A 72,089-nucleotide genomic window follows, 5' to 3' on the forward strand; every position below is an offset into this window, starting at 1 on the left:
CTGCCAGCCTTATTATCTCTCCTTTTAATTAATCAACAAATCAATCAATGGTACTTATCGAGAACTTACTGCACACAGAAATGTACTCAGCACATGAGAGAACACGACTGAGTTGGTAGATATGGATCTCTGTCCTCGAGGAACTTACAGTCTATTGGAGTTATTGAATCCCTCTTTACAGATGAGAAAACAGGTACTGAGAAGTTAAGTGATTTATCCAAGGTCACACAGCAGTCAAGTGGCAGAGTTGGAATTCAAATGCTCTGACTCTTAGGCCAGTGTACTTTTCGTTAGGCACCTAGGAATCTTACCCATGAAGGTGACTTGAGTCACTCAGGGGGAGTCTAATGAAGAGAACATTGGCCTGGGAATTCATAGCCCAAGCCTTGTCTTTACTATCACTTCTTATGTGACCTGGCAAAAGTTACAACCCTTTTTTACCTCAGTTTCCTCATCTGTAAAATAGGAACGACAATACTTTCTTCATAGGAGTGTAAATTAATGATTGTAAACCCCTCAGAGACACTTGGAAAATGGACACTGTTAAAACATAAAGCATTTTCATGACAATTTTCCACACTACTAAGTACTAACCATAAACTTGGATATCACTCCCCTTCAAGGAACCCAAATGTATGTTTGGTCAGGAATTTAGTCTGTCAGTTCTTCCAAGCTTCATGGGTCCAAGAATCTCTAAAAGTCATATATCTTTTTTTAAAAAAAGTTTCATATCTCTCGCTTACATTTAAGATCAGACAAGAGATGGCGTTATCAACAGGATGCTTCACAGAACCTCGCCATTTCGAAGCAGTCTTTTTATTTCTGCTTTCAAGTAGAGATGAAAGATTGCAAAAAAACCCCTCTTTTTCCTAAGGGAATTACAGCTCACAAAAGTACTTATAACTCCTTAGAGCAGCTATTTTACTGCTCAAAGAGGATATTTACTAGGTCTGTCTCTTCCTGTATTAGGTCTCAACCTTAATAAATGGTGTCTGTGGGCTAGTTTATGCTCTTCAAACTTTATTTTGATCTAGCTGTGTGCTAGGGAGCTCAGGAGAGTGGGTTTTGATGAACTACTTACAATGGAACTCTGCTTTAGGCCAAAATCTCAGAGCGTGAATGTATGTTTTGGGTTTTGTTTTATTTTGTTTTTGCTGAACACCGAAACTTGCAAACGACGGCAGTCGGCCAAGGGAGAGCTGAGAGTGGGTTAGCTTCTCCTCACTCTGCATTAATGTCTGTCTTAGCTAAGTCTTTACTAGACAGCCGTGCACACTATAACGAGTTGGCTATGGGGAAATTTATAAGAGTCACAGCTCTCGGCAACAGCAAAAACTTAAGAAGGCTTATGTTCAGCCAAATTGGAAAAAAAAATCTGGATACTCCCCTTCAGGCCTGTGGCTTGGGGCGGGGAATGAGGCGGGGAGATCCCAGGTGAGGGGCTAATAGTAATAACAGTTACTAATAATTGAGGCATTAATTAAGCACTTACTATTTACTGAACACTGGGGTAAATACAAGATAATCGGGTTGGACACAGTTCAGCCCACAAGGGGTGCATATAACCAGGGCAGAGCACTCTTGGAGCGGGCAAGGAGAAGGAGAGAAATATGAAGGGGCTTCTCACTTTAACTACCCTGCTCACTGAGCTTCAGCCTCATCTCTCCCGCCTCCAACCTCTTGATCAACCCCATCCCCCTCCCTGGAATTCTATCCCACTTCAAATCAGTCTACAGCTCTCCCTTTTCCCAAGCTCTATGCATCTCTTCCTGGATGCCTTCCCTGATTAATTTTGAGTCATTCTATCTCCCACATCAGCAGTTTCACACCAATAAGGCAATACTCAACTTCCCCCCTAATACTGACATATATCTCATATACTCCATCTTATATACTCTAATGTTTCCTTCTATCTATAATGTGCTTCAGTGTCTGTCTTCCCCAATAAACAAACTTCTTGAGGGTATCAAGTGACATATTAGTACTGGTCAGGGGATAGACCAGTTAAAAAAAAGCTGTTCAGTACAAGACTGGACAAACAGCCACCCTAGCCTAGGGAGTGGTCTAAATAGTCCAAACTGAGATGAGTGTGATCCTTAGTTTACTAACTGCAGAAAAATGGAAGTTAATTCTGAGCTTTCTGGTTTGCCTCATCCCTTTCACACTGCCCTAAAGTGAATGGTGGGAATCTGAGACTAAACTCAAATACAGTGATAAATGTCTCCCACACATTCCAGTCCTGCAAATCTTAATGGGGAAAAAAAAACCTCACCTGTGGCTATTTTCATTTGACTTTTCAGTCCATGTCTCCCCACTCCTCAAGAACTTGCAGTAGTTGCCCATTGAACTCTGAAGCAAACAGAAACTCCTTACCATCAGCTTTGAAGCACTTAATCAGCTTGCCCTTGCCTACCTTACCTTGCTGATTTCCTACTACGACAGCCCACACACTTGACTTCTCTAAAGCCAACCTACTCAATGTACCTCAATCTCTATCTCGTCACTAAACCCCTTGACCACATCCTCTCTCGGGCCTGGAACTCCCTCCCACTTCCTATACAATAGACCACAACTCTCCCCACCTCCAAAGCTTTTTAAAAATCCCATCTCCTCTAGGAGACCTAAGCCAACTAAGCCCTCATTTCCCCTACTCCCTCTGCCTTCTGTGTCGTCTATGCACATGGATCCATAGCCTTACTTAATATTACCTCACCTTTGCACCACAGCACTTATGTAAATATCAGTAATTTCTTTTACTGTCTCCCCCTTTAGACTGTATGCTCCTTATGGGCAGAGAACACAACTATCAACTCTGTCAGACTACACTCTCCCAAGTACCTAAGTATAGTGCTCTGCATACAGTAGCATTTAACAAATAATAATAATAATAATGTTGGTATTTGTTAAGCACTTACTATGTGCAGAGCACTGTTCTAAGCGCTGGGGTAGATACAGGGTAATCAGGTTGTCCCACATGAGGCTCAAAGTCTTAATCCCCATTTTACAGATGAGGGAACTGAGGCACAGAGAGGTTATGTGATTTGCCCACAGTCACACAGTTGACAAGTGGCAGATCCGGGATTCGAACCCATGACCTCTGATTCCCAAGCCCAGGCTCTTTCCACTGAGCCACACTGTGCATTTGATTGAATGATTGACTGACCGGAAAAATCCTCGGTCCAACTACTACTTTCCAGAATCATTCACAGAAATGTGTCTGGCTACCACACACTGATGCCAGATCAATGCCAGCAAAGGCCTCTGGAAAAGCAAGTCACAAAATTCATGAACCAGAGGAGGGACATACCACGGCATACCACAACCATCCCGCTGTGTGACTGGGACAAGTGTTACCCAATATTCCAATGAACTGAGTCCTAACAATTGAGAAATTAAAAAGATAAAGTGGACCCTGAAATCACTCTGTTTTTCCACAGGTGTCTGACCTGCACTGCCGAAGGGGACAAGGAAACTGTCTAATGAGACAAACGGAGGGCTTATTCTCCATCTCAGGGAGCAAGCTCTCTTTCATTTATGATCCTTCCTGGCACCTGCATGTCCGATGTCACTGAGGAATTAACAGCTCTCAGGTTTAAGGAGTTTATTGGCCGTGACAGATGCAGACCAAGTAAGCAAAAAGATTAATATGTATTAACCCACTGCATTAGTTCACATTATTTCAAAGTTCAGGCTTGTGAGTACATGCGAGAGTGGTATTTATCCATGACTCTTACCATGGGAGCCAATTAAAACAGGATCAGGCCAAGAGTCAGCATGGCAGTAAAACAGAGCATCAAAACTTTTTTCCCCTCTCTTTCTCTCTCTCTCTTTCTCTCAATGGCCCTGAATAATTGTTACCTGACTGAGTGGCTCATCAGCCTATAACTCTCGTACAATCTTAAAAGGTTGTGTGGTTTCATGTTTCAACAAACCTGACCTTTATGTTGCACAAAAAGTGATTAAGGAATTATTTCTACACTGGAATCCTGATTGCCAGTCTAATGAGAAATGTGGGCCTCCACAGGAGATTCCATGGGGATGCAGATCATGGACTATTACCTTCTGAATGATCAGGAAAGTTGGGCGTCATGGGGGCTATTAGTGGAAGTCTGGCCATCTTAGATGCTTACTTCATGGAGGGGAGGGGCCCCCATTGTCTTCTGAGCTGGACTCTGCCTCTCTCATCTCAAGCTCTAAATAGGGCTGAAAGTTTTCAATCAGAGCAGCAAAGACCCCAGATTGTGGCTTCCCTAACCTGAAAGTCCTTTGAAGCCACCCCAGGCCCCACTCCCCACTAAAATCCCCTTCCTACCCCCACTTTCAAACTGAAGAACAGCCACCTGTGGTCACCTGCTTTTATGCCAAACAGTCTAGTTTTCAGCTGGTCTATAATCCTTGATTGGTCTGGATATGGCATTGGATACCTTTATGTCTGGACCTTATGAATGCCCAGCCTAATTCCTCATTGGTTCCTGCCTGCCAAGCCTTGTGGCTCAGAAGCGGTGCCCATGTTTCAGGGACCTGGGTGGGGGGTTAGGGAGGATGCAATAGTTCTAGGCAAGTGGGGGGGCGGGGGTGGTGAAGCATCCCCCCATCCCACCCCCCAACCCAATGACATGCTCTTGGTTCTGTGAACTTTTTCTTGTGTTCTTGTGTTGTAATTACACTTATGCAGCCTCCATCATGCCCTGAATATAATTTGCCTATGGTTCTTCCAGGTGGACAGAGCGGTGGGTGTCTGATACGTTTTATCTTCTGAATTGGGCAACCCTCTGGGACAGCAGTGGCTGAGAGTTACCTGTCATCCACTGGAGTCTTCTGGACTGGGTGTCTGAGTCCTACAGGGGGGTCTCTGTGCTATGACATTGCTGGGAGATAACATTCGGTAACAGAAATGGTCTGGCCCTGGGCATCTGGCACTGGCAGAACACAATTAGCTCACCAAGTCCCAAAAGGGTTTTGTTAAAGGATGAACTTTAGAGTATAGAATACTTAATAGGACATTTGAATATAATGGTAAGTGCCTGCACAGACTGTCCTCAGAAAATGTTCAAGTTAAACTTCTAATTAGTCTTCTCCTTGTTGTGATTCTTGCTTGAATTTTTTCTTTATTCCTTTAAACCCAGATTGGTACTTTAGTAGGGTTCAACAATGGGGAAGGCATTCTGGAATGTACAAAAATGAGAATGTGAAGAGAAGGAAAAGAAGGCCAGAAACTTCTGCTGGGTCACTAATGGTTCCTTGGGTCACAATATGGAAGCAATGACCTAAGCTGTATGCTGCTTAAGGGATATTATCTCTTCAACTGCAGGACAGATGTTAACTGAAATTTTGTATAATTGGGCAGGCAATGATAGTCACTCCAGGGGTGGGGTGAGACTATTATTCAATAGTATTTATTGAGCGCTTACTATGTGCAGAGCACTGTACTAAGCGCTTGGGACTATTATAACCGCACCTGGGAAAATTGAGGACAACACCCTCCTAAAGATGTACCCACCTCCAACCCAAGTCACATGCGAGTGAGGGCGATGTGGCCCATGGATACTCCTACTGAGAATAACTTTCTGTGAACTCAGTGCATCTGAAAATCATCACTAAATATTTAAGTAATCCAATAGCTATGGTAGTAGTTTTCACATGCCACATCACTGAGTTGCACAGAGAAGTTTGATCTGGCCTGGAGAATTTTAGTGATTGATCGAGATCCTCCAGCAAGTCAGTGAGATAATGACATTAGGACTCTGGCCCAATCACTCCCACACTTCTTCATGAATATTATTGTATTTTTCCTGTGGAAATGTCTGTCACTTGTGTTCTTATAACCCTTTCCACTGTTTGATGCTTTGTTCACTCCTGTTTTGTTCTTCTTTAAGTTTGTGTTTGCCCAGTTTCCTTTATTATATGGGAAACTCTTCAGGAGATCAGGAATTTCTGACTTGTTATTCTTTTGTAAGGCCCCACAGGATCTGATTCAGTGCCCTGCAAGTGTGGCATTTAATATGTTTAATAGACAACCTACGAACTCCTAATATTATGATTTGTTCAGTACTCCTCTGGGCCTGAGGAAAAGCAAAATGGATTTAAACCAATCATAATGTAGACAAGGGGGAGAAGGATGAAGGAGAGAGGAGGGGGCCTGAGTGGTCTGCCCACCCTGGCTGCCTTGGAGGGAAATAAATAACCGTGTCTTTGGTAACTGGAGTTCGTCTCTGGTGCGTACACACCCACCTCCACAAATGCAAGGCTGATGTCCTATAAATCTTCCTTCAGGCCCAGAAGGGAATCTCTGAGGCGGGCACAGATTTTCAAATTATTGCTCTGAAAAGATTTAAATCAGCAAAATTGTGCAAGACAGCTTTTGCTTTGCCCTTTTATGGATCAAATCCCTGACAGCAGACATTTATGTGAGGTAAGGATGCAGTCTAGACACACCTTAACCACTGAGAGTTTTGATGGCAGAACCACAATTACTGCCCCTTCGATTGCTGATATTTCCAAAAGTTAAAATCAAGCTATCCATAAGTTCAACCATGGGAAACCTCAATAGGGCTAAGTAAACAGACAGGAGAGAGATTCAACCAGTTCATAAGACCTAAACACTACTCCTCTCCTTTTGCCATGGATTTTCCCACCACTGTATGACCACTTGGCTCTCTCACCGAGAAACCCATGGCAGTGGTTTGAAAGTGGCAGGGGCCACCACAAGGGAACTGTGCATGGCAGTAGCAAACACAGAGAGCCCAGCTTTCATGTCATGGTTTCCCAGCCTGAGTCACCACCGCTACCACCAGTCTTCCTCGCCAAGGTTTTCTGGGATATGAAGGCATACACTTCCTAGACAGCATAACAAGGATAACACTTCCCAGGAATGCAGTGGGTAATAGGAGCAAGATCCACCCCAACCCCTATTTAAGCACCAAGCCCCTCCAATGGCCACCTTGAATAAAGGTAAGGATTAGGGTGAAGAGCAGGCATTGGTAATTGGTCTTTATGAACGAGTATTAGACTATTCACTTGCTGACATTTGCCCTTTTCAACATCTGTCACACTGCTCCATCACCTGAGACCTGTTAATACATTTGTTATTAAAGAAACTGAGCTGCAGTGGACACTATACCCTCCACCCGGAGCAGGTAGGAGCTCAGTGTAGAGACGAAGGGAGTTTGTCCCAATGTAATAATGTTGCCATGGCAAGCATGTGCTGGAGCTGCTGTGAATCTTATCATCTGCTCTCTGCCCCCACCGGAGCCCCTGCAAACTACCCCAGCCTGGGTCTGGGCTCTTTTGGGGGGACCCAGTAGCAACGTGACCTAGTGGAAAGAGTCCAGGCCTGGGAGTTGGGACACCTGGGTTCTAACCCAGGCTCCAGCACTTGCCTGCTGTGTGAGCCTGGCAGGTCACTTAACTTTTCTGTGCCTCAGTTTACTCATCTGAAAAAAGGTAATTCGATACTTGTTCTGCTTCCACTTTAGACTGCGAGCCCCAGGTGGACAGGGACTTTGTCCAAACTTATTACCCCAACTTTTAGTACAGTGTTTGGCACATAGAAGACTCTTAACAAACACCACAATTATTCCTATTACAATTACATGGCACTGTGCTGGGGCCAAGGGGGCCAGGTAAGCAAGGTCTGAGCCTCAGTAGTTGGTGGAAGGAGCAGGAGAAAGAGGCCTCCTCAGACCAGGGCAGCCCTGCAACAGATCAAAACTCCTCTCCCACCATGATTCCTGAGACCACAGGAGCCCCCATGCCCCTGTCCCCCTCCTACTCTGGCGTCTCTGACATCCCAACCCTCTCCCTCCAGGCCCAGCAGGGGTGTCTCGAAGGGAATTCTGTGCCTTAGAGACAGTAATGATGCCGAACCAGGCAGACTTGCTCTAGAGTTAGGCAACAATGCCTGCTGTTGTCTCCTCAGTCACTGTGGAACCCAGCAGGGACAGGAGCCTACTATATCTATCCCATGCAGCTCCACCCCCTCTGCCTCCAGGTTATTGTCTCTTTGTGGAACACAGACATGTATCAGGTAGGGACTTCTGGTTCAGTGGACATTTACCAATTCACATCTCTTCCCCCAGAACTGAACCCCATCGTTCGGACTACTGTTTAGGAGGCCCGTGCTCTTCTAGACAACAGCTCTGGCCAGGAAATAGAGACCAGGAGCTACTCGAAGCTGGCCAAGGAATGTGTGAAAATTGACCAGCATTCTCTCCAGAGGACTCCACCGGCACTCTGGAACACTCTCAGGAAATCGATCAACGTGTTCTGACAGGGGAAAATGAAGAGTCCAAGCCCAAGTTTTATGGCTCTATTTGAGAGACCGAAACTCCAGAGAGGCTTAGGATCCCTCAGACACACTAAAGAATCAGTTTCCAAAATTATTTCAGGGATAGAGCATGGGCTTGGGAGTCGGAAGGACTTGGGTTCAGTCCTGACTCTGACATTTATCTGCTGTGTGACCTTGGGCAAGTCTCTTAACTTCTCTGTGCTTCAGTTACCTCTTCTGTAAAAATGGGGATTAACACTTTGAACCTCACGTGGGATATGAACTGTGTCCAATCTGATTAGCTTGCATCTACCCCAGTGCTTAGTACAGTGCCTGGCACAAAGTAAGTGCTTAATAAATACCACTTAAAAAAAAAAGTTCTCAAGGAGCGAGTCCCCCAAACCACCAGAGTAATCTCTGCTATGGTGTTAGCGTGGATGGAGAATATTGTTTTCAATTAAAATTTCTTGACATTACTGGTCAAAGATGAGATTTAAGGAGAAGAAACCAATCCAGTAGAAGCATCCAGCATACCCCAATGCTTCAATTCAGGCATCTTCGATTTTGAGTCAAGCAAAAAGCCCTACCCTTAAGAAGCCAAAGAGTAAGAGAAGTTGAGGAATTATATTAACGTCAAAATTTCACCTAAAACAGTTTTATGCTTTTCTTTGACTTACCCTATAAATATTTTATTACAACATTCAAAGTTTACGAGATCCCTAAGACTTGTAAAATGGTTGAGTAACTGGAAACCAAAGGTTTATACCTACCATGGGGAGCCCGGGATGTTTTTAAGCCCATTATTCTATTACACAGAGGGAGTTCTCCAGATTCCTTGCGAGGCAGGCTCCCTTTCCCCTTTTCTTCTCCCAAAAGCCCGTGGTTCAGCGAGAGGTGAAGGAAAAGTGGCTTCTGGGTAATCAACTTGTATAGATTTGGGGCTTCGTTCTGCACAGAGTCAGAACTCTGGGATTCTGGTTAGGGAGCTGAGCAGATGCTCCCAAGTTCAAGGGTGACTCAGGAGCCACACGCCTCTCTAAACTGGGATCCCAACAACAGAGAATCCTGGTTCTGGCAAGGCTCCCAAGCTTCCGGGGCACGCCACAGACTTCCCTTCTCTTCGTCTCCTTCCCGCCCTCCCACCTTCCCTCTGACCTCATATACGCAGAAGCCGCCCCAGGGAGATGAATTACTGGGGTTTGAAATGGCAACTTTTTCAAAGGATTCTCAAACCGAGTTCCTACTTCAAAAGTCTCCTCCAAAATAGACACTTGTGTCTTCCTTTGTCTTTTAATTGCCAGTTATTAGGGCCTGGTTTGGCTTTGTAGAAAACCCTATGTTCTCCAAATACTGCAAAAGGGAATAGCTGCAGTATTCCCATTACGGCCACAATTTCACATTTCCTGTCCATGTGCATTAAATGCCAGAATGGGAAATGTGAATTGTTTCCAATGGAACTTGGAACAGAATGCATCATACAACACATTTTCAGCTCTTCTTTCCTCCTTAAAGAATCAGTAAATGAAAAGATCCCATCATCAGTATGAAGTGATATGTTCTCCAATGGTTACCCACACAGACATTCATTCATTCATTCAATAGTATTTATTGAGCGCTTACTATGTGCAGAGCACTGTACTAAGCGCTTGGAATGAACAAGTCGGCAACAGATAGACAGTCCCTGCCGTTTGACGGGCTTACAGTCTAATCGGGGGACACCTACATATGTTCTCACCATGTAAAGCTCTAGGCAGCTCATTCCTACCTACAATTCTGTTAGATTTTATGAAGCAAAGTCCTAATTTCTTTATAACTTGATAATAATAATTATGGTACTTGTTAAGCACTCGCTAGGTGCCAAGCGCTGTCCTAAGCACTTGGGTAGACAAGGTAATCAGGTTGGACAAAGTCCCTGTCCCACAGGGGCTCACAGTCTTAATCCCCATTTTACAGATGGTAACTGAGGCACTGAGAAGTGACTTACCCAAGTCACATAGCAGGCATGTGGCGGAGGTGGGATTAGAACCCAGGATGTTTGACTCCCAGGCCCATGCTCTTTTCACTAGGTTAGCTGCTTCTATGAGAGGAAAGAGCATGGGTCTGGGTGTCAGGGGACCTGAGTTCTAACCCCGACTCCGCTATTTGCCTTCTCTGTGGTCTTGGGCAAGCCACTTACTTTTTCTGGACCTCACTTTCCTCACCTGTAAAATGAGGACTGAATAGCAATTCTCCCTCCCCCTTATACTGGGAGCCCCACAAAGGATCTGATTATCTTTTATCTTTTCCAGTGCTTAGTACAGTGCTTGGCACATAGTAAATGCATAACAACTGCCACAATTATTATTTACTATTTACAAGTGAACCAGTGATAGGTTCTGGGCTGTGCTCTATCTCTTCCGTAGTAACTCCTATCACCCTCAAGCACATTCCCTCCCTTAAAAGTACACTCTTCCTACTGTGGGAGGTTTTATTGTTTGTTTCTGAGCTTCCTGTATTTCCAGGGGCCCCAAGCTAAATTTTTTGAATAGAAAAGAAAAACCAAGCCCAGAGAGCATCCACTCCGCCACTTGCCAGCTGTGTGACTTTGGGCAAGTCACTTAACTTCTCTGTGCCTCAGTGACCTCATCTGTAAAATGGGGATGAAAACTGTGAGCCCCACGTGGGACAACCTGATCACCTTGTATCCCCCGGCGCTTAGAACAGTGCTCTGCACATAGTAAGCGCTTAACAAATACCAACATTATTATTATTAAAAACATTCCAACCCAATCGGGCAGCTCATCACATTCATTTATTGGTACTTTTTTCTGGGCAGTTTGGCTGTACTTCCACCTCTGGGTCTCCTCACGTTCAGTGAAAAAGCACCAACTTCATGCCCCAATCTGATAAGAGGCACAATCTGGGCACCAATGGGACCAAAGGTAATATTAGAAAAGTATTGTGCTTCTGGACTGGATGCCTGCCTCTATCAGACCTAATTCTTACTTTGGAAAATCCACAAGAATCTCACCGCCTGACACCTGACTTCGCCGTTAACCCCTTCTGATAGTTTCCCCCTTTTATCAGGGCAGACTGAATTGCAGTTATTGATTTAATGCTGCTGACCTCATTAGATTCTATCACTAACTTGAGATCTGGCTATAGAAAGAACACTTTTTGCCAAGCTCAGAGCTCAGGCAGGACAATGCTATATCTGTTCAACATTTGTTAACAAGGTAACTGTCATTTAGCCAAATACAGGACCAAACGCTTGAGCCAAGAAAGAAAACGTATACTGCATATTTGTTTTGAAGTTCACAGGTAAAATGCTTTCCACATTTCCAATGAAAAAAAGTACCTTTCTCCCCTAAATTTAAACAAAGGATTTCTCATTTAAAATGCTCAGTTTGTTTAGACTGCATTTATAGCTAAACCACTCCCTTCTAAAACCCAGTCTCTTGTACCAATTCAATTTCAATAAAAATATCAGCTTGCATGAACAAGTCTTTGATGATACATCAGTTTATTATTTTTAGTTGTTTCTCTATAATCACACAACTGGGATAATCACACAATGGCCCTTATAAATAATGCATTTTCGAAGAAAGAAAGTAAGCACAGTTATGTTGGGTTGTATTCTCAGATGATTTTGGTGTGACACAGTGGGAAGGCTTTCATCTCCAAATGGGCCTTGGTTTCTTTTTTATCGAGTATACTGCCTTGTTGAAAATTTCTCTGACGCACAAAGTAGAGCCCATAAAATGCCCACTCTTACCCACAGCATCCAAAGTACTCATTGGCCCAGATGAACTCTCCCCACAATTTTCTCTTTCTCATGCAAACACTTAGAGAAACTTCCCTTCCGAGTACATGGCCACTTAATCAAAAAAGTGTTTACAATTAGAAATGTTAATGGGAACACCAAAAGAGCCCTTCACTGGGACTAAGGGACTCTAAATTTTGATATGAAGTTCCTTACATCTACCTTTGTCTCTTTTGGAGGATGGGGGCTCCCCGTTAAGCTCAAAGAAAGTTCCAGTGATTCAGAGATTAGAGAATGGGGCCATGGGTTTCCATCCCAGAGTTGGGGTCTGGATGTATTTAGGATATGCAAAAGGACAAAGAAGAGGAATAGGGAAGGGAAGAAACTAGGTCTCTTTTCAAGTCACACCTCCATTTCGAATTCTGGATACACACACCAAATTTCCTGAGATTCTTGGCTCCCTCATCAAGGCAATTTGTTTTTCTAGATTTTTATTCTGAGACCAGCATTTCTTCTCCCCAAATGAAGTTCAGGAAAATTCAGGAAATTCAGCCCCAGATTCCCCAAGTGAGAGGTTTCTCCTTATAGTTCAATTCCTCAAGCTGAAGCTTAAACCTCTTTTTGTTGCTCTGTGGAGCTTGAGAAGAGCAGCTGCCATTTTCTGTTTTAATAACAAGGCTTATGTTGTTTCCCCTGGGCATTATTTTCTTCAGGCTAAACAATCTGAGCTTCCTTACAATGTTTTTTCTTCTCTCTCTTCCTTTGCTACAGATCCTGTCTTCACACACCTCTCAAATTGTGTCCTTGAGCATGATTTAGTAGAATAGGTTGAACAAATAGAGAAAGGATCTGACAAGGCCCCTCCAATGCTTATGTGGCCAGCCATATCATTATGGGGTAATCTTAGGATCTTGATATATTTCTCAGGTCAAATGCTTCTTTAATATCTCATGGCTTTTTGAGCTCCAAGAAGGCTCTGCCTAGGTTTAGCTGTTGTTCCCAGCTCTTCTTCTAGATAAGACTTGCTGCAAAAATCATTTATCTATTTCAGCTTCAACTTCTGCCTCTGACCCATTGTTTACATCTTCCCCCTTCTGGAACATTGTTTTTCTATAGTTACACCACACCATCACCTTCCTCTCCTTCATGTTCCTCTAAAAAAGCTTCCTTCTTCAAGAAGTATTTCCTGATTAATTCTTTGCACCACTCTGGTTGAAGCGCTTAGTACAGAGCTTAGTATTGCATAGGAAAGGGCTTAAGCCAAAATAAACTATGCCTTAAAGCTACAGAAGTACTGTAAGAAATACTAGCATTAACATTCAAATCCACTCTCAGAAAAGAGTGCTAAGCGTGATATAATGCTGAATAGTTGTATTTATAGCTAATCTTTCAATCTTAAATAGCAAGTTATTTCTCAGTATATACATGCTGCCTGTATAGAATATAAGGTCATCTCTTGGTTTTCATTCACTCTGCTCCTATTGATACTCCGGGCTCATACATGCTTTGACAACAAAAGTGATTTTCTGCTGACTCCGACTCAGTTTACAGTTCACCATGGCTCCTTGTTTTGTTGTCTGGCAATTAATCCGAACTGCCATCTTACATTTAGGCAGAGAATTCCATCTTTCCCAAATTCCGCTAGAAGCCTAAACATGAAGGTATTAAATTCCTGTTCAAATGCAGAGGGACTATGTGATTCAATCTTTAGCTCCCACCCACCTATATTATGACTTCCTAATCTTAGGTCTTATTTGCAAAAGACTTGATCACATCATTCCGATATTTATTTTGGAGGAACAGTTCTTTCCTGGGGTCTCTTTGCCTGGTTTGACATGCAGGTGTCCTATATCATATGCAAATGCTGAACTTTGGGAAGAAATGAGAGAAACAGTGAATTGTCTATTCATAATCACCAGAGAAGAAATGCATGGGGTAGAAGTTTACTAGGGGTCATTTATTCTGATTCATACTATTTCCTAATTTACTGTGCCTTGATCTCATCTCTCTCATTGTTCTCTGCTTGCTCACACCATCTCTTTTGCCTCCCTCCGCTTTCAGATCTGCCAGACCAGCATTCTCCCCATCTTCAAAGCCCTTCTAAAACCATATCTCTTCCAGGAAGCCTCCCCTGACTAACCTTTCATCTCTGCCCCCCATTCTCCCTCCCTTCTGAATTTACTATGCACTTGGGCCCGTAATCCCTAAGCCCTTTGTTACTTACTCCATCCTGACCCCCACAGAACTTATGTACATATCCTTATACTCGTTTGGTGTATTTTAGTATCTGTCTCCCTAGCCGGTTTATAAACTCTCTGAAGGCAGGGATCATGTCTACCAACTATACTGTATTATACCTTCCTAAGAGCTTAGTAGAGTGATCTGCATATTACTGCTCAACAAATGTCATGGGCTGATTGAATGATTTTCTTTTTCACAGAAATAGTTGAAATCTGAAAAGGAGCAATGAAAGTCACTGTTCCTATGTGGGCTCAGAAGGTAAAACATATAATTTGCTCCTGGAAGAATCAAGAATAAAAATCAAGTAAAATGCTAGAATAGATTTTCCAGTGAAATACTTCCTCCTCCCAGCTCATTTTAAGATGAAATACCACATATTAATCACTGATGAGCACTACAGAAATCAGTTACACCTAAACACAGGATTCTCATTCTATTTACATCATTCCTTTCACATTGAAGAATAGGCATTTCATGTAGGCTGGAAGACAGTTGTGGATGCTTCTTGGTATCAAACACTGCAGAATTTAAAGAAGCTAAAACCAAAATCTTCCAAATATCGATTCCAGGTGTCCACTATTACCTACACTATTCATGTCAGAGGTTGCATTAAATTCATGCAGGTACACTTTAACATCCACCAGAAGACAATATGGTCTGCCAGCTGTAATGACTGCTATACAATTATGTACTACATATTTTCCCTAGTGCCTTAATGACATACTATTGGCCAAAAGTTTTTTCAGAATGAAATTCACACTAATAGATAGAATAAGCTGTCTTGTCTTGTCATTTTGGTGTGCATGCAGAATTGAAAGGCTTTTTTTTGCTTCAGTGAGGTATTAGTACAACATAGTACTCTAATAATAATAGTAATAACCATTTATTGAGGGTAAAACATGAGTTGGGCACTTGATAAGGCTCTGAGATAAATGTAAAAAATGTCCTGAAAGAGTCAAATAACATTATAATATGTCTTTTTAAGCATAGTTATATTTGTTCCTTGTCCAAGTGTGACCTTATCTGTAAAAATGATGATGAGGGTGATACCAATATCTACATCACAGGGATGCTGCAAAGACAAAAATGAGATGAGAAAGCACCCTGGAAAACAAAAGCACTACAGAAAACCAAGATAGTATCCTTGTGTGCATATGTGGGTGCAATGGAGCACAGATGTTCACATTTCAATCATTGCAAATGCGCTTAATTTCAGAAAGAAAACATCTGATCGTGTAAGTTGCCCTGCCCTCTCATTCTCAGTTACCTGGTTTTCTGTGGACTTTGCGTGAAACATTCTGATATTCTCCAGAGAAAACCCAGGAAACTCTCAGTTAAGCAAACGAAGCCCCAGGGCATAGAATATGTTGTTTCCCATGGGTCTATATTGGCATTCTTTGCTCTTCATTAAGGATTTAGCCCCAGCTCGACCAGGTACAAAGGAAGCAAGACCCAACTTTAGGTGAAAACCTGAAGTGCGAAGGGAAAGCCAAATTAATTTCATTCTTTTTCTCTAATTGTCAGCTTCCTTCAAAGCCATTTCCTCTCCGATTGCCAGGGAAGACAGTCGGTTGTTGTCTCATTCACTCCATCACCTTAAACCAGTTGACGGCCGTGACAGCCACTGCTTGCTAATTACGGAGCAAAATTCTCAGTGCAAAGGTTTGTTGTGTCAACAGTCCACTGGGAACACTCTGGGGATTGTTCCAGAGGAAGACTGGGGAGTCAGGGTTGACCACTTTCACTTCAATTACCCCGTTGGCTGTTGCCACTTGGAGTTGCTCTAGTGGAATGAAGAGAACAAATTAATGAGGTCCGCCCCAGCCCTCGAAGCAGTTGCTGAACCCTGGAGCACTGTGTAGGCTGGATCGTTCCTCCTGGCTGTGGCAGATCTGATGAGAATGGGGCCCAGGATCGCCCCCTGCCCCAAGATAGGCCGGGTGAACACTGGGTTTCTCTGTTCCATTCAAGGAAAACACTGTTGAAAAAGCTTATTTGTGGCCTCAAACACTGGGCTCCACTGAAATGTTTATTCTCTATTTGGTTAAATAAGTTAACATCAACATGATCGAGTAAACTTAAATCACCATAATTTTATTTTTAGCGAGAGGAAGCTGGATGACCTAGTGGAAAGAGCTCGAGCATGGAAGTCAGGAGACCTAGGTTCTACACCCACCTCTGCTGCTTGCCTGACCTGTGGCCTTGGGCAAGTCACTTGGCTTCTCTGGGCCTCAGTTTTCTCATCCGTAAAATGAGGATTCAATACCCGTGAGTTCCATATGGGTCAGGGACTGTGTCCAATTTGATTATATTGTATTTATTCCAATGCTTAGTAGAACGGTTGGCACAAAGTGCTTAACAAATACCTCAATCATTATCATTATTTTTACAATTTGGGTTTAGAAGGGTTGTTTTTGTGGGAAATCAATCAATCAATTGTATTTACTGTTTACTGTGTGCAGAGCACTGTGCTAAGAGGTTGGGAGAGTACCACCTAACGGAGTTGGTAGACACTTTCCCTGCCCACGACAAACTTACAATTTACAGGGAAAGACCCTCTTTTTCCTGCTGGTAACAGGAGCAAAGCTTTTGAAGGGGAAAAGATATCAGAATTTTAAATATAATAGTTTGTGAAGCTTAGGAACCCTTTTCAGCTAGAACTTAAAACTGCATATTCCTTAGAAAAGTGAAGCAACAGACAGATTTCTCCAACCTAATATACCAAAACCTCTCAAGTGTTGCACTTTCAAAAGTCCCTCTTCCATAAGCACTTTCGGCACTCACTTTGGAAGGATGTCTTTAGTAGAGACCTAATGAGCAATCCAAACAGGATCAAGCCTCTGGCTGCTGAAAGATGCACCCTGGACCAAATAAGACATACACCAGTCTAGAAACCATATGAAAACACTTAAAATGCACCACACCAATTCTGACTGAAATGTTTCTCTCAAATGAAATACGCTCAAATGAATACAGGGCTAAACTGAAACTTCAACCTGATATCCATCGGGGTGAGAAGAGGCTTTACAAATTAGATCATCATGAAGGCTTCTTAAGGGACCGCTGAATAGACTATTATCTCACTGGTGCATGCACTGAGTACCTTAATACTCACTGACAGGCAGTACCTTCCTGGGAGGACTGCCAACCTAGTGAATGAGACTGTGCTAAAGGCTCCTGGGGAGATTTTAACATGTAAACTCATTTCAGCATATTCTACTCCTTTCTGCACTCCTGTTCTTTTGAAGAGAACACAATCAATACATACCATCACCTTGCATATTCTCAAACCAAAGGTTTCCATTCTTGGAGTTTATTCCTTGCCTGACAAGCACTCAGGAACTTCAATAACCAAATTAAGGGCCCTCTGGGTCCCTCCCCACCTTCTGCTCAGAGGGGATGCTTTTGCCTTGGGACCACTCTTCAATCAATGGTATTTATTGAGCATTTACTGTGTGCAGAGCACTGTCCTAAATGCACTCTTCCATTGAGAAGAATGAGCTCATCGATGCTGCCTTCCATTAGAGAAAAGCAGTTCTATGTGCTCAACTCCTCAGAGGCCACTCTCGCCTTCTTTCCCATGGGCTGGGTTTCCTTTTCTAAATTCACCTCAAAACCCATAACTGGTAACTGGAGGGCACATTATATCCTGCAGATTATGCCACACTGGAAACGGAAATTGAAAAAAAAATGAGTTTCTAAGCCAAAAAGCAACCGAAAATTGACCAGATAATGAAAGCTTCAGAGCAGTCTCAAGAGGCAACAATTCAAGAGGTTTGTGGAAAAGGAGACTTTAGAGTGTAGTATTAATTGAAGATGCATCTAATTTTATCCCTAGAGTTCACCCTCAGAACCCCGAGCTCTCTGTTTCAGTGGCAACATCATAAGAGGGCAATCTGATTGCATTTTTTAGGTGTTGGAGGTAACTGAAGGCCTGAAAATGAATGCTGTCTATTGGGGGTCATTAGGAAAACATGCTGAGGTTGCACAGTTCCACAAAGTTCTATCATTAATAGCTTCCCCTGTGGTCATTCTGGAGGAAAATAAGTTTTCTTTTGCAATGATAAAATCGTTTGTATTGAAAAAAGATCCGCCACCCACCCGAGAACAAAAATTCCCCTGGGCAATTCTATGCGTTCTCCTTTTTCTCCTTCAGCGGGACTTGTTTCCTAAATTTGGTTCTGGCTGCAACAAGACATGTCAGCAGAGGTTGGTGACAGCTGTGATGGGTCTTGGAAGCCAAGCAAAGGATCCTCTGGGTGCCAGATTGAAAGAGAAAGAAAGCGAGAACTCAAACCATGCTCTGTTCCCCAAATTGCTGCCCCATTATTCACTCATCTGAGCCATCTGTTGCTTCAGATACTCTAGTACTTTTCACAAGCTGAAGTGATAGCTAAAGGGTATCAGATCCCCAGATGTCCAGACTTGTATCTTCAGCACAGAGCAGCTGTTAGGTTTGCGCTCAATGCCTATTTTCAGGCATTTCTCATTCTGAGTTTGGCTAATGTAGAACAGTTTTAATAATGTTAATAATGTTGGTATTTTTTAAGCGCTTACTATGTGCCGAGCACTGTTCTAAGCGCTGGGGTAGACATAGGGGAATCAGGTTGTCCCACGTGGGGCTCACAGTCTTAATCCCCATTTTACAGATGAGGGAACTGAGGCACAGAGAAGTTAAGTGACTTGCCCACAGTCACACAGCCGACAAGTGGCAGAGCTGGGATTTGAACTCATGAGCCCTGACTCCAAAGCCCGTGCTCTTTCCACCGAGCCACGCTGCTTCTTCAGTCCTCTACATTGTCATAGTAGACAATAATTACCCAACCAATGCTGGGATTCCAGCCAGACTGACATACCTGGATAGAAAGACCAATGGATAAGGGACAACCCCTCCCTCTTTTCAAAGCTATCAGACTGCAACCCCCCACCTCCCTGGCAAGACATTTCTGAAATTCTAAAGCATGTGGCGATGAAATCAAATGAGATTTGACCAAGCCACGGGGGCTACTTATGAGATTAATGTCAGATTCACCCCCTGAAAACCCACTTCCTCCTGGAAACATTCCTGGACTAATTTTCTCCACCCGAGATCATCCCAATAGCCACTCTTATGAACGTATGAATATATGTTTCATGGATTTATTCACTTACTTGTACAGTTATTCATTTTTCCAAATCTTTCTGTGGCCAGTTGTAGCTATACTTCTCCCCCACATCTTGTTTCTATCGTATGCTTACAATCTGTGCCTGCCAGTCTTCTCCATTAGATGTAATGTTTCCCTATCCTTGTTGAAGGGGTATGGGGTCCTGTTCTATGCCATGCTTGTCCCCTCAGCCACAAAATGGATCCCACATTCTGCCTTCCTCGCCACACACTGCATGATCCCATCCAATGGCTGGGGGATCCTCTGCCCACAAAACTTCTCTCAGCCCAGCCTTGGACTCAATGTCTGCAGGATCATTCCACTTTCGGATTCCATTCACTTCATCTATGGTATCCATTAGACTGTAAGCTCCTCTTCTAAACTGTAAACTCCTTGCAGGTAAGAAACAGAGCACAGGCTTTGGAGTCAGAAGAATCTGAGTTCTAATACCGGCTCTGCCACTTACTTTCTGTGTGACCCTGGGCTAGTCACTTTACTTCTCTGGGCCTCAGTTACCTCAGCTGTAAAATGGGAATTAAGACTGAGAGCCCTACGCGGGACAGGGACTGAGTCCAATTTGATTAGCTTATATCTACCCCAGTGCTTAGAACAGTGCTTGACACACAGTAAGCTCTTAACAAACCTCATCATTACTACTCTCTCAAGTGCTTAGAACAGTGCTCCACACATAGTAAGTACTCAATAAATACCACTGGTTGATCCTAACCACACCTTACCAACCCCAGCTGTGGTAGATAAGAAAAACAGGGCCTTTCGGCCTCAGCTACTCACTCACCTTGACTGTAACTACTTCCATCTTGAAACAAGGCAGCTGTTCATCAGTGGACAAGAACATTTCTGCCCTATCCTGGGCTGAGAAGGATTAAAAATCAGAGCCCTCCATCCAACATGTAAATGATGCAATCAGTGGAGCCCCTTGGAGTCTGCCCAGGCTAGGAGGATCCCAGAGTTACGGGTCCAGCCTTGGGCTTGGGGTGGGTCAGTGTCTCCATCAGCTGGGGGCCCTGGGTTTAATGAGTCACACGAAAGCCACCTCAGGGTTCTGGGCATGTGACTTCACTTCCTTCCAATAGAGATCACTGGCCCTCTCTGTCAGATGAACATGGTGAAAAACGAAGGGTAAGAACACCAGTAACAAACTGACTAGGTGAAGCTTTTCCCTCTTCCTCTCTCCCACAGGCTGGCCTGACAAGACCGTTTCTAGCTTGGACTGCAGTGGGCTTTCAGACTTTCCAGCCACCGTGGAGAGCCAAGGAGGCCCTGTCAGCCTGAGGCCTGCGTCTTCCCAAACCGAGGATGACCCTTTTTTGTCCAGAGAATGCCAAGATGAAGGTGTAGTGCTCCCAGTCCACATCAGTGTGTGGGCAGAGGAAAAATACCACTGACCCACTAATTACCAATAAAGTGTTAGGTTGCAAAACTCTAGCTGGAAACATTTGCAGGAGGCAGACAGAAAGGTGCCAGTTAGTAAGCTTATAATTATTTTTATTTTTGGCAAACTTGGAATATAGTTACCTTAATAACTGTGGGGACAGAAGGTTAGTTAAAAAGTTGAGGGGGCAACTTATTATCCTCAAGTGCAGGTTAAGGTTAAGCACAGTTGGGGGTTGCAATACAAAAGGAACATTTTATGGAGAAAGCACCCAGGGAGACAGGCAAGACATTTCTGAAATTCTAAAGCATTTGGCAATGAAATCAAATGAGATTTGACCAAGCCATGGGGGCTACTTATGAGATTAACGTCAGATTCACAGGCTCTTAAGGCAGGAAACAATCCCAAGAGGTCTTTCAGTTTTCGTCTGCTCCTTTCTTAAGTTTTAAGAATAGGAAACTAATCCCACATCTGGTAACATATACCCCGGTTCTCACAAAACCATCAGTACTCTGCACTTGCTACGTGTGTGTGTGTGTGTGTGTGTGTGTGTGTGTGTCTCATTGCCCTTCATTTTTAAACACCATATGACAGACAGAAGGTGTGAGTGTGGCTAAAAACTGATGGGCATTTGACAGTTCCTTCTAAATGTGTACACATAAGAAAAGTTCCTTAACGATGTATAGTCACTCATAGCCTAACGTAGCCTTTAAGCTTTCCTGTTTTCTCCCAAATTTCTTGATGCTTCCTCTCAGAGAGAACAACTCCTCTCTTGCTCTAATTGCTGTGGTCACTCCTCAATATTTAGGGTGGCCAATGATGCACTCTAGGATAATGGACACTCCTCTGCTGACCCAGAAATAACAGACAAGCATTTCATGATGTGTGTTAGGTGGATTGCACAGTAAAGCATAAGGACATCCAATGGTATCTTTTCTGTCGGCCCCGTTGACCCTTACTCCCATTGCTTGCTCCAGAACCAATGCATTCCCTTCCCAGAATCCTTTAAATGTGGGCACTGCTTCTGAGCAGTGGGAATCGGCAATGTGAACACCAATTCTGTTGTATTGCACTCTCCCAAGATCTTAGTACAGTGCTCTGCAAACAGAAAGCACTCAATAAATACCCCTGATCAACTGAGCCGAGGGGGAGGGAGACTGGGTGGGGAAAGTGAAAATATCGGATATAAAACCATTCTGTGCTATATCGGCTCTAGCCAGAGGACAGGCCATCTGAAAACCAAAAGAATAGTCACCCTACAAATAATCCACTGCTATCCAGTTATTTGTCCTGTAGTGGTGATGGTTTGTATCTGGCTTGGCCCCCACCTTTCCCATTGCTGAAACAACGGGGGCATCAGTCCGAGATGGGCAGCAGGGGGAATTCAGCTTGGGAATGTGGTGGACAGGAAGGGAAATAATCCTGAGATCCAGCTGGGCAGTGTTGAAGAAGGACATCATTGAGATAATTGAGAGGGAACTGAATTTATTGGATTAGAGAAGCAGCATGGACTGGGGAAAAAGTTCGGGCCTGGAAGTCAGAGGACCTGAGTTCTAATGCCAGCTCTGCTGACTCGCTGTGTGAACTTGAGTAAGTCACTCAACCTCTCTGTGCCTCAGTTTGCTCAACTGTAAAATGTTCTCCCTCCTCTTTATATCACTTCTCGGTGCCTCAGTTACTTCATCTGTAAAATGGGGATTAAGACTGTGAGCCCCACGTGGGACAACCTGATTCCCTTGTGCCTACCCCAGCGCTTAGAACAGTGCTTGGCACATAGTAAGCGCTTAACAAATACCAACATTATTATTTATACTGTGTGCCCCATGTGGGTCAAGGACAGTGTCCAAACTACCCCATGCTTAGAACAGTGCTTAGCAAACATAATAATAATAATAATAATGAGCCTTGCTGTTAAACACCAACAGGTTAACCTACCAAAAAATTACCAGCTTAATAATAATGTTGGTATTTGTTAAGCGCTTACTATGTGCCAAGCACTGTTCTTGTTTCCAAGCCAACTTATCAGAAAAGACAAGAAAATCCCAGTCCTAACAACCGACCTGCCATGTTTTGTGACTCGCTGCAGGCCCTCGGATATCAGCCCTCCTGGATTTGATTTGTCTTTGGCTACAGTCTCTGACGGACGTTTTTCCTCCTAGCCCCTGACTAATAAACTCAATTGCAAACTTGAATTTGTGTAGCCTGCCTTCAGGTCCTCTAGACCTGTTTTTCTTCTTCTCTCACTGCTTATCACTATTTGAATACCAATGCATTAAAAATGTACACTCACGTTGGGGGCATAGTCAACCTGAGACCACATTAGCCACCGTGCCAAGCCCAGGAAAATCCCCAGTTAAGCTACAGGGAGAAAACAAGCTGTTGCCACATGAAGCAAAAGATTGCAGCAAATTCTGACTCCACACACGTCTCGATTCAGATGTTTCTAAGAACGGAGCAGGCAGTGGAAGAAAAAAAAGCCTGGCACCAGTTGTGCTCTTTAATTGTCTCCAGGCTCTAAATAGAAACAAGCTGAAACGGAAGTGCCCCTGGAAACCTCCTCTCGCCCCTCATTCAGTGAACCTATGAGGATACCGAGCCTCACCATGGCTCCAGAATCACAGACTCAAGGGGGCGGAAGCTCTGGGAATTGCATCAGCGCTTCAAGGTGCTACTCCAGAGTGCTGTGCCCCCTCCTGTGTGACCAAATGGCAGAAGGAAAAGCCAGCTCCCTGTTCAGGATTCAACTTCCTCAGGCCAAGAAGCCATCCCCAGAGGGGCCTGGGGACGCTGGTTGGGAGGGGGCAGATAGAGGGGATGGAATGATGGAGGGGCAATGGAGAAAGGGCACCCATTTGACTAAACTGAAGGAACCTATAGAATCTTTAAGGATGAGTATTCAATCCTATTTGCATTATCATGAAAGTTCAGTTTTTCTTATTTGAAGTCATTTATAATTGAAACTTTATCAATGTTTTCTTTGGAAATCCCACCCCCAGAAAACATGTTACCATCATTGAGCACACCATTTGCCCCACACTCCAAATGGGACTACTTATGCCACTCCATTTCCTTTGTATCTGAGATGGAATGTATCTATTCCACTGCATCTATGTGATATTAAAATGTCACTTGAAAGGAGGGGACAAAAATCAAAAACTTTGGGCATTCCCTCTGACTATCCAAGTGGCTAGGCCCTGATTCTTTTTCATCATTTGATAATCCAGACCACCCAAATAGCAGGAGCAGTGAATCAGCTGAAAGTAGAGTGAATATGTCAGGATTAAATACCAGAATAAATCAGGATAATTCACTGAATGAACAACCGAAATGTACTGTGCAGAAATATGGAGGTGAAAATATATATGTCTATGTGCTGAGAATGGGAATGCATTTTTAATTCATGGGAATAGTGGGAATTCATTAGAGGGCAGAACCAGGTGACCTCTCTAAATCCTTGGATTCTGAGTGACTTCAGCACTCAAGAGAATCGAACATTTAATGGTCTCATGATTGAAATAACATCTCAAAATCACCAGATCAGTAAATAAGAGACTATGAATATATTTGTTATTAAAAAGAAAGACGGAAAGGTTTATTTCGGTTTTTTTTTTTTTACAAATTTCTTGAGGATTTTTCACTAAAAGAGCCAGTTATTTAGATGGCATTTCTTTTGAGTTTTGCAGATGGGTATCTCTAATATCCAACCTTAAATCTTTTTATCCTAAATGAAAAAAAAAAACCAAAAACAGAAAACAAAAACTCAGAATAGTTCAGTTTTGTTGGCAGGTGCAACTAAAAACTGGTACAATAAGAAAGGATTGATCATTTAACAGCCAATTTCCTCTAACCCCTTCAGCTAGGCACTCTCACTTTAGGTTTTAAGAATTTAAGCGATCAAATTCACCCTAATTATGTTTCATTTCATTTAACCATTTTAGCAGCAACCTATTCTAGAACAGCTGCTAGAATGGACATTAGCTAGATAACTAGCTAGCTAGACAGACAGACAGCAGATAGAATAGATGGAGGAAACTTTTACCAAGTTTTCTGAATATGTGCAATACTTGGAATTGCATTAATTCCAGACACTTATCACAACACTGCAGTTATTCCAAAGTTGTTTTCATTCACATGCATGGTTTCTGATGTGTTGCGAGAAACTCTAAAGCTGGCTTTGGAGTCAATATAAATATATACACCTTGAGATAGTGGTAGTTTTCGAATGCCTACTTGAGCCAAGACCCTGGAATCCCTGATATTTAACTGTTCAGTGAGTTCATTTCATTGTTTCCATGGCAACAAAGAGATTTATATATACACAGCTTTCATAGCTGTTTTGTGTCCCTTTTTGAACCCCTGCTTGACTTCATTATCTTCCTTTCAGATACATCAAGGCTAACAGTCCAACCAAATCAGCAAGTCAGCCTGTGAAGACCTGGCCCCTAACAAGATTATTTTCTCTCTCCCTGTGTGTTTTTTCTCTTTCTGCCACCGTTCGTCAAACAGCAGGCTAGCTGGGTGCTAGCATGAGAGAAGCAGCTAGGTAAGGAATTAGGGCCCGGCGGTGTTCGACTGACACCCCTGAATTTGGCTGGATGTCTAAACCCACGGCCCTCCCTACCCACAACCCACAGCGTTCATGAATAGGTTGCTAGGGGCCTTGGTGGTCTCCCGCATTGTCACGAACAACACTGCAGAGAGAAAAAGCCTCTGGAGCCCAGGGGGAAAAGGAAATGTTAACAGTTTGAATCACAGTCTGCGAGAGACTGCTTCAGCTATCAGTCTCTGACAATGCCCCCAGACTTCCAGCAGAGATCCAAATTCAGGAGCAAAACCTTCATTATGCTGCTTGGAATTCCACATTTAATCGCATTCTTCCCGAGCAGCTTGGCACTTTGCGATGAGGTTGTGCAGAATGGCCAGTCTCTGGAAATACAGCACCAGGATGGATTTCTGCCACCATAAACAGGTAGCCAACACCGGACCTGCATGCTTTGTGTCAGCAGGACAGGCCACAGAGGAGGTCCTATCTCATTTACCCGCTCCAGGAGGGCCCTTTCATATGACCTCATTTATCCTTCATAGGGGAAAGGGGAAGAAGGGGGAAGGCAGTCCTTTTCCCCCTTGCCTTTCACTACAAAGCCCTTTCCATTCATTGTGTTCCATGAAGAATCCAACTTTATCTCCCTTTCAGCTCAGAGGAGCAGCATGGCCTAGTGGAGAGAACACAGACTTGGGAGTCAGAAGCCCTGGGTCCTAATTCTGGCGTGGTTTCCTTATCTTTAAAATGGGGATTCAATATCTATTCTCCCTCCTACTTAAGACTGTGAGCCCATATGGAACAGGGACTGCAACTGAATGGATTGATGATCTTGTATCTATCTCAGGGCTTAATACAGTGCTTGGAAAACAGTAAAGCATTTAACAAACACCATCATCATCAGCTCCAATTTTCTTCACCTCTTGATGTACTGCAGCTTTCTTCTCCAAGCCATGGACGCTCGGCAAACCTGCTGCCCCTGCAGTCATGACATCTGGCTTCTTGAGGTCCCCAAAGAAGCCAAACAAAAGAAAGCGATGAGATGAAGGAAAAAAGCAAGAGCAACCGCTTTGCCAAATGGGACCTGATTCTGGGAGCACAACAGGCTGGGGAAAATCCAGGTCAAGCGGCATATGGCAACGCTGTCTCCCTGGAAACACTAGGTCAGCAATCCCTCTGGTGAAAGTGTGAGGAAACAGGAAAAACAGATTACTGAGGGGAGCCAAAAGTTGTTTCTCTATTTTTCCAAGCATGTTCACATCAGTTATCTTATTTGATCTTGATAACATCTCAGGAACCCTGCCTGGGAAGTTGGCCTCATTTTATATCAACATCAATCAGTCAGTGGTATTTACTGAACACTTATTGTATACAGAGCACTATACTAAGCACTTGGAAGAGTATACTACAGAGTTGATAGGCATGTTTTCTGGCCACTAGCTTACAGTCTATAGGGACTGCATCATTAGGAATTCTCCAGGGAGGGCAAAAGGGCAAATGTTTCTTTTCCTAGGATTTTAGCCCTTGAAGCATGAGGCAGGGCTGAGGTAGGGAGACAGGGACAGAGGAGGAGAGGAGGGAGGGAGTAACTAAGAGTTCATTATTAAAGTTTAATCTGTGGCTGCAGCTAAAACGCTTAACCAGGAGGTTATTAACATTTCTGATGAAGTATTTTCACTAAGGAGGAAAACGTAATCAGGAAGCTTTGTTATCTGGATGTCAGGCTAAAGCCACAACTGTGCTAAACACTTCCGAAGACAAAAAGCTCAGTGTTATTACCATAATCCAATATCAACATGCATTGTTACTTGCACTCAAGAGTCTTGTAATTTTAATGAAAAGTATCAGGTGCTGCTGTGCATTTTGAGGCTTGCCTGCCCACTCCACCTGTCATGGAAGCTCATCTGGACGCTTCAGAAATTCTAGCACTTGTGAGAGATATCTGGGCTGTCTGAGATGCCCTCTGTGATCCATCTGGGTTCTGAAAAATCTCTTCTCACTGTGCCCACCAATGCAGAAACTATTTTTTATGGTATTTGTTAAGCACTTACTATATGTCAAGTACTGTTTTAAGCCCTGGAAAGCATATAAATCAAACAGGTCAGATCCAGTCCCTGTCCCACGTAGGGCTCACAGTCTAAGTAGTAGGGAGAACAGATATTGACTACCCATTTTACAGTTGAGGAAACCGAAGAACAGAGAAGTTAAGTAATTTGCCCAAGGTCACACAGCACACAAATGACAGAGCCAGCAACAGAACTCAGATCCTCTGATTCCCAGGCCTGATCCCATTCTCTCCTCTCAAGTAGTCAGACAAGCCTGCTGGAGGAACCCAGTGGTTAAAGAAGAAATACAAAAACAGGTTAATGCCGCCCAGCTGACATGCAAATGACATATGATCTTCTAACTGGACCTCTGTGGAGATCCCAAGGCCATTAGCAAGCAGGGCAACCTCAGTGACTATAAGGGTTCAGACCCCAGCTTTGAACCTCACTCTAAAGACCCAAGACCCAGACCTTAAAATACTGACGCTTTCCATGCAAACTGAAGCTGACTTCATGCTCAGTGTCCTGGGGAATTTGTGAAATCTAGTAAGCAGTTAAATACTACAACAAATACTCCGAAATTCTTACTGCCCTCCTCACAAACCGGTAAGGAGCAAGATGCATTTCTGCTGTAAATGCACCTGTTGGGTCCTCCTTCTCCATCCTTAAGTAGTCACAAAAAGGTTTCCAAGTGGAAAACTCCATCCCTGCAGACAAACTTGTAGAAATGCATTGCCCCGTTAGAAGGTCATGGTGCTCTGTTGGCAGAATTTGTTTAACAGACAAACACGCCCTGTTGTCTCCCTCCACTCCCTTCCGCCCACCCCTCAGCCTGCCCTTTCCAAACCTCAGCAGGCAACTGCAAAACTTTCAAGGCCACTTGAGGTTTCGGACACTTTTTGGAAAGGCTTTCTTTTCAACATTTTGCATTCAGTATAATGATTCGGGGGCACATGCATTCTTTTGCTGTCGTCGCCTCTAATGCTATTTTCCTTTTCCCGGTTTGTACGATGAGGTTATGTTCGCTGTTTATAACCTGGATGGCCTGTTTATTAAAAAACGCAAGACATAACTGTGGTGCGCATTAACAATTCTTCTGAATTATAAACTAGGATGTCACATGATAAACCAATGTCACCCACATGAAAACCCAGTTTGGGTGCCTCACATTTGCAGAGCTTTTATGAAAGCTTGATGTTTCTTAAGTGGAAACACACGTCGCCCGGCAAAAGTCTTGGAAGCCGAGAATATCTGCAACATCCTGGCTCCAAACAACCAGCCCTTTTCACATTGTTTCAAAGAGGGGCAAGCAGTAAAAGTGCGGATGGGGAGACGTCAGTCAGGACAATGAACATGACTCAATTCCATTAGCGTTTAAAGGCCCAGCCTCCTCATAAACTGGTGCTTTGATATTTCATCAGAGACATGGGCCTGCTTTTGTCTGATCTCTCTTAGCACTGTGGTTCCACAGGGAACCCCCATATTTCAAACTTGTCTGACTTAATGAATCTTGTTTTTATTATTGCAATCTGTTTGGGTGTCAGATTGACTCTGTTCTTTTAGGAACCAAGAACATTGACGATTTGGGGAGGCAGACTAGGAATCCCTAGGCAAAGCAACTAGGGAGTAGTCAAGAAGACTTGTTCTGCTGCTTGGAGAGAAAGCAGATTAAACATTAATACCAAACCCTGCTTCCTTTTGATCAGTGAAGTAACAACAAAGCTGAGGAGGTTAAGTCTAATATCTTGAAGTATGTTTTTATTATCTTGTGGTCAATTCTCTCTCCTTTTTTTTTTTTTTTACAGTCCTGAGAATAGTCTTCTCCAATACTTCTCAGGTCAAATACCAACAGGCCAATGTGTCTGTCACCAGTCAATCATTTTACAGATGAGTAAACTGAGGCACAGGGAAGTTAAGTGACTTGTCCAAGGTCACACAAGAGGCAAGTGGAAGAGCTGGGATTAGAACCCAGCCAGACCCGTGTTCTTCCCATTAGGTCACGCTGTTTCCCACTAGCAATGTAGCCCCAGATCCAGTCCCTGAAATGAAGAACTGCTCTGCCCCCTAAAAAACAAAGGAACAAAAAAAAAAAACAGGCAGCTATTTAGGCTCTTTTGCAATTGCTCGAATTCTACTCTACCTATACCACCTTCTCCCTTGCTGATTTTCAGCTCTGAGGCCACCTACTGATTTCATTCCACTGGGGCTTCTAGCCTGCCTGAACCAGGCTAAACTAGCCTCTGTTTCTCAAAGTGTGTCCCTGCGAAAACCAGGTGTTTTGCATGGAGTGGGGGGACAAAATGACCTCCAGTTGGCTTTGGGTTCAGTTGTTTAAATGAGAGATAAGGCAGGCATTTGTCTGACCTTATACTGGCAAGTCTGCTTCTTAGCTGATCTGTCCCCTGTCTATACTTTGAGAGCCCAGCCTCCCACTGCATTGGTTCCTGCTGGCTCTTCTGGGGTGCCTGGGTTCACAGGGACCTGGGTTTGGGGAGCCCAGTGGTTCTGGAGTTTTCCATGAGTGCTTGATGAAAATGACTAGGTCCTGTGACTTTAGGAAAGATAATTGAAAATTCCTATCCAGCTCTCCCACCATCTCGTTCAGATTCTTGACCACAAGGGGGCAAGGTAGTAAATCTAGACTATTCTAATGGCTCCCCACCCTCCTACCCACATCCCTCCGCCCCCCGCCATTTTTAATTACAGCCCGGGGGAGGTGGGGGTCGGGCGAAGACTATTGCATGCCAAGTTTCAGCTTTATAGTAAATCAAACCAGTCCTGCTGAAAACCCGTCAAAGAGCTGGGATGTAAGTGGAGAAACCGACAGAACCTTGGGCTGAGCTGAAAGTTGAGGGTGAAGAGAGGAGTGGAGTAATCTATTATTGCTGCTGCGATCTGTGCTAAGGTGAGGGGCTCAAGGATTCTAAGGTGACAGATAAACTGTAACAATGTTGGTATTTGTTAAGCGCTTACTATGTGCAGAGCACTGTTCTAAGCGCTGGCGTAGATCCGGGGTCATCAGGTTGTCCCACGTGAGGCTCACAATCTAAATGCCCATTTTACAGATGAGGTAACTGAGGCACAGAGAAGTTAAGTGACTTGCCCACAGTCACACAGCTGACAAATGGCAGAGGCGGGATTTGAACCCATGACCTATGACTCCCAAGCCTGTGCTCTTTCCACTGAGCCACACTGCTTATTTCCTTATTTCATTCTTTCTTGCCACCCAAAACTTCTTCATGTCCACATTCACAGATTAAAAGAGGAGGAAATTTTTCTAAGTGATGTGGTTGCTTTGGAATCATCTCTAATTAGAAGGGGGAAAAGATGCCAAAGAATCCATGGCCATACATGGAGGCAGTTGGCTCTATTGTTAGGGTAGAGGAAATCATCATCCAGACACCAGTTTCACAGGTTTGTTTCGGGTTTGGGGAGTTGAAGTCAATGTAAACATAGAACTAAGTTCACCTTGTCTGCTTGGGAAATGCTAAACATGTGGACAGAGCTGAACTGGGACAATTTCAGCCAACAAGGCGAAATGGCCATAAAATGGTTTCCAAAATCTTAGGGAGAGCTCATCATACCTCCTCTGTGGCATTAGGAATGGAAAACCAGTTTTAACAGTTTCTGCATACTGCAGTCTTCTGCCAGAGAATGGTTAACCAAGCTCCTGTTAAGGAAAACCTAGTTGTATTAGGGAACATTTCAAAAAAATTTTTTTGTCTGCCTTTTCCCCCATTTCCACATCTCCTGCACCCTAAAATGAAAGCATTTCTCAGAGGGTTTAGAAATACATCTGTGGTTCATCCAAGTTGGGACCCTCTAGCTGGACTTGATTCCGTTTCACCTAAATCCCAGCCACATCCAGTGATACAGCTCCCAATCCAATGGATAATGACTAATTAGCACCCAAATCCTAAATATAGTGGTGGGGATTGGCCATGCTATAGATTTTCCATTCAATCTGTAAAATGTTTTTTTTTCTCTTCACATTTTCCACATTTTGCAATTTAAACTGTTTTCCAGGGACGATTCCACTCACCCTGGTCAGGTCCGATTTTCGGTACCCAATCTGTCCCCATTAGAGAATATCCCAGAAGCCCTAGCTGGTTTCTGTGACAAAGTCCTCTAATTGAGGAAATTTATCATTTCAAGAAATTTTTATTCCTTTTCCCTCTCCCCCTTTCTCCCCTACCTCCTCCTGATCTCCTCTCATCTCATAACTGAGCGAGGGCATAGCTGAGCCAGGACACCATCCCCTTTTTTTCTCCTCTTTTCCTGCTTCTCTTCCCTCTTCCTTTATTCCTTGGATTCCTAATATTTTATTGGCTGAACTGAATCACATTGCTGCTGTTTTCATCTTACAATATCTTCTAACTGTGGATGACAGAGTTGGGGGGGTGGTGAAGAGAGAGACAGAGACAGAGGAGAAGGAAGAAAGAGAGAGATGATCGGGGAATTGGTTAACACATATTCTGCCCGGGAGTAAAGACCACTCCATATTTCCATCAAAGAAAACAGCTATTTTACCTGAATGGAATCTGAGTTGGGGGCTCTCAAAGAGACCTGGAACCTGAAGCCAACCTACAGAACTTTGTGATCACAGAGGTTAGAGATAAGCAGAATCAATTAGGACACCCTGCCCATTCCTCCTGCCAATCCACAATTTTCCCCACAATATGTCCTCCAGTGGCTTGTCTCCTCTCTTTCAAAGTGGCTTAAGGAACCAGGAGCCCAGGGTAAGCAAGCACCTTACCCTTATGCTATAAATTAGATCACAGAAAATAAAGCCAACCTTAAATATCAATGAAAATGCTCCTCAGCTTCACCGTAAACAAGAGGCATCAAATATCTCTCCGGTTAAAAGCCAACTGGCCGGTGACTTTTTACCGAATGGACGACAATGGGGAAAAGAAACTTACAAATTATGCTAAATGGAAACCAACCCTAGCTTTGTCATCACTTGACTGTCTTGTGAATAACTGATCATTTAACTTAATTGCAGCCTACAAGACATAAAGAATGCCTCCTGCTCTCCCAATGCAGATGTTTGAACAGTAATGTTGTGTGTTTTACATTGCAGGCATTTTTCTAAGCATGCAGTTGACTTCCACATGACTGCTAAATGCTTAGAATCAAAGGCAGTGAGAAGCAAAACCAAAACAGCCATCACCGCCAGGGAAAAAACGCTCTCAGATGCCTACTGCATCCAAGCTCTGCAATATATGCAATATAAGGGGAAAAACAGTAAAGACCCCAACCCTGCCTTGGAGATTCGTATATCTAAACGAGGAAGACAAGCAAACGTATATTGACAGAAAAGAATATAAAGACAAAATGTATAAGTATTAGCACTGTACCTCTATTCCCCACAACATTCGTCCATTCAATTAATCAATCTATCCATTAATCATTGGTATTTATTGAGCAATTCCTGTGTGCTGAGCACTGTGCTAAATGCTTGGGGGAGTATAATACTACAGAGTTGGTAGATATGTTCCCTGCCCATAAGGAGCTTACAGTCTGAAGGAAGAGCTAGGCATTAATATATTTACTTATTCATGTATTAAGGGATAATGAATGAATAAATTACAGGTGGGTGCATACTATATATTATTAATATATGTTAATATACATTAACACACATTTAAAATCCCCTTCAGATGGTCAGCAAGTGAGGCAGCAACTTCAAGATACACTGTTGGGAGGTGGTCAGGTGGAAGTGCCCACTCAAGTCAAAAATGATGCCTATGTGAACAAGGCCTTGGAACAGGAGCATAATGGCTCTGGAGCAAGTCAGGGAGAGTCAGGGATTCAACCAGAGAAAAGTTCTAGATTCAGGGGCTTGAGATATCTTCAAATTACATCGGAGGAGGTGAATTTTTCCCTGCCTCAAGTAGTCCAAATATCATGGCCCTATGTATGTTGAGTGTAGAATAGAGATAGATAATGGGAAGTCCTGATTTAAGCCAGTCAGAGAAGATTTGCTTCAGGAGGCAGGCTTGAAGAAGGAACCAAAGGTTGGAAGAAAGTAGCCTGTGGCAGGGAAGGGTTGGAAGGCTGGGAGAAGGCTGGTTCCCAAGGTAAGAATGGTCTGAATACATATTTGGGATTGGTAGTCAGCAAGCAAAGCAAGAGAAGGATCTGGGGTGACTAAAATAGAAGGCCAGGAGAAATCATTCATTGGACAGGGCCAATTGGAGCCTTTGATCAAAACGTTTGGTTTTATTTGGCAGATGACAGGGAGCCATTGAAGTAATCTGAGGAGAGGAAAGTAGGAAGCATTCGTTTAATCAGAATCATTCTTCCATAGGTACTTAAAACAGATTACAGTTAGGAGAATATGGAAGAATAGAGAGCAGTCCAGAAGACAGGGCCAACCTGTCTTTCAAGATATATGCCTGGAGGGCAACAAGGTTAGGAATGAAAACAGACTGGGCAGATTCAGGAGATAGAATGGCGATAGAAGTTCTCGATGTGGGCAGGGAATGTGTCTGTTTATTGTTATGTTGTACTCTCCCAAGCGCTTAGCACGTTGCTCTGCACACAGCATGACTCGATAAATACGATTAATGAATGAATGGCTCAAGAGGTGCCGAAAATGACTCTAATTTTGTGAGCATGGAGGATCTCCAAAATGGCTGGGCCCACACCATGAAGGGGGAAGCTAGGGAACTCTGCTAATGCCAGCTTACTGTAATTTTAGCTGGCAGGAGAGCAGCCGACTGTCAATGTCCTGAAGATGGCATACATTCCTACACCTCGGAGTTGATTACGATGGGAGACCATTTTGGCCCCAGTCACTCTCCCCTGTTCAGTTACTTTTAGAAATGCCTTGAGTCTACATAATGATGAATAACATAAATCTGCTTGGAAATCACAGGACGTTACCCTACGTTTGAAGGAAGTGGGGTAATGTGCTTACATTTAAAACAGAATTTTTTGCATCTATAATTAACTTAGACTTATCTTCAATTTAGTTTTCCTGTTCAACTTCCAGCAATATTTTAACTGTAAAATGTCCCAAATAAAAAGACTGTAATAAGGAAATCTGGTACTACTTTGTGGATCAACTTTAAGAATGAGGATAAATATTTCCATGTGTTAACTTGTCTTCGCTGGGAGTTTACTATGTCTTTCTCCCTACTCTTGTGGCTAAACAGACTATAAACAGCATTACAGTACCTAGCTTGTGCTGGGTCCTAATTAATGTTCAATAATAATATCAGCTGAAAAGATTCAGCTTAATAAGAAGCTCCTCCATTCTCACAAGCAGAATGGGCTTCAGCTTACCCTCACTGATCCTTTTCATAAAGGGGATGGTTTGTGTTACTTGGAGATCATCTTACCAAATTATCGCCCACATCACTGGAGCCTCATAGTGGACCCCAGTCAGGAAATACCCAAGCCTATGTTCATGAGAGGGATTTATAGGGGAACCCAAGCCCTGAGGGTCCTGATGGGATGGGAGGGTGGGGAATGGAGGATGGGGAATGGATGATGGTGAATGGACTGTGTCCCACCTGATTAACTTGCATCTACCCGAGCGCCTGGAGCAGTGCTTGGCACTTAGTAAGTACCATAATTATTATTAATAGTATTACTGAGACAGATGCATGGAGAAGGGTGAGTGGAAGAGGATGAATGGAAGAAGAGTGGAGATGGGATGTTGAGAAGGAAAACTAAGGGAGAAAGAATAAAGGAAGGAATGGAGGAGGGAGGGGAATGGCAGAAAAAGGGAGTTGAGGAGGGAAGGGAATGGAGGAGAGAAGGGGAAGGGAGAAAGGAAAATGGAGGAGTGGGGAGGATGGAGGCGAAAGGGGAATGAAGGAGGAAGGGGAATTGTAGAGAAGGAATTAAGTAGGGGTACAGTCAAAGGAAAAATGGAGGCGAGGCATTGGAGGAAAGGGAATGAAGAAAACAGCCTCAATCCAGACAAGTAGACCTCTTGGTCCTCTAAGGCACCCTCAGCTTGTGGGGGGTGTATTTCCTGTGACTTGGCAGGGGGCTGGAGGACTCCCTACAGGGCCCACCTGAGAATCCCTACAATCTTTCTAAATTGGAGCAATTACCAAAAAACTGTTGAGCCCAGTACTGTCTCCACCCATAGCAACATAGGATGCTTGCAAAAACAAATTGAGGTTATTCTTCTTACATCCATCCTCAGGATTTGGGATTTAACAGTCCAGACTTTTCTCTCTAACAACCGAGACTTAATTAATATGTTTGGGTTTATGACTATCCCAAAATACTTGCAACCAGAGATCTGTCATGCACTTTCTGATATACTCCAAGATCACTAAAGCGGGGCCTGGCCCAGCCTCTTTGCCCCAAGCCAGCCAGTTCTGTCCCTGCTACCTCTCTCGAACCACTTTCTAGCCAGCTCCTTCCTTCCCGTCCAGGTCAGGCACCCAGACTCTGTGGCTTTGGCAGCCCCCAACCCCTGTGCTGTGGATCAGACCCCTGTTGCTACTGCTGCTCCTGTTCCCTGGGCTCCCCAAGGGCTCCTGGCCCTGGAGACACGGCACCGACATCCCATACCCTTCTGGTCATCCTCCCTACCCAGGAGGTTCTCCATCAGCTGCCACAAATGGCTCTAGGCTTGTCATTCATTCATTCAATTGTACTTATTGAGCCTTACTATGTGCAAAACACTGTACCAAGTGCTTGGGAGAGTACAATATACCAACAAAGAGACAAATTCCCTACTCACAACAAGCTCACAGTCTAGAGGGGGAGATAGACATTAACTTAAATAAATTAATAAATCAGTCGTCAGGGCAGGCACTGCTACTGGTCTCCATGGTGATGGGCTGGCTGCTCTGCGGAGGTAAAGGTAATAATTATGGTATTTGTTAAACACTCACTATGCGCCAAGCACTGTTCTAAGCACTGGGGTAGATATAAGTTAATTGGGTTGGACGCTCACAGTCTTAATCCCCTTTTTACAGATGAGGTAACTGAGGCAGAGAGAAGTTAAGTGACTTGCCCATGGCCAAGAAGCAGACACGTCGGAGAGTCGGCATTAAAACCCAGGTCTTTCTGACTCCCAGGCCCATGCCACATAGAATCCACTAAGCCATGCTTCTTTTCATTCATTCAATAGTATTTATTGAGCGCTTACTATGTGCAGAGCACTGTACTAAGCGCTTGGGATGAACAAGTCGGCAACAGATAGAGACAGTCCCTGCCGTTTGACGGGCTTACAGTCTAATCGGGGGAGACGGACAGACAAGAACAATGGCACTAAACAGCGTCAAGGGGAAGAACATCTCGTAAAAACAATGGCAACTAAATAGAATCAAGGCGATGTACAATTCATTAACAAAATAAATAGGGTAACGAAAATATATACAGTTGAGCGGACAGGTACAGTGCTGTGGGGATGGGAAGGGAGAGGTGGAGGAGCAGAGGGAAAAGGGGAAAATGAGGCTTTAGCTGCGGAGAGGTAAAGGGGGGATGGCAGAGGGTGTAGAGGGGGAAGAGGAGCTCAGTCTGGGAAGGCCTCTTGGAGGAGGTGATTTTTAAGTAAGGTTTTGAAGAGGGAAAGAGAATCAGTTTGGCGGAGGTGAGGAGGGAGGGCGTTCCAGGACCGCGGGAGGACGTGACCCAGGGGTCGACGGCGGGATAGGCGAGACCGAGGGACGGCGAGGAGGTGGGCGGCAGAGGAGCGGAGCGTGCGGGGTGGGCGGTAGAAAGAGAGAAGGGAGGAGAGGTAGGAAGGGGCAAGGTGATGGAGAGCCTTGAAGCCTAGAGTGAGGAGTTTTTGTTTGGAGCAGAGGTCGATAGGCAACCACTGGAGTTGTTTAAGAAGGGGAGTGACATGCCCAGATTGTTTCTGCAGGAAGATGAGCCGGGCAGCGGAGTGAAGAATAGCTCGGGGGGTCTGCAGGGTGTCCCCAGGCATGGGACAGAAGTGGGATGCCATCCTAGCAGCAGTCCAGGAGGGAATGGAGACAAACCACTATTTGCCCCCAGCGGGTAGGGACTCAGAGCCTGGAAAGCTTGTCCCATCTGGGCCACAGGGGGTGGGTCTGGGTCCGAGTCCCACCAGTGACAGTTCAGTGAGGAGGCCCCAGGGCTTGTGGGCTCAGCTTTCATTCATTCACTTTTCCCTCTCCCTCTTCCACAGAATTAGTCAAGCTCATTATACATTAGCTTTAAGTGTTCTTTATTACTGTGAAATACAGGAATGTCATCACCACTCCAAAGCCCTTGGCTCTCTAAGGAGCTCCAAGAAACTCAGTCCACAGTGAGCTGGCAGCGCCATCCTGCTCTCCAGTGAGGAAAGCTCCAGTGTTCACTTCCATGGAGGGTCGCAGACAGAGCTCTTCTCCAAATGCGGGAGGACCCAGGCTCATGCCTCCTGCTGAGGGCCAGCAAGTTAGACAGAACAAAGGCCCCATGAGGAGAGAAAGCACTGACTTCAGGGGAAATGCACACAGGCCACTCTCTGTGGGGTTTACCTGCCAGCCTGAATCTGGCTCCTCCGCCTTTGAACTCCCATAATTTCCACCACACACACACAGGAGGTTGCTCCAGAATATTCCCTTTGTCTTCAGACTGACTTCCTGGACAGAACTATGAGCTACTGACTGCAACTTACCAGTTTTTTAGGCGGGGGCAGGGGTCAAATAGGATTGACCCTTGTATCAAATAGGATTGATACAAGGCTGGGATTGGATTGGACTGCACTGGGAGTTACTGACCCAGTTGTTAACAGTTCACCTCTACCTACAGCATGTACCGCCCCCTCTGCAACCAGTGGGGTCTATGTTAATCATAATCCTAGAGGCAAATGCTTCCCTCATGACTATGAGATGCAAGCTCCTTCACCCCTCCAGTCTTGGTCAAGGAGAAAAACTGCTTAGTTGCCACTCATCACCAGGTAACCAGGGCCCACTAATCTCTGGTCCTTAGAGGACTTCTTCCCCTTTCCCAAAATGAGGGCCCTTCCCAGACATACAGAGTCTGGTTCCCAGCAGCCAGGAGCTTAGGCAGTCCTGACTTTTCAACTAGGCAAACACCTTCAGCATTCCTTTTCTGAGATTCACCACAGTGAAACATACCAGTGCCAAGTCCAGGCCCAAGGAATCAGACTCAACTATAATAAGATCTTCCTGAAGTGGTGCTCATGGGATTCCAAGTTTTCACAGGGATGTCTCTTCTCCAGCAATTCCAAGTACAAAACAGGAAGTCAAATTGACTCAGAAAAGTCCTTCTGGCCTCAAGAGCAGTTGATCCTCCTATTATTTTTATCTCACCACCACCCTGAACTCATCAGAGAAAAGTTTTGTGTCTTCAAAAACTGACTTCTAAAGTTGATTCGACCCACCCCCTTGCTCCCTCAGCAGGTAGGCTAGGTGGCAGACTGTTTAAGTGGCTATGTAAGAACTGCTGATGAAAATAAACTCATTTCTTGGAAGAGAAAAATAATGCTTAAGGGAAGCATTCATGAAGGACAGTGACCGAGAGATGCAGAAGAGAGACGGGGGATAAACAGAAGAGACAGAGAGAAGTAGAGAAAGAGAGAGAGCAGGAGAGATAGGGCAACAGGGAGAGAGACAACTAAGTATCAGGAAAAAATTCAAAATTTCAACCTGGCAGAGTTCTATACTGTTTGTGCCTCAGAGCATCACAGAGTAACTTTAGTCTAGCCTTGGAGAGTGACTTCCTCATCTAACAGGGAAGATGTGCGAGCATGGAGAAGAAAAGTCCTCTGGCAGGAGAAGAGGATACCCTCTTTGGTCCCAGAGTAGCTTGCCTTGGAAAATAAATGGCTAGCTCTCCTTTGAACTGGTGAGTGAAATGACCCCAGTATTCTGGAATTTCTAATTCAGCCATTAAACACTTTGATGGTTGCAAGAGGCGCCATACTGTATAAATCAATTACTGTTGTTAATGATGATAGCCAAGGACATAATTCTTTTTGGCACTTCCAAGAAAATCACAAGACTGGGGTGCTCTCCTGCCTGGGGAGAAACCACTCTTTTCAGTTCTGCTACCAGCCAGGAAACTTGACAATATGGGGGTAAAAACCATCACTGCCCCCACCCTTGGATGAGCCCAGTTAATTCTGGCATTGGAACAGAGAGAGACAGAGAGAAAGAATTAATCAGGGTTGGACAAAGACGATAGAAGAGGAAAACAACAATACCCAGTTGGTGATTGCTCAGACTTTGCTTCCTTCTCTGGTGGATATAGCTAAATGGTGGGATTGATGGTAATTAATGAAGTGCATACTATGTGGCAAGCATGAGAAATAAGGAGTTAAAGTGGCCAGGGCTTGGTCACAGAGCAGCTAAGTAGAAGGACAGGAACTAAACCTCCAATCCTTAGTTCTTTCCATTACGCCATACTGTCTCCATAAACAATGAAATCAACTTCAGCATTTACAAGAGATCAATCAATCACCAGTAGTTATTAAGCACCTACTTTGTGCAGAGTCCTATTACCTGGTTAGAGGATTACAACAGAAGGAGAGAGGGGCTCTGCCAACAAGAAGCTTACAATCTAATGGGGATGAGAGAGAGGTCACATACTTTGCAGTTGGGGAGGGAAAACTAGTTAAATAGGAGAAAAGTCAAATCAAAGTGTACAAAAGTTCAATGGGAGGTTGTGAGTACAAAAGTGCAGAGATTATAGTTGGGAGGTTATAACCTGGAGAGAAGGAAAATTAATCAAGGAAAGCTTCCTGGAGGAGGTGGGATTTCAGAAGGGTTTTGAAAATGAGGGATGCTGATGACTGGTGGATTTGAAGGGGAAGGGAGTTCCAGGCAGGAGAATAGATGTGAGCCAGTGGTCTGAGGTGGGATAGTCCCCGATTAGACTGTAAGCCCGTCAAACGGCAGGGACTGTCTCTATCTGTTGCCGACTTGTTCATCCCAAGCGCTTAGTACAGTGCTCTGCACATAGTAAGCGCTCAATAAATACTATTGAATGAATGAATAGTCAAGAACGAGGCAAAGTGAGAAGCTGGGTTTGGAAGGAATGGGGCGTGTGAGTTGGGGTGTAGTCCAAGAAGAGAGTGGATAGGCAAGGGGGAATGAGTTGGTGGAGTGCCTTAAGGCTGATGGCCAGGGGTTTGCGTTTGATGCGAAGCAAAATGGGACATTGCTGAAGGTTTCTGGGGAAAGGAGAGGCACGTACAGAATGAAAATTTTAGAAAGACGATCCAAGCAGCAGCAGAGTGAGGAATAGGCTAAAGGGCAGAGAGGATGCAGGCAGGAAGACTCATGAGAGCCTGATGAAATAGTCTAGCCAGGATGTAACAAAAGCCTGGGTGGCAGCTGTTGAAAGGAGAGGAGAAGGTGGATCTAGACAATTTGGGGAGCAAAAATCAACAGGAATTAATGACAAAGCCAAGGATACTGGCTCCTGACTGTAAGCTCCTTGTGGGCAGTTACTATGTCTGCCAACTCTGTGGTGCTGTACCCTCCCAGGTGCTTAGTAGAGTGCTCTACACACAGTAAGTGATCAATACATACCATGGATTGATTGACTGATGACAGTTGGTGAGTTTCAGAGACAGAGAGGGTAGTAGAGATGTCAACTTTGATGGGAAAGAACAGTGGAGGGCAACAGCAGCAATAACTTTAGGATATAACTCATTTCTCTTCTCGTCTCAAAGCTTTCTGGAAGACCATCGCCATCGTTATCCCCTCCAGTTCAGATTGATCGCCTTCTATGTGCATGCACCGTACTAGCCCCGGATTGGGGAGGGGATACAGTATATGACGCAATCCCTGCCTTCAAGGTGCATTCAGTCAAATGGGAAAACAGGCCACAAAAGTTGGTAAATGTTCGGTTAAAATCAGGTTAAAAACGCTCTGGGCTTCCTAGTAATGCCCATTTGACCCATAAAACTCTTAGATTCAGTGGCATGTCTCTTTCTTCTCCAATATGACTGTCTAAAAAGCAACATGGCTCCAACTGGTCTGATTTGCCAATGAGCGGTGGCATGGGCTGATTGGTAGGCAGGTTCTGCGCTGAATCAGCCACATGATGTGACTAAGCCTTCTCCAGCTGAATGTGCACAGGCCAGCACTGGTTGAGCTGCATTTGATTCCATTTCCAGTTTGGCAGCTTAAACACTGCATCACTGCCGATCTCTACCCTCCTGTTGCCTTCACACACTCAGCTGTGTTCTGTTTGGACAGTTCATTGTGTTAACATAGGCTTTTAAACCTCCCTAAGCCCTGCCTTCATCCCTCCTCTAGATAGTAAGCTTGTTGGAGGCAGAGAACGTGTTTATGAACTCCACTATATTATACTCTCCCATGCACGTATTACTGTGCTCTGCACACGGTAAGTGCTCAATAAATATGACCGACTGCTTTCTGTAATAGTTTCCTTCTCCTCCTCTGCCTCTGCCCACCCTCAACTTGACTTTCTCAGTCAATTCTCCTATCCTCCAAGCTCTCTCTCTTTGTCCTCCTCCTTCTCTAGTCCCACTCCACCCTCCTGACCTCTTGCCTTATTTTGCTTTATTCCCTGCAGTTGGAATTCCTTGCAATTTGGGAAAGCTGAAGGCAGGCTGCCCATTTTGCTCCAGGGTGACTGCCTTATGGAGTCAATAGCATGAAATGTAAATTAGTTCTCAAAGAAAAGAGGCCCAGAGTGACTGTTGTAATAGTCTGGCACTTCAGATGTGCTGCACCCACTGGATGGGTCCCCTTATGGTCCTGGTTTCCAGAAGGGTTATATTTTGTGCTGATTTTGATTCAGTGTGTTCCTTGCATCTGGTTTCCCTATGCTGCAGAGAGGAAAGCAAATGGAACAATAAACTCTTATTCCCTAGCTCAGTTTGAGTTTGCTCTCCTTACCACAAACACGGGCTTCAGAAAGGGTCTTGTAAAAACTGCAAATTAGGTAAATAAGTATGGCCTTTATTAAACACTTATTATGTGCTAAGCACTGGGGAAGACACAGGACAATTATATCAGGCAGAGTTTGTCCCACTTGGGGCTCGCAACCTAAGAGGCCAGCAGAGCAGGGATCTTATCTACAATTCAAGATGAAGGCACTGACACAGAGAGGATAAGTGGCTTGCCCATCTCAATAGTACTGTAGTTTCTCAAATACTCAGTACAGTGCTCTGCACAAAGTGGTAAATAAATGCCATCAATTGATTGTTATTGCTATGATTATGGAATTTATTAAGCACTTACTATTTGTCAAGCCCTCTTCTAAGCACTGGGGTAGATACAAGGTAATCAGGTTGGACAAGGTCCTTCTCCCATGTGGGGTTCACAGTCTAAGTAGGAGGGAGAACAGATATTAAATTCCCATTTTTATGGTTGATGAAACTGAGGCACAGAAAAGTTAAGTGACTCTCCCAAGGTTACAAGGCAGGCAAGTGGCAGAGCTGGGATTAAAAACCAGGTCCTCTGACTCCCAGGCCCAAGCTTTTTCCACTAGGCCATGTCATTGATTGACTGCCTAAAGACCAGAACTCAGATCTTCTGAGTCCTATAACCATACTCTAATAAACCACACTGCTTCCCTACTCAAGGAATTGCAGTAAATAACAATAGTAATTGTGATATTTGTTAATCACTTCCTGTATGCCCAGCCCTGTACTAAACACTGGGATAGGTATAATATTTTCAGAACAGACACAGTGCCTGTTCTACACTGGGCTCATAGTCTGAGTGGAGACACAAAAGGAATTCAATCCCCATTTTAGAGAGAAATTAAATGACTTGCCCAAGGTCACACAGTAGGCAAGTGGCAGAGCCGAGATAAGAACTCAGATTTCCTTACTCTCAGTCCTGTGCTCCTTCCACAGAGACACACTGCTTTCAGTAATCTCTAATTATATGCCTATATTTGATTGATGTGCCTTTTTAAAAAAAATTGGAATGTACCAGCATTCAAGAGCTTTTTGAAAAATGGGTGGTAAATGGATAGACAAATGTTACACAAAATATTATTGAATTTTATTTATGTGACTTTTTTCCCTAAAGTTCATATCAGAAAATATGGCTCCACCAATTTGGCACTAGAGTAACTGATAAACAGGCAGAGAGAAACTGTCAACATGCAATGGGTACAAAAATTCAAATCTGAACTGTTGTAAACAGATTAGTGGATACTTCAGGAACACAAAGAGATGAGTGTGAATTAAACTACATTGAGCTCTATCTCTCTCTCTCTGATCAATTGTTTCTTTTGAAGCCCAGTGAATTTTTTGGTTAAGCGCTGGGCAAGTGACACTCTGAAATGTTGTTTTTATGTTGGGCAATGGTAGAATATGATAGTAGTCCAGAAATTTGCATCTTCAATTTTGGATTGGTGAAGTTTGATGACAATACCGAATCATGATTCCTGGACCACGTTCCTCTAAGAAAGATACAATTTACCCACCTATATCTACATCATCCACTTCTAAATCAAGTTACTGCTCCAGCTCAACAACTTCCTTGGTTATCAGTTCAGGGATTACTATAACACCTTGAAAATCTGACACAAATTTGGCAGAGCTTCCTCCAAGACCCATTCACTGTCAATTCCTCAATCTCAGTCCAAAAGGGGGAAACATGGTGGGATTTACATACCTATAATGCTTGACTGGAACACCAAGGACTATCAGGGGTAGGTGTAGAATAAAGTTCATTCATTTAGTTGTATTTATTGAGCACTTACTGTGTGCAGAGCACTGTACTAAGCACTTGGGAGAGTACAGCGATAAGCAGACACATTCCCTGCCCATAACGAGCTTTCAGTCTAGAAGGGGAGATGGACATTAATATAAATAAATTACAACTATGCAAATGAGTGCTGTGGGGCTGGGAGGAGAGAATACATCAAACAATGCAGGTTTTATGCCTGGGGTGGTTATATCCCAAGTTATGCCTGTACTTTATAAATGCACATAGAAAAATGATGTTTATAGTTACCTAACATGGGAACACATGCCTGAAACAGACTGCTTATCTGCATTTTCTTCTCTTCGGGTCATTCATTCTAGAGCAATTTCATCATTTCAAAATAAGGAAATGTGTACCTAACTACACAGATAAGGTGTACATAAGGTAGATGTTTCCACCCATCAAGAGTGATCTGACAGAGCTGTAAGTGGGAGACAGTAAAAAAAAAATAAAAAAATATCCTGAGTGAACTCCCCTTTAAGCATTTTTTTTAAATCTCTGTTAATATCAGCAGCTCATTTTCTTTTAAAGCTTTTGTCTGAAGGGATGTGGTATCAGCAATCTCTACAAAAGACATTTTAGTCTACACACAGACATTCAGAGACAGCACACAAGTTTGCTTTTACTAACCTCAGAAACCCAAGCAGAATTACAGTAGGTATATAAACAAGTGGGTCATGAGGTTAATGTTTGACTCTAATACTAATGACTTTTGTCCACCACTCACAAGGCACAAATCCAGTAAGAATTCACTAACAAGAAGGAGCAAAGGATAAACACTGAAATACCCAGTCAACCCATTCGGCCACTCAAGTGATGGAAAATTATTCAATTTACCAAAGTAAAACACACACATGCATACACAGACTGTCCTCGTGTAAATAGCTCTTGTTTAAATCTACTGAAATGCCCCAGCAATGAACTGTTCCCAGGTGCCAACCGCTTTCCTCAGTAAAATTTATTGTTTTGAATTTTTGGAAGGAAGAAAAACCCTCTCTCAATTCTTTTGGGAGGTAAAAATGATTTCCTCGTGGGTTTGAAAAATCTGATTAAAGATGTAGCTTGAAAGAAGGCACTTCCAAATCCCTTGCTCACTATTCATAACAAAACTCTCACATACCAGCATCAGTCACTCGACCTATTTTTATCCATTTTTTTCCCCAAAAAAGTTGGAAAAAACTGATCATTTGTGGAAAGTCTCCATGGGTTAAGAAGAAGGCTGTTAACTTGGATCTGGAGATGAAGAGGTTGTGAGTTCAAATTATTTTCTGTGCTTCTGATTATAGTAATGGTATTCAGGAAGTGCTTACTATGTACCCAACACCATACTAAGTGCTGGAGTAGAAACAAGAAGATTAGGTAATATTACAGTTCCTCTCTTACTTGGGGCTCACACTGACCAATTAGGAAGGAGAACAGGTATTGAACCCCCAATTTATCGATGAGGGCACTGAGTTTCTTGTTTATAAAATGAAAAAGAGCATTCGCTGAACAGATATTAGAACAAACAAAAACCATTCCGCAAACACAAAGGGACTGGGATTTTTCAAAGTCTAAATTAATCAAAATATCTTTTCAGGCAACAGTTTACAAAAATGTCTACCAACTATGAGCTAATTATTTAAGTGATACGGATTCTAGAAACTGAATCAGTGCTAATAAAAGCCTTCAGTGGAACAAAGCATCAGTAGGAACCAGAGACCCAAATAATAGACTCTCTGTGGTAAACAAGCCCAAAATTTATTGTATGGGGTTTATAAGGAAACAACTTTTGGCAGTAGAGTTCCATATTTCTTTGAGAAGTTGCCCTTGCAGATAAATGTAAACCCTTATCATAGGGTTGCTTATGGGCCCAGAACAGTTTATTTTGGCAGTGTTCTTGTTCTCCACACTGTAATTAACGATGAAGATGAGACTATGGCTCAGGAGAGTTCATCAGAAATTCTTCCTTATCTCCTTGCCTTTTATTTGATTTTCTCCTTATGGTGTGGTCTTTCCAAGGATTTTTCAAAAAAAAAAAGGGGGGGGGTCAGGTTTAACCCATATCCTTACCATGAGATAGGAGAGATAATTCATCCAACATTGTTTTATTACCGATCTTTCTCCTTGGCCCAATGTTGAAAAATTCCCAAAGGAGGGATCACGCTGGCTGAGATCCAAAAGCTATTATCAATCAATCAATCAATGGTATTTACTGTGGGTACAGCACTGTACTAAGTGCTTGGTAGAGGAAAATAATAATAGAAAAGATATACACGATCCTTGGAGGCTGAGCTCCTGCCTAGAAACAGTAGAAATGAGCTTCTAATGAACGTAAGGCCACAGAGACAGAGGTATTCCTCAGATGAACTGGAAATGGACATCATCTGGGAAGTTTGAAAGGTGGACAAAAGGAGGGGTCTAAAAAAAAAGAATACAAAGGGAAAGAAAAAAGGAAAAATAATTAAAACTTGTTGAAAAACCACAAAATGAATGTCACCCCTTCCTTTTCAGGACTTTGGTTTTCTGAATGCATCCAGATTAATCAAAAACAAAAGAAGCAGAAAAACTACACGAAGGCACTTCAGACCGTGTAGGAGTGGAGCTATTTAACTTGAAGCTGTTCTGTACCCAAGGAAAAGAAATTGCCTCGAATGCCCCAACTTTAAAAAGACAATCGAGAAAGAGATGAAGACAGTCAGTTTTCTGTCCCCACTTAGAGATGAGAGCCTAGAGTCAGAGAGAGGCCGATCAATAGCCCAAAACAGCTTTGGCTCTGAAGGCTTCCAGCTGAATGAAACTTTTCTGGAGAGCTGTAAAAGACCAGCAGGGGGTCCTGAGAGCTCTGGGTCTCACTCCTCCTCGAGTAGGAGGAGCCTCTTCAACTTTCTGGTTTCAGAACCAAATTCTGACTCCTGCCCACGGCCAAGCCTGACTCCAGAAAGATGTCAAACCTGGGCCAGAGAGGGGTGGGTTCCAGCCCTCTCCACTATTTTGGGTAACATAGGTGGGGCTGGGTGTAGTATAGGGCCAATCAGGGTATCTGCCCAGGGTCCCACTCCCTTGGGGGTCCCACTTCAAAGATGATTAGACCGAAGGGAGCAGGAACTACATAGATTAGAATGAGAAATGAATTCAATTTAAATTGGTTTGAGAAGTCACTCTCCAGGTTCCCCATAGAGGTGGGTTCTCTCAAGTCCCACAGTGCCAAAGCCTCTAGACTGTAAGCTCTTTGTGGGCAGGGAATGTATCTGTTTATTGTTATAATGTACTCTCCCTGGCACTTAGAGCAGTGCTCTGCACAAAGTAATCACTAAATAAATACAAGTGAATGAATGAAAGAAGTCATTTCTGGGCAAAGACCGTCTGACACAGTCCACGCCTCAGACAGAATTCAGGCAGATATCTTGCACTCTGGCATCATTCTCACCAAGCTCACTGGGCCAAATACACCCAGACTTAGGAGTTACATTCTTTCAGAACTCTGCAGGCCTGTTCTATCTTCAACAGTGACAGTTGGTTACCTGTGGTGACCTCCAATGGTAACATCAAGGATGGGTCACCAAACAACCCTAACTTTTCCTTCTAATTACCCGTAAAGGATTTATCGGCAATGTATCTATTTAACAATTTCCAAGCCTTCTGGCATCCCAAACTTTTCCCTCTACAATCCCAAATTTTCCCCCTTAAAGTCCACCACGTACCACTCATCCAACTCCTTTTGACAGTCAAAATGACCAAGTAGCAAGTGAAAGGAGAATAGTCCACAAACTGGATCATCAAAGTCATGATCCAGAGTCAACTGTACTTGTCCAACAGCATCTTGAAAATGTATCCCAGACAGCGTGGCTTAGTGGAAAGAGCACAGGCTTGGAAGTCAGAAGATGTGGGTTCTAATCTCGGCTCTGCCACTCATCTGCTGTGTGACTTTGGGCAAGTCGCTTAACTTCTCTGTGCCTCAGTTACCTTATCTATAAAATGGGGATTAAGACTATGAGGCCCACGTGGGACAAACTGATTACCTTGCATCTACCCCAGTGCTTAGAACAGTGTTCGGCACATAGTAAATGCTTAGCAAATACCATAATTATTATTATTGTTATTATTATTTGCTAAGTGCTTGCTTAGTATATGCCAGGCACTGTCCTAAGTACTAGGGAGTGCTGGGGTGGGGAATACAAGCAAATCAGGTTGGGTACAGTTTTTTAAATAAAAAACCTATTAAACCTTGAAACTCATATTCAAGGACCCGCTCGTCTTGGTTGCCCTAGAAAAATTACTCACAATGCCTCATTTAGTACCTATGAGTATGAGTATAAACATGAAAAGTTTCTCTTCATCTTAAGGTCTAGCTAAACTCCATATCGACAAACAACAGATTTGCAAGTCTTTAGTGATCTCAGTTGTGAGAAGATCTGGCACCGTAGAAGAATGGCTTGCTTTTTTCTAATTGTTTTTACAGCATGTTTAGGCATACCACATAATTTACTTCATAAACATCCCAATATGAACTTAATGAAGCTCTGCTGAGAAAGAACTACGTTGTCAAGAAAATGTATTGAGAGAAAGGCAACCAACTTGGTTCTCAGCTCTTACACCTTTGAGTCAGATTACAATAAACATGCTCGATTGCATGCCCCTGCCAAACACATTTGTTCATAACATGTAATTTGAAATGCACAGAGGATGGTACAGCTCTTTCGTGAAAGTAAGTTATGACCTGTGATAAAAGCAGTGGTGGACATTAGAAATGGAGACTCAAGAATCCTTGAGTCTCCCGACGGGAAATGTAATAAAAAGAAAACAAATGTAGAAGGTAACAGGGGAGGTTAACAGCACTGCAAAAGCCAAGCCAGATGTAGCTGTAAATATATGGCTGCAGGCAAACTTCCCCTTTTAGATTGGCGCAACAACTGAGCTGCTGAGGCCTTGGATACGGATGACACTGGGCTCAGATGAGGGAAAAGCAGGGTTCATTACTTGCTGATTGCTGGTGGGTCACATAGCCTATCCAGGAGGCAACATTATTCATGAAGATTCCTAAGAGACGGCTAAGAGATTCTTCTTTGAATTAACCTGAATAGCGTTGAGCCTGCTGAACTCTAACATACTTCCCTGTTGTCCTATTTCCGGGCTTCCTATCTAGCAATGCTGACCCCCAGTCCCATCCAGTATTTTAAAAAAAACACCTTCCATCACCCACTGCCTGTTCCACAAAGATGCGTCAAGCCATGCGGTCATTCTGGTGTCTTTTAAACTGCTCAAACAATCTATCAGATGTCACATTTTCTCAAGGAAAGAACTTGGAAACTTCCCTCTCCTTCTTGTCCCCTTCTCTCTTTACAGCCTAAACTCTGGAAAGCATGGAACATGAACTACCAGACTTCAAATTCTTTTAGAAGTGATCTAGAGGTTCACTAACTGCTTGTACTGAGTGGTTTCTTGACTGGTATTTTTAGTGCTTCCCTTGAGAGGAGTGTATCTTTCTGGTTTGTGTTTCACCCTAGACTGTTTACCTTGAGCTCTCTTATCTTAATGTCGAGGCTGGGGATCAGCATATTCCATGTCCCCGGCCTTGCTGGGTCGAAGGATGCAGTGGGTGGGCGATGCAGGGGAGGTCCAGGGCTCTCAGGATCGTCCATGGTCAGTCAGGGAAAGCCTGTGGAAAGAAAACCAACATGCAGAGTGCCTCCCCATGGCATGTGGTCCACGTTTGCAAATCCCTGGTCTGGGAGAGCCCTTTAAGGGTACAGATAACTTGGAAAATCCATAGATCTTCCAAAAAAGGAATTCCCTAGAAAGAAACTATTTGAGGCACACATCATGGAAACCAAGAAGGTTTTCAACACAGAAAGTCTTTGTGCTCTTTCCAAAGGTCAGGAAGGAGAAGTGGAAGAAGGTAAAGGGACCAGAGTTACTCTTTGTAAATATTTTATTTGTGTCTCCCCCACAGAAGAATTCTTAGCTCCTTGGGGGCAAGAATGTGCCTTGTGCTTCTGGTGGACCTTTCCAAGTTCACTGCACCCATTGCAGTGGAAGCCAGTTTTTCTGAGATATATAACTCACTGTGTAGCCTAGAGAACATCAGGCACTTCCAACAGCCAACAAGTCCCGAGGAAGACTTCCCAAACCACACCGCAACCCTATGGCTTTTACATCTGGACATTCCTGGCGGTCACCAACGGGAGAACATCAGTGATTCTGAATATCACTGGGTCTCCACCCTTTCCTCCTCCACCCACTCCTTTTCCAAATGAACTGCTAGGAGACCCAAATCATAAGCTGATATAAAGAGAGTGTTCATGAAAGAACCAGCCGTGGGTGGTGTGATGATATCTGGACTTATGTCAAGCCCACAAAAATTAAAGACAGACTGTGGGTCCTGCGTTGGCCTTTCCATCCACACACGCCACCGTGTGTGCCAGAGGTGTGCCCATGTACATATACATACCCTAATGGCTAACCTCGGGATTTAGAAGGGTGGGTAAGGATCTGCAGCTCTGCACTTCTGGAAGCCAAAATGTTTCAAAAAAGATTCAAATAAATCTTTCAGCTTTGTCCCAAGGCAGAAAATGACTTTGATCAATCAGACTTTGAGACTTTGACATTTTGACAACGGTTTGGCCCAGCAGTGATGCTCTGTTAGCAGCAAAGTTCAAGGAATAGAGGGAAAGGGAAGGCTAAGAAAATGGCCAAGTTTGGCACATCCCTAACTTTCCTTCTGAAAGAGAATGTAAAAAACAACAGTGCTGGACCAAACTTGGAAGATGAAAGTCAAGGACGCCAACCACGAATGGGTCCTCCAAACATCTATTTGCCACTGTAAGATACAAAATACTGAGCTGGTCCTTCAAACCAGCTTCTCCAACCCCAACTTACCGTGATGGCAGCAGATTCAGAGGAAGGGGAGGGGCCAGGGAAGCAAAGCATTCCCTGAGTCAGGGATAGACACGGGTGTGGAAGACAGAGTGGAGGATGCAGAAAGGGAGGGAAAGAACCATGTCCCAATCCCTTGAGGCCCAGCCTAAAAAACTTGCCTCCCACCACTGTCCCATGACACAGCTTTGGGAAAACCTGCCCAGGTGCACCAATGAATTATTCTTTCCCTGGGGGTGACTACTGGTCAAGTAGTTTTAGTAAAAGTAATGTTGATGGCTTTCCCTTGGTAAAGTGCACCAAACTAGGCACTTGGAAACTACAGAATGAAGAAGCGGCCCAGTCTTGCCCACGAGGAGCCTTACGCTGTAATGGAATCAAGTGGTAGGGCAACATTTTGTTTCTTCTGGATCTAACATCTATGTCAGTGCATTTGCTGAAAAGAGGTAGGACTTCACGAGGGTCTCAGAAATGTGGCTGCATTTCCCCCAAAGTAGAGAGAAGGGCCATGGAAATGGACAGGGGAAAGGAAATCCAATTCCTTGGCTTTTGTTTGCAACAATTAAAGCTCTGGTAGAGAGAGATAAGAATGGGGTCCCAAAGGGAAAAGGGCAGGGGGAAGTAGTAAAAAAAAAAAAACACTTTAAAGGTGAAGGAAGCCAAACTGCTGTCTGGCAGGTGCCCTTCTTTTAATGGGTGAAGAAACACAAGAGTGAAAGGGAAATGGCTGATATCCTGCACTCTCATCTTTCCCCAGCACTCTTTGCTGCAGGCCTCTTCACCAAATAAATTACACCACTCATAGAGAAACGATAACAGGCCTGACAGCATGGCAGCCCAGGGGAAGGGGCCAACTTACCAACTTGAATCAGGTTCTCTGGCCTCAGCTGTCTCTCATCCAGACCAGAGGAAGACAGGTGAAGAGATGGGCAGATACACAGAGTATCCCAGTTGGGAGGATGGCCATCAGTCTGGTTTTACAACGGACTGCTCTGTTTTTGATTATTTACCTTTTGTTTCATAGGGATTTGGTACCCAAGCTTTGACATGCATTATTTTCATTTCATTGCCCAGCTTCCCTCCACCGTGGCTTCGGCCACAGGGATCGGCAGGTCAGAAGCACCATTCAAGTTCACAGAGTCCTGAAAGGAGAACGCAAAGTCCCTGAGGCAACTGGGGAGGCTGGGGTACCCTGAAGCAATGATGAAGGTTTGGTCCCATTTTGAATGAATCCAGCAGACTTCTCTAAAAATGATATCCATATGACAACATCATTTCACATGATGCAAAACAATGGGCTCCTCAAAGTGCAGTTGTGGGACTGACACTGCTAGCCACCCTTTGAGGAAGCGAGGTTTCTCCCTAGGTACCAAGCCCCAGGCATGCCCCAAGGAGAGGGGCAGTAATGGAGGCCCAGGTATTAGTGTTTAAGTGACCCACAGGCAGATGACCTGGAGAGAGGGAAGCAGAATACTCCCAGAACAGGAAATGTGGAAACATGACTGCTTCCAGATCAGTAGCCAATACAGTTTCCTCTGCCAGGAACCAAGCTCCCCTCACTGCTTCACCTGGTTGAGGCACACACATTCTCACAAAGGAACAGAGACATACCCACCCTCCAAATCTAATCAATATTTCTCATTTTACAGATCTGATTGACAGGCACTGGCCGTGAGTCTTAATCACTTAATCAGTAGTATTTATTGAGCACTTACAGCGTGTAGAGCCTTGTACTAAGCACTTGATCAGGTTGCCACTGAATCTCAGCTCTGATTTTTTTTTTCGGTGGGTGTCTGTCATGAGAGAAGGGAAGGAATCTACAGTTTTTTATTTCTGTCATTAAAATCCATCTCTCCATTTGGGTGGTACTTTCAGCAGCTTATCCTGCTAAACACAGTCAGCACTGAAAAGAAAGCTGCCCCTTCTATGACTCAAGCCTCACAGTCGGCCGACTATGAATTGAACCAACTCAAGTCACAGCCTAAAGAGGAGAAAATAGTGCCTCTTCTTTGAGAGGCACAGTGTGGGGAATGGAGGTCACCATGGAAAAGGAGGGTTATTCAAACAAAGATCCCCCAGAGGGTCTATAAATATCTCAGTTTGTGAGCATTACATTTTGAGGGAGTCTAAGGGGCTGTCATACATTGATTTACATACCCAACCAAAAAAGTGACATTACCAAGAAAGAGTACTATTACCTTGGAAGGAAACGTTAAACGGACTCTAGCCCATTTGGGACTGTTCAGTGACTGGTTATTCCATTTGTGACTGACCCATGCCCCCCACTTTCTCTCCTCCTGCTCCCAACTGGATGTTTTATGGATATTCCATTAGCCTCTCTACCTGGGGAGATAAGAGAAAGGGAGTCGACGGAAGACTCAAAGCTGCCAACTGGGAAAGCGGCTCTGGAAAAAAAGAGCTGATTGGCAAAGAGGTTGCAACTCTGAGGGGGTATGGATCTTATTTCTTCTCCTGACTACCCTAAAGCCCATTAGAGTAGATAATTGAGAGTTGGCAATATATTGATCTGGTGTCAGCACCTTAATTGGTTTCTCTTATCTTCCAATCCAAACAAGGGTAGCTCTCAAACCCCACCGGCTAAGAGGAAGATTGGAGAGAACACCAGAAAGAAAGGAAGTTCCTAGAAAGAATTCCAAGCAGCTGGGATGTTTGAACAATTAAGCATCTGAGCTGCTGGAATTCCAACAGCTGTGGCAAGAAGAAAGGGCTTGGAAGGGAATCTCTCTCCTCCTTACATTGCAGAGATAATTTCCTGGGGACAGAAGCTGTCAAGAATGGGATTCACCCAGGGACTCAGCAACTCTTGCTTTCTCTTGTATCCTCCACAGATAGAATGGACACAGAGGCTGAATCCAGATCCAGGGACCTAAACGAGTCCAGCTAGAGGGCCCAAACTTGGGACATAGATCTGGGGTCTGCAGGGAGGGATGAGGATTAGGGTTAGGTTAGTCAACCTTGGGTTCCTAGTCACTGGGTTTCTGGAGATATTCCCATTTCCCCTCCCAATCTAGATGTCCTAGAGAGGTCAGTTCAGCATAGCATAGCAAAGCCAGCCTCCCACCTGTACAACAGATGTGATATCCCTACTCCTACTATGGGGCTTTGAGTGGTCCTAATGACATCGGTGCTGCTGCTTGGCCCAGTGTGAACAGTCGAGGAGTGGAAATCAGGAGAACTGGCTTCTAATCCTGCTCCATCACTTACCTGGCATGTGATCTTGGACAAGTCACTTAACTTTTAATAGTAATAGTATCTATAAGGTGCTACCTGTGTGCAGAGCACTGTACAGAGCACTGGGAGAGAATACACAGGTGGGAACTTCTTTACATCTTTATCCTCATCCTTCAAATGGGGATTAAATATCTGGTTTTTGTTTGTTTCTTTTTATGGTATTTGTAAAGTGCTTATTACGTGCCAGGCACCGCATTAAATGCTGGGGTAGATACAAGATAACTAGGTTAGACAGGCTCCCTATACCACAAGGCACTTACAGTTTCAATCCAGATTTTACAAATGATGTAACTGAGGCACAGAAAAGTTAAGTGACTTGCCTAATGTCACAGAGCAGACAAGTGGCAGAGCCAAGATTAGAACCCAGGTCCTCTCTTCTTCCTCCTCCTCAGACTATGACACCTATATGGGTCAGGGACAGTATCTGAACTGATTATCTTGTTTCTATCCAAGAACTCATCACATACTAAGTGCTTAATAAATACTACATTATCATTATTATAATTTTCACCATCCTGTGCCCCCCAAAACAGCTCAGGAAGGCAGAATCCTTGTTGAAGATTGGCCTAGGGGAACCACCCAGAAACCCAGAACCAAGGGCATTTGCCAGAGATCTCTGGCACCAGGTCAATCCTGGAAGGGCAGATTTTTTTTTAATAGCATTTGTTAAGCACTACCTATGTGCCAGTCACTGTACTAAGTTCTGAAGTAGATACAAGTTACTCAGGTTGGACACAGTCCTTGTCCCATATGGGGCTCATACTCTTAATCCCCATTTTACAGATGAGGTAACTGAGGTGCCAAGAAGTTAAGTGACTTGGCCAAGGTCTCACACCAGACAAGTGGCGAAGCCAGGATTAGAACCCAGGTCCTTCTGATTCCCAGGCCCATGCTCTATCCACCAAGCCACAGTGCTTCTCATCTGCTTCATTGTCCTGAAAATGCATTTAGCAGAAAGACAAAAGGAAGAGAGATCTCAATTCCCAATGACCAAAACCAACTTTATTTTTTTTCAAATGTGCGTGCCTGGTGGGAGGCCACTTCTCTGTTTTGTTTACCCATCACCACTACACAAGCTGTTGGTGACACAGATGTGAAATATGTTTTCAGGTTATGTTATTTCTCTTACTTTGAGATCATAAATTGATCTTGGGCTAGGCATTTTGGAGATATTTGACACACAAATAGCAGACTGAATTAAAGAAACCAATTCTAAGTTTCTGCTGTGTTTTACCAAAGCCTCAACACATTCTCCTTTCTTGTCTAGTTGTGTTCCCCTCCCCGCCTTTGCATCCAACTTTGGGTTTTGTTGTTCATCAGCTAAATATGTGAGTGTAAACAGAAGCACTCCCTTTTGCTCATTTCCTGTGGCAATATCCTGATTTGGGACTACCCACACACAATGACTTGACCGATAATGGCGATCCCTGTTTACAATTCTGTGATTTTGGCCTAAATTAGTCAGGCCAGAGGTGAGAATGGGATTAAGTTCTCTCAATCCTCCTTAGGTTACTTCAGGCCAGTCTTACTCCAGGCCAACTTTAGTCAGTGAAGTATGTGACCATTTCAGGGCAACATGCAGCAGGGTTGAGCATATACCTTCTGTCTCTCTAGAGCTGGTGCTCATTCCAGATCTCTCTTCAAGAAGACCACCATTGTGGAAAGGAGGAGGATGCACGCTATGGCTGGGTTGGGGATGAGGGGGACAGGGTGGGGTAAGGGTAGATCTGAGCGGGTGAGGGCAGCGATGGAGGAGGAGAATTCCAGGAGGGGTGGGGCCTGAGTCAGAAGAGGCACCCATATGAACAGAGACCTGGAAAGGGGAATGCAGTGCTTCTGGAGTAAGGTAGGACAAGATCAGGTGTCTCTTCAGAGAAACACTCTAGGCTCAGGGGTAAACACTCAATGAATAACATTGATTGATAAACTGATCACAGGCCTGGGAATCAGGAAATCTGGATTTTAATCTCAGTGCCGCCTCTTTCCTGCTGTGTGACCTTGGGAAAGTCACTTAACTTCTCTGGGCCTCTGTTTCCTTGTCTATAAAATGTGGATTCAATACCTGTTCTCCCTCCCCTTTAGTCTGAGTGTGCCATATAGGACAGGGACAGTGTTTGATCTGATTATACTGTATCTACCACAGTGTTTAATCCAGAGTTTGGCACATGGTAAGGACTTAAATACTACAAGCATTGGTATTAATACTACTATTATGATTATTAAGAACCTATTTCTTCTTCTTCTACTTACTACTACGACTACTACGACAAGAAAGTGCTACTACTTAATGGGGGGATGTATAAACAACTCTTTGGACCATGTAGGCTTTTGCCTTGTTTGTGATTAACTGAAGAGATGAAGATTTGGTCCTTCATTCCATATAATTTATTTCTAACATCAGCATCAATTCATTAGTACAGTCTTTATTTCCACTTGGAAACTTTGACGTCAAAAAGAAAAGATAAACAGGTCCAGATATGACATTAGTGACTTGCAATCAAAACCTTAGACATTTCCAGTGGACTTTGCCCAGTGATTAATCTGGTGTACCAGAATGCCAACCTATTAAGCATTCAGAGCAGAGAACTAATGAGAGTTAAATTCCACAAGTCCTCCATAGCAAAGATAGATCTTCTTTCTGCACAAATATCAAAAAATGTATCCGGTCAATTTTTCGACCAATTTCACTGAAAGGGAAATGTCTCAGTGTTCACTGAGTGACAAGCTGCCCCATTGTTAATTACCACAGACTCGTGTTTTATGTCTGACTGCAGGGGGCTGTACATATTGCTCATTTTAACAGCTGTTTGGATTCAGTGTGGCATGGAGCTGGGGTCTCCACTAAGCCATTTTCTTAATGTTGTCTATCAAACTGTCACTCTGATTCATAATTTTTTAAAACATTTCAAGCAGGCAGCTCATTCACAGTTCAGGCGAGCTTCAGTCGGAGGCGCTTTCCTTCTAGCTCACTTCTCACTCAAGTGACATCTCTGACTGTTTCCCTGGCATTTCAGAATCTCTTATTGGCCACGCTAGCTCTAGCCAACCCAGGGGAAATGTAAGAAAACAGCTGATGTGGGCTCTTGTGCAGGGAGTCGGCAACCACAGAATCCAGCTCAGACCATGGAATTCCCAAGTCAGAAAGTTCAACAGATGACTGACTCTCCACTAGCTCAGGACAAGCAGAAAAGAACCCAGCCCCCTACAAGGAGGTGTTTCGGAGTCCCCAGATTAAAGACTCGCTATAGTTTACCTGGAAATACAAAAGACTTCTATCCCTTCATCCAACTTAAAATCCAAAAATAAAAACTTGGAAAATTACAAACATTTTTGTGCAAAGGCATGGCAACCAAGCAGAGAGCAAGGCCAGGAAAAGCCAAGGAAAAAAACAAAAAACACCTTCAAGTTGAGGAATAAAAGGCAATGTTCATTCCTGAAGCAGGCAATTAAATTGGCCAAAACAAGCCCTCTCCTCCCTGATGCCGCTGTTAATAAAGTAACTTTCCCTTCTGTGTGCTGCTGCAGATTTAAACAAGGGAGGGCAGACCAGATCTAAAACCCTGAGTCTTCTTAGCAAACACCCCACACACATCTGCCAGGGCTAGAGATAACCAAAGGTTTTCCATCTCAAATAAAAACGGATAAAGTAAGCCAGAAACCTGACCTTGCTAGCTTTCCTGGAGAGGTTAGAAAGTTCACTTCTACCAAGACGTTTATGGCTGTGTTTCAGGAAGCCTCGTTTACAGAAGTACAGATCCTGCAAAGAGCCAAGCAAAGTTTACATTTTAATGGCCGGGGGGAGGGGGGAGGGAGTGTTGAAGGGGGAAAGAGGGGAGAGAATGGGGGCGGGTAGGGAAGGAGGGAGAAGAAACCAGCTAGGAGGAATGGGGTTATCATCCTTTTGGGGCTTGAGAAAGGATATTTAATGAGAAAGAAAGGGTTTGTTCCTTGTCTGTCTCCCTCCAATTTCTGTCTCCTTGCTAATCTTGACTGTAAGTTAGAAACTGCCTCTCAAACATTCCCATGCTCTCAATCTGAGCAACGGTTTTGACAGTTGTGAACTTGAAGCGGACCTATTTAAGATGATCAGAGGAAACAGGCTGACAGTGAGCTGATTAGAAAGCTCTTAGAAACCCTTCCTGTGAATAGAGAAAGGAGTCTAGCTTTTTTTTTTTTATCTGCCTCAGAGGGGGCCCCAGGAACTCTAGTTAAAATGTAGATGGATATTCTCAGTAAGTGTGCCTTGAAAAAAAAAAAGAAATGGGGAGGCCTGGGGGGTGGGGGTGGAGAGGGGGTAAGTGTCCTTTAAAATTCAAAGTACAACAACACAGTTGCCAGACTTCTGCCAACCTTCCTGTTCCTGTCATATTCTGCTTTGAGGGAATGTTTGAAGATAAGAGAAGAGGAAATAATGAAATGATATGGCGAAAGCCAGCTAGACTGGAGGAGACAACTGCAAGCTGTTTCCTGGTCCCAGTCTTATCTGAAGGCCGCCAAAAAATAGCCATCTATCAGCGGGTTATAAATAGTCTGCTATAATCAGTGCGAAATGCTTCTCTGAAAAATCAAACCCTAAGAGCGAGTGTTGAGGGAACAAAAAACAGGACCCAGACGTGCCTTTGTCTCCCAAAGAGAAGGAACTGGGTTTGTAGTGCTGAAGGAAGGAGCCAGCTGTTGGGGTGTTTGTACACTGTCCTTCACGAGAAACAGTATTTTTGTCAGGGATGGCAAGGTTAGAAATAGCTAGTAGAGTGATAATTTGTCTGGTTTTATACTGGACAGTCCAGACTGGATGTGGCACTGGACACCTTTATGACTGGAATTTTTATTTTTAAACTCCCAGACACTAAATATTCACAAATAACCTCTTTTTATGTGCCTTTATGACATCTTAACTTATGTCACATGACCTAAATTACATAACAGCTGCTGCTCAAATCACCATTAACTTATGAATGTCACCAGGGATGGACAGAAATACACACACTAGACTTTCCCACAAGATAAACACTGGTTTTTATCTTTGATTTTTTTCATAGTTATTATTTATTTAAATAAAAATATCCTAAGGGAGGGCAGGTCGGCAGAGGGGTATCTGGAACTCCTCACTGTCAGTCAGTGGTTAGCCACACTGACCCTGAGGAAAACAGCAAAGGCCTGGGAGTCAGGGAACCTGGGATCTAAACCCAGTCCTGCTATTCGCCTGCTGTGTGACCTTGAGCAAGTCACTTAAGTTTTCTGTGCCTCAGTTTCCCCAAGAATAAAATAGGGGTTCAATATCTGTTCTCCATACCCCTTAAGACTAGGAGCCCCTGGTGGGATGGGACTGTGAATGATTGCTTATCTTACATCTATTCCCAGTGCTTAGTTCAGGGCTTGGCACATAGTAAGTGCTTAACAAAAAGCATTATCAACATCATCATCCATAAGTCAATGGTATTTATTGAAGGTTTACTGTGTGCAGAGCACTGTACTAAGCACCTGGACCTCGAAAGGGTAGGACGTGCTCAAAGTTACACGGAAACAAATCAACTGCATCTTCTAAACACATGGGTACATTTCCTTGCTACAGCTCACGAGCTTCTTCTCAGCTGGTAAAGTTCAGGTCTGGGATTCACTGCCCCAAATGATAACCTACTGCTGACCCAACCTAAGGGCCATGAGGAAGAAAAGGAGGCCGCAAATCTGACACAACCACCCCCTCCACTGTCGTGCCCCCCCATCATCCTCCGACCCCCGTCAACCTCTGGAGCACCTGGTGAAGAGCAAGGATTTCAGAGCAGTGGCCGGTATGTGCAGAAGTTTTGTTTCAAGGCCTTGAGCTGAAACCCAAGTTTACACATTAGCTTTAGACAAATATTATCCTTCAGGCTACAACCAGAATCACAGCAACTGTCTGGAAGCCAAGTTAGGAAGAGAGCATTTCAGTTACTAAATATACAAGGCCGTACTTAACCGGGAATCTCGCTATCAAATACTGGGGCTTCGTGCTTTTGGTGTTTTCACAGAGAATTAATCACCCTGACATGCAAGGGGAAAAAAAGAAAGCCTTGACTGGAGACTGCATTTATAAAAGAGAATTTTAAAGTCAAAAGAGAGGAAAAATTAATTTCTCATTTTTAAAGGAGCAAATCCTAGGGGGCGGCACTCCTTCTTCCTAAGTCTCACACATCACTCCCCCAGAGTCTCAGGAGTTGGGCATGAGTAAGTGGTCCAGTTCATGTTCCAAGAGTACTTTGTTTTACTGTTCACACACTGGAGCCCACACATATATCATGAAGCAACGTGTGTTCTGCGCAAAAAGCTGTAAGGACTAATATGGATTCATTTTCCTTTGGTGCTCGGCGTTCCTGAAGCCCCATTTATAGCTGTACCTCACAATCAATTGATGGTATTGATTGAGCTCTTACAGTGTGCAGCGAGCACTATACTAAGCACTTCAGGGAGTACAGTACAATAGAGTTGGTAGGCCTGATTCATGCCCATGAGGAGTTTACACACTAGAAGGGGAGACAGGCATTAAAATAAATTACAGGTAGGGAAAATAAGTGCTGTGGGGATGGGGTGACTATCAGAGAACTTAAGGGGTATTCATTCATTCATTCAATAGTATTTATTGAGCGCTTACTATGTGCAGAGCACTGTACTAAGCACTTGGGATGAACAAGTCGGCAACAGATAGAGACAGTCCCTGCCGTTTGACGGGCTTACAGTCTAATCGGGGGAGATGGACAGACAAGAACAATGGCAATAAATAGAGTCAAGGGGAAGAACATCTCGTAAAAACAATGGCAACCAAATAGAATCAAGGCGATGTACAATTCATTAACAAAATAAATAGGGTAATGGAAATATATACAGTTGAGCGGACAAGTACAGTGCTGTGGGAAGGGAGAGGTGGAGGAGCAGAGGGAAAAGGAGAAAAAGAGGGTTTAGCTGCGGAGAGGTAAAGGGGGGGTGGCAGAGGGAGTAGAGGGAGAAGAGGAGCTCAGTCTGGGAATGCCTCTTGGAGGAGGTGAGTTTTAAGTAGGGTTTTGAAGAGGGGAAGAGAATCGGTTTGGCAGAGGTGAGGAGGGAGGGCGTTCCAGGAAAGCGGGAGGACGTGGCCCAGGGGTCGACGGCGGGATAGGCGAGACCGAGGGACGGTGAGGAGGTGGGCGGCAGAGGAGCGGAGCGTGCGGGGTGGGTGGTAGAAAGAGAGAAGGGAGGAGAGGTAGGAAGGGGCAAGGTGATGTACAGCCTTGAAGCCTAGAGTGAGGAGTTTTTGTTTGGAGCGGAGGTTGATAGGCAACCACTGGAGTTGTTTAAGAAGGGGAGTGACATGCCCAGATCGTTTCTGAAAGAAGATGAGCTGGGCAGCGGAGTGAAGAATAGACTGGAGCGGGGCGAGAGAGGAGGAAGGGAGGTCAGAGAGAAGGCTGACACAGTAGTCTAGCCGGGATATACACAGCTAAGTGCATAGGTGATGCAGAGGGGAGGGTGGATTGGGGAAATGACAGCTTAATCAAGAAAGCCTTCTTGGAAAAGGGATTTTAGTAGGACCTGGAATGTGGGAAGCGTGGTGGTTTGACAGGTATGACAGGGGAGGGTAAGAGGGTAAGTGGTTAGAAAGATGAGCCCGAAGTACAGAGAGGAGGTTGATGCTAGAGAAGCAGAGTATGCAGATCTCGTTGTAATAGATCAGCAACGTAAGGTGGCGGGGGTGAGCTGATTGAGTACCTTAAAGCTGACAGTAAAGAGCTTCTGATGCGGAGACAGACGGGCAACTATTGGAGATTTTTGATCGGAGGTCTGAGCGAGGAGGCAGGAGAAGAGCCAGGTGAAGCAGACACACGGACATTCTCTTCCCAGGTCAACAAGGAGTCGTCCCATAGTGGAGGGCTGGGGTGCACCGGGGGGATGGCCAAAGATGAGGCCTTGTGGGTCACATGCTGCTTGTAGCCCTGAAGCTGGAATGGAACTGATGATGGCTCAAGAGCCTTGGGACAGTTAGGGTGTGGGTGCAGAGAGAAGGGAGGGAAGACAAACCAAAGAAGAGGGAGGGGCACAAAAAACCTTTGTGGGGGCAGGGGCAAGGCCAGATTAATCTTACCCTGGAGTTCTGGACTAATGCATCTCATGGGCCCCTACCATGACACGTAATGTCATTACCTCACACTGAATCTGACAATGCTGGCGCCATCTCTGCAGCCCCACACAGAGTCTTCCCCCACCCCAAAGTCCTGTCCTGTCCCATCTCTGAGGGCACAGCAGGCCACTAGGCTCACTGCTCTGTGCCTCTCCCAGCCTGGGAGGACTGATGGCTTCCAGAGCCCCCAAGGCCTCAGTCAGTTGCTGGCCTCTGCCAAGGGGCTCAGACCCTGGCTAGCCCCACCCACACAGATGTGGTATGGGGATCAAGAGTGTCCCCTCCACTATAAAGCATGTCATCATCCTGTCTCGGTATTCCTCACTGATGGGTTTCACAAACAGCTGAAAGGAGACTGTGATACAAAACTTTGTTTCCTTGTTGAAAGAGGAGAAAAAGAATGAGGTCAGGGCAGCCTATCACAAGAAGCCGTGAGTCTAGTAAAAGGTGGTTAAGCTCTGAGGTACCATGCCGGAGATTGCACATTTGGTGTGCTCAGTCATGAGTTTAAAAAATTAAAGAGTAACCCTAAGCCAATCGTTGGGGCTGAACTAGTCCTGCAAAGGGGAAAGCTGATTGCCTCGTGTGGCTGTTGATCAAGTTTAATCAAAATGACTAAGTCCAAAGAGTCTGAGGCTACCCATCACAAATTAACTGGCTAATTAACCTGGCCAATTCCTTTGTTCAGTACAATCAAGATTCCTGATCCAGACATTCAACATGGGCCCATCTCCCTTGGCCAATGTAATTAGGAGAACCCTAGGAAATCCTTGCAAAGAAGAAAGGGTTTCAAGTTCGGAATTCCAAATCCCATTAAATTTTTGATTGAGGTTTCCAACACATTGCTCTCTTCCCCATCTATACACATTCCCAACTTTTTGCCACTTAAAAAGTCAAGAAATGTAGGTGGAATAAATTTTAAGAAGCTATTTAGGCTACTCCCCTGTCTTTGGATCAAGTCACACTTTAAGAAACTCAGACAGCGGAGAATCCATCTAATTGTTAAGGCTTCCCAGAGAAGGAAGCTGAAATGGAACCAAGGATCCAAATCCTCAGTTCCCTCCTCTCTGGGATCTTTGATTCCCATTCCTTCAGCCTCTCAGTGGTCTTGCCTTCTGAATTTTTAATTCTTTGTGGGAGTCTCTTTTTGAATCCTGGGCAAGCCCTCTACAGTCTTCTTCAGCTGCAGACTCTACTATGGGACAGACTTGAGCTCAGCAGAGGAAAGAGTTGCTAGGCAGTTCCTTAGGTCTCTGGTCCTACTGATATATCTCAGGATCGATTATGATTTTATTTTCTTATTTTGATGTTGGGTGATTGTTGGCTTACAGCCCACTGGGAGCTCTGCATCGCTCTCCCCATTCATACTGGTATAGTTCAGGGTTCCTCCTCCTGTTCACTTCCAAACATTAAAGCTTCTCCAACATGGCCAAGTTCACTGTGAATTCTGATCCCACCTTCAAGAGTGCTGGTTCTACTCCAAACTCCTCACAACCAAGGTCAGTTCCATTTACATAATTAATAAGCCTGCTCTCGGTTTACTGTTGTGTGGAAGGACAAAAACAAGCAAAGGCAGAGTAAAGGCTCGTTGGCCATAAGAATGACAGAAAAAGACCTGCGTCAGAGTTAACCAGAAGATGAGTTTGAGTCAGTAATGTAGCAATGCTACAGAAAAAGTCCTATGGTGCTGGGATGAAATAATGGGAATGTGACTTTTCTGCTTTTTCCTGCTCTACTCACTAGACCCTTAAAGTACTACATGCAGTTTTAGTAACTGCCTTTTTGGAAAGATGAAAAAAAAACTTAGGTCCTGAAAAGAGTAACATGATTAAAGTGCAAAGAAGGGATCTCATGCAGAAAAAGGGAATTGGAATGATTTAGCCCAGGGAAGAGAAGGCTAACGTTTTTTATGAGTAAGATGCTGATCAGTTTCTTCTTGGTTTACTGAGGCCAGGACAACCGGGAAAAGGCTGTCATTAAAACAAGACAGCTTTCAGAGATACTCAGGAACTTCTTGGCTCTTAAGGCGATCAAGTTAGGGTATAGGCTACCACGAATCTTATCACTGGACTTCTTCAGGAAAGATTAGGTACCCATCTATCCTGGATGGCTTAGCTTTCTCTTGCCTAAAGGCAAGGGACTGGACAAGATAACCCCTCAAAATCCCTTATGGGCAGGGAACACATCTGCTAATTCTTTTGAATTGTACTTTTCTACACACTTAGCTCTGCGCCCATAGCCAGCACTCCAGAAATACCATTGATTGACTGACTGAAGAAAGTTTCATTAAGCACGGGGAAAGCCTGTCACACCCTTCAATGAATCAGACCAACACCAATCAATTCACAGACACCAATCCACTGAGTTTAATTCTAGCTAAGACTCTCCAGCCATTATGTACCTACCTAATAGCTATGGTGTCTTTTTGTCTTTTCTCAGTTTTCAGAGACAGATAGTTGTCCATCTTTTTGAAGAGACCACTGATGGTGAAATTCGCCTGAGTGCTTATGTGATGGAAAAGGCCAATAAAGACCACAGTTCCAGCCACATCCATGCACATAAAAAGACTGTCTCTTGTGTTGTCCTGTTCGATGTTTGCAGCCCCTGGAGTTGTTTTCACTTTGGCCTCCTTGTCTTTTGTTCCTTGTTCATCAAAATGAGCTGCTCCTTTCTTGATCACAGGAAACTAAGCTGACCTATCCTTGGCAATTGACTCCCAGGCTTTGGTTGGGATTTAGCACAGCCTGAAACTTTGTTTTATTGTGTCCTCAAAATGTTTCTTCCATCCTCTAAGTTTGTATTTTCCTAATTTTAGCTTCCCATAGAGGAGTTGCTTGGGAATCCTACTGTCGTTCATCCCACTATTATTCTCCTCAAGTTTCCCACCCAGGGTAGCTATATAGAAGTGAGCATTAGCTGCATTGTCAGGAGACTGACTCTGCTCTAGAACTTTGTTGATTATGATCGTGTGGATGTATACGATATGCGAATAAGAATCAGAAGCCTTGAACAAGTCGATAGATTAGAGATTCCATTTCATCACCAAATCGCCACTATTGATTGAATGTCTACAGTATGCAGAGCATGATACTTGCCAGCACAGAAATGTACAAAATAAGTGTAAAACAAGCCTAGCCCTCAGGGAATTTATCATTTGTAGTCAATGGAATCATGATGCTGGCCCACAGAAGGAGACTAGATTGAGCTAAAAGGCTTTGGTCTTCCTGAAGCCATGACTGGTTGGGATTCAGTACAACTGTTGGAAAATTGGATCTCTGATCATCTGCATGCTGGGAAGTGATGGTTTGGAATCGCAGGCTGACCAATTGTCCTGGGAAGGAAATTACTGAGAATTAAGTTTCAATCTAGCAACAAAACATGGAAAATCACCTTTCCCATGCCTCCTCTTTCCACCTACCTCCCCAGTCAATCATATTTATTGAGCACTTACTGTGTGCAGGGTACTGGACTACATGCTTGGGAGAGTACAACACAATATAACAGGCACATTCCCTGCCCACAATAAGCTTACAGTCTAGAGGATAATAATAATAGTGATATTTGTTAATCACTTACTATGTGACAGGCACTGTACTAAGTGTTGGATCTCACAGTTCCCTGAGTGCATAATCATGCAGGCACAGTATGTTATCAGTGCCCCAGTGAAGAGCTGTCACAGGCCTCAAAACAACTCTGGGACTATTGTCCACATGAGAAATTTAAGTTTAAAGGCCTGTGATTTCCAGAGTTAACACTGTTCTCAAAAAAGTAAAAAGTTATCCAAAAAAAAGGGACAAGTACTGTGAGTTCTGCCAGGTCTTGGATTTCTCTGATGTCATTACTGATTTTAATATCTCTACAGTTGATTTTACTTTCTTATGAATTACAAGTATCACAAAGCAACTTTCCTTTGAAGGGTTTGAGGAGCTGAAAAGAAGGACCAGAGGGTTTAATAATTATGGCTTTTATTAAATAGATTCATTCATTCATTCATTCAATAGTATTTATTGAGCGCTTACTATGTGCAGAGCACTGTACTAAGCGCTTGGGATGAACAAGTCGGCAACAGATAGAGACAGTCCCTGCCGTTTGACGGGCTTACAGTCTAATCGGGGGAGACGGACAGACAAGAACAATGGCACTAAACAGCGTCAAGGGGAAGAACATCTCGTAAAAACAATGGCAACTAAATAGAATCAAGGCGATGTACAATTCATTAACAAAATAAATAGGGTAACGAAAATATATACAGTTGAGCGGACGAGTACAGTGCTGTGGGGATGGGAAGGGAGAGGTGGAGGAGCAGAGGGAAAAGGGGAAAATGAGGCTTTAGCTGCGGAGAGGTAAAGGGGGGATGGCAGAGGGAGTTGAGGGGGAAGAGGAGCTCAGTCTGGGAAGGCCTCTTGGAGGAGGTGATTTTTAAGTAAGGTTTTGAAGAGGGAAAGAGAATCAGTTTGGCGGAGGTGAGGAGGGAGGGCGTTCCAGGACCGCGGGAGGACGTGACCCAGGGGTCGACGGCGGGATAGGCGAGACCGAGGGACGGTGAGGAGGTGGGCGGCAGAGGAGCGGAGCGTGCGGGGTGGGCGGTAGAAAGAGAGAAGGGAGGAGAGGTAGGAAGGGGCAAGGTGATGTACAGCCTTGAAGCCTAGAGTGAGGAGTTTTTGTTTGGAGCGGAGGTCGATAGGCAACCACTGGAGTTGTTTAAGAAGGGGAGTGACATGCCCAGATCGTTTCTGCAGGAAGATGAGCCGGGCAGCGGAGTGAAGAATAGACCGGAGCGGGGCGAGAGAGGAGGAAGGGAGGTCAGAGAGAAGGCTGACACAGTAGTCTAGCCGGGATATAACGAGAGCCCGTAATAGTAAGGTAGCCGTTTGGGTGGAGAGGAAAGGGCGGATCTTGGCGATACTGTAGAGGTGAAACCGGCAGGTCTTGGTAACGGATAGGATGTGTGGGGTGAACGAGAGGGACGAGTCAAGGATGACACCGAGATTGCGGGCCTGCGGGACGGGAAGGATGGTCGTGCCATCCACGGTGATGGAGAAGTCTGGGAGCGGACCAGGCTTGGGAGGGAAGATGAGGAGCTCAGTCTTGCTCATGTTGAGTTTTAGGTGGCGGGCCGACATCCAGGTGGAGACGTCCCGGAGGCAGGAGGAGATGCGAGCCTGAAGGGAGGGGGAGAGGACAGGGGCGGAGATGTAGATCTGCGTGTCATCTGCGTAGAGATGGTAGTCAAAGCCGTGAGAGCGGATGAGTTCACCGAGGGAGTGAGTGTAAATGGAGAACAGAAGAGGGCCAAGAACTGACCCTTGAGGAACTCCAACAGTTAAAGGATGGGAGGGGAAGGAGGCTCCAGCGTAGGAGACCGAGAATGATCGGCCAGAGAGGTAAGAGGAGAACCAGGAGAGGACAGAGTCCGTGAAGCCAAGGTGAGATAAGGTATGGAGGAGGAGGGGATGGTCGACAGTGTCAAAGGCAGCAGAGAGGTCAAGGAGGATCAGAATGGAGTAGGAGCCATTGGATTTGGCAAGAAGGAGGTCATGGGTGACCTTAGAGAGAGCAGTCTCGGTAGAGTGGAGGGGACGGAAGCCAGATTGGAGGGGGTCTAGATTCTATGTGCTAAATACCCGGGTGGATACAAGATGATCACACTGCTTACAGTACCTGTCCTTCATCAGTTTACGATTTAAGAAATGGGAAGAGCAGGTTTTTATTCCCATTTACTGATGTGGAAACAGAGGCCCAGAGAAGTTAAGTGACTTATTCAAGATCGCAGAACAAGCCAGTGGTAAAACTGGGATTAAAACCCAGTCTCCTAGTTCTGTGCTCTTTCCATTAGGTCATGTTGCCTCCCCCTGCCTTGGCTTTTCAAGTATAATCATCTCTTTCAGCCTTCTCTGAGACTACCTAGGATTTTGAAATCACAGAAACATATATGTTTTATTTCATTTCATAGGTCTAATCACTCAGCAGAAGGTCACTTGGGAAAGTATTTCAAGGTTGTTCAAGGCTGACACGAAAAACACAATGCAGACCACAACTTTGGAGCCATTGGCCTGGAAACACCTCAGGTCACCTATTCTTTTAGGAAATACCTGACCCAGCTCCAGTAGTCTCTGTCAATCTCAGGTCAGCCCCAGCCACTCTATTCCGGGCCTGGATACTAGGATGCCCTCATCTTCATCCCTAGGCTTCTGCAAGGGATCTCCCATCAGGCCCTGTTGCTCTTAAGACAGGGCCAAACTCCCACTTGTAGGTCCCTCGGAGAAAAGGTCAAGGACCTTGCATCCAACACCCATTCTGCCATTTGACTGAACCATTTCCCTGGATTGGTCTCTGGCACCCTTAATTTAAGGGAACATCCTGTGAGTAATCGTCAAGTGATTTCTAACCAAGGGAACTTCTATGTATAAGCCCCCTCTCCTCACCAAAGGGCAAATCTATCTGGGGAGAGAATAGTTTTCCATGGAATTTTCCACTAGAAAATTCTTCACTCGACCTCAGTGCACAAAGCAAAGCTAATCTTCAGGGCTGAATTAATGTTAGCAGGGACTGACCCATGCAGACAAATGTCATGTTTCTGTAACTACATCCTTACTAGTCCCATGTCAGAGTCTGTCCTTGAAACCCTCATGCCCGCACATCTCCAGCCTTGTGCCTCTACCTCACTGCAACCATCCTAGGAGGAGACTGCTTTTTTTGGAGCCCTGACAGTCTCTGTGGCTTCAGGTCTTTCTGCAAAACAGTGGAATTAGAGCAAGAGTAACCTCTCCCTCAAACCTCAAGAGTTTCTCCTATTCCCATTTAGGGTCTGGCTGCTTCAGGGACCAAGAGGATGGTTGATGTAAATGGCACAGCTTCATCGATTCTCAAAAGGCAAAAGAATCAGTACACCAGGAAGCCACAATGACAATCAGATAAGTTTCCAGACCAACCAGTAGGTCAAAATCCTATTGAGGAGGAAAAAATCATTTTTGCCATGACTTCAATCAGAAAGGCTGAAAACCTTGTCGTGGGGATTTGAAACAAAACACACCCAAAAAACTCACTAAAGTCATTAAGAAACTTACATTCTGCCTGAATGAATGCAGCCATTTCGAATCGTAGATGGGCTTGTCTAAATCCTGCAGGTAGGGACACAGATCTCTGCTGGTTTGTAGAACTGTCTCTCTATGCCTCTTATGAGAACATTGCAAAATTTAAAAAGCCATTTCAGTTACACTTACACCTTGATGTATGATTTTTATTCACTGTAGTGAAAACTGGCACAAAATGTTACCCTATGGCATGTGCCCAGGTGCATGCCTGATAAACACACACACACACACACACACACACACGTGTGACAAAAAGCTGGTACTCTTCTAGTGGAGGAACTGAAAAACTTCTGCAAATGGTTGACTCTGTTTAACTGGAAGTTAAACTACATCTAGAGGTGAAAAGACAATCAACAAAGCTACAATATTGAGTCTCTTGAAATGGAAAACAGCTGCCTGTGGAGGAAGCATTGGCCGTCCTTATATCATGAGGTATCTTGGGAGTGGTAGCAGGAGCCAGCCACTTCAGCTCGATTTCTCAAAGTAGGATTAAAGCTAATGAGCACGGGAGGGTTCCCCACTTGAGTAGGGAGGGTTGGGAAAGAAGACTGTGTGTGAGTTTGTTTGCATGCACGTGTTTACTTGAGAGAGAGAATAAGAAAGAAGACAGAGGCAGAGCCAGTGCTGGGGGAAGAATCCTGATAGCTGAACGGAATGATGTAAACATGTAGTCCCAGAGTGCTGTCTGGGAAAAGGCTCCGGTATTTGGTTGTGGTGACCCTTTTAAAAGCTTGGGAGGAATCAGTACGGTTCCAGCTAGACTGTAAAGAAATCTGGTCAGAAATAAATGGATCTTCAGCACAACGGGGCCAGCTGGAGAAGCTGTTCGACTGAAATGAATATGGTTTGGATGACTTTCAGCTAAAATGAAAATGTAGGCATTTTGAGGTATACTTAAGACTTTCCTTAAAAGTCCCCAAAATATAGCTTAGAGGGAAAATGACATATGAGAGACAGAAAAACCAGGGAGAGGAAAACAGAGGTAAGGAAAGGAGGGAAGAGACAGAGCCAGGGAAAGACTGAGAATAGAAAATAAATTGAAGTTGAAAAAAAGACAAGACAGACCCCAAGTCAAAAAAACTGGGGACGTTTTAAAAGTATTTACAAGGGGAGAATTGCTCAGGATGAAAGAGATCCCAAGGCTTATTCCTAAAGGGAAGAATGAGTAGACTTAAAAGTAGAGGTTGTCCAACAAAGTTTAAACTGGGGCCACTGGGAGTAAGGCTCACACCCCCTCATGGAGCACCATATGTAATAACAAATTCACTGCCCTTCCTGTGCCCTTAGAGCTCCTCAGACACACCTGGATGTGAAGCCGGTGGTGAGCAGTGTGGCTCAGTGGAAAGAGCCCGGGCTTGGGAGTCAGAAGTCATGGGTTCGAATCCCGGCTCTGCCACTAGTCAGCTGTGTGACTGTGGGCAAGTCACTTAACTTCTCTGTGCCTCAGTTACCTCATCTGTAAAATGGGGATTAACTGTGAGCCTCACGTGGGACAACCTGATTACCCTGAATCCACCCCAGCGCTTAGAACAGTGCTCTGCACATAGTAAGTGCTTAACAAATACCAACATTATTATTATTATTCTGCAGCCCTGGACTGCTTCATCTCGACATGTTCAACCTTAGTACAATGACTGGCACATGGTATGGGCTTAACATATAGAACAATTACTTTATTGTTGTTATGTTCCTGCCCCAAGGCTCCTGGACAGCTTAACTTGAGGAGTACAGCTTCCGAGACCAGAACTCTGGTCAAGACATGATCCAGCCATTCCTACTGAGGCTGCCATTGTTTCCTGAAACTGTCCCAGCATTCAGTGGGGCTGGTGGACATGTGCCCATTGAGGTAGCAGTGGTTTCGGGACCTCCCTGCTCTCCCATTACAGAATTGGGAGCTCAGTACAACTCCACTGGGTGCCTGTTGGGCCCTGTTCCCAAGGCTACCTAAAATTAATCAGTGTCAAACAAGTTCCATGAGCTGAGAAAGCAGACCTACACTCCATGTGGTCCCACTCCAGAGCAGCAACATTCAAATAAGCCACCGGGAAAAAATGGCAGAATCTAAAATTACATTTTACCTTTCAGTCACAGAGCTGGAACTGGGATAGACAAGGTCCCCGCACCATGAGTCACTGAGGTTCCGAGTTTAGCTGGCATACAAGCAGCCATCCGGGTTGCCATGATTTCACCTAAACAGATGGAAAAGAGCCTTGCCTTTTTAAAAAAAAAAAGTGACAGTCACAGAAACCAGAGATAGAGAGGGCAGGAGGGAAAATGTCAGAAGATTATAGTTGAAGGAAGAAGACTGGGGCAGTAAAGATGAACATTAAAGCAAAGAAAGGAATACAGATCTAGAATTTCTAAATTATCCTTGGCCCAAAAGTCTGGCTTACCACTGAAACAGTATAATTATAATACTGGCATAAAACAGGCCAGGGATCCAGTTACTAATTTCTTACTAGCAATAGCAGCAAAACAGTATCTGCCAGTAGCAGGATTCTTGACAAAAACCTTGTGTCTCTTATGTGATCTGACCTATAGGGAAAACTGGTTTTAATCAGGCAGATCTATAAAATGGTATGCAGTTGTGGTCACTCTTCTCCAATGTCAAACGGAACAGAGAAAGTGAGGGCTGGGATTGTCAAAGTAACTTTTTTCAAAGGAATTCAATTTGGTTTAGTATAAACACCCTCTTGTTGTCCTGTGGACTTGAATATGCCGTCAAAACCCTGCTGAG

At 44.2% G+C, this 72,089-nt stretch overlaps 1 long non-coding RNA gene across 1 annotated transcript; it reads right to left on the minus strand.

Annotated features, from left to right (window-relative positions):
* Positions 1-26,251: 26,251 nt before the first annotated feature.
* LOC114816247 lies at positions 26,252-52,014 on the minus strand. The gene is made up of 3 exons (XR_003764011.2): positions 51,889-52,014; positions 49,519-49,661; positions 26,252-26,327 (listed from the first exon to the last, which is right to left on the minus strand). It is a non-coding gene; the product is annotated as an uncharacterized LOC114816247 (long non-coding RNA).
* Positions 52,015-72,089: the final 20,075 nt, after the last annotated feature.

Source organism: Ornithorhynchus anatinus, chromosome 13 (assembly GCF_004115215.2).
Source record: "Ornithorhynchus anatinus isolate Pmale09 chromosome 13, mOrnAna1.pri.v4, whole genome shotgun sequence".
In the NCBI taxonomy this organism is placed as follows: Eukaryota; Metazoa; Chordata; class Mammalia; order Monotremata; family Ornithorhynchidae; genus Ornithorhynchus; species Ornithorhynchus anatinus.